The sequence below is a fragment of the Equus przewalskii genome, chromosome 8 (assembly GCF_037783145.1).
Source record: "Equus przewalskii isolate Varuska chromosome 8, EquPr2, whole genome shotgun sequence".
NCBI classification, from domain to species: Eukaryota; Metazoa; Chordata; class Mammalia; order Perissodactyla; family Equidae; genus Equus; species Equus przewalskii.
In genome coordinates this window covers 51,228,194-51,300,282 of record NC_091838.1, presented here as the reverse complement: position 1 = coordinate 51,300,282, position 72,089 = coordinate 51,228,194, and the positions used below count along the sequence as shown (strand labels likewise).

The 72,089-nt window shown below is 42.3% G+C and overlaps 1 long non-coding RNA gene across 1 annotated transcript; it reads left to right on the top strand.

Moving 5' to 3' along the window:
- The first annotated feature begins 48,881 nt into the window (after nucleotides 1–48,881).
- Nucleotides 48,882–59,646, top strand: LOC103558839 (uncharacterized). The gene is made up of 3 exons (XR_011543128.1): nucleotides 48,882–49,081; nucleotides 51,442–52,241; nucleotides 56,129–59,646. It is a non-coding gene; the product is annotated as an uncharacterized lncRNA (long non-coding RNA).
- Nucleotides 59,647–72,089: the final 12,443 nt, after the last annotated feature.

The following is a 72,089-nucleotide window of genomic DNA, read 5'->3' as shown; positions in this document are numbered from 1 at the left end:
TTTGTAGACCAGCCCTCCAACTGTTGAGATGCCTAACGTTATCTCTAGCGGTACAGCAGGGCCCCTGGTCCCACCTCAGGCCTGTTTTCTCTTTGCAGGACTTTTGCATCCTCAGCACAGAGGACCCGTGGGTAGAATCAGGCTGGGGACAAGAATTCAAGATCTAAACAATCCACTTAACCGATTAGTTCTTTGTTCATAAAATGAGTGTCTTCCTATGGATTTACCTTACAGGGTTTCTGAGAGATTGTATTTATCAACATTTGCTCAAGCTTTGGAAATCTCAATTTCTGTCATATATTAATTTCTTACCTGTTTATTCCCCTCCCCTTAACCTGAAGCCAGGGCTGTTTTGACTGTTTGTGGCAGTCTTTGTACAAAATATTTATCCTAGGACTGGCAAGATGATGTTATACTGCCTGAAATGGTTCAGGGGTTGCTGCACTTATAAAGGCTTAAACTGATGTTAAAAGTGGAGATTTCACAAAATAGAGGCAAACCTCCCCAAAAAAAGAAAAAAAAAAGAGGAATTAATAAACAAAAGGCAAAGGGGAAAAATCTTTTCCTCCATTTCTAGTTGGAACTGCTATTTTTTACAGCTAACTGAAATATTTCAACATTTGGAAAACATCAAAATAGCTAGAATTCATAAGTCTGAGAAGGGGAAAAGAAAGCACTTAGCTAAAGTGAAGGAAGTTCAGCATTTGCAATGTAATTCAAATTGCACTTGTAATTCAGGTCCTGGAATTAACCCACTCAACCAAAGCTTGAAAAGATTTAGATTTACTCAGACTGGCAACAATACAATACTCCCTTACAATTGCACAACCACCCTGTCTTTTGGTGATACGTCCAATACACTCTAAATTATAATTCTAAAACTCAGTTTGTTGTTAAAAAAAAAATCTGTGCATCATATCAGAGTCTGTCTTGTTGCAATTTAAAAGGGGGAGGGGACTCACAACCCCTTCTAATCAGACTAGGGTAACACCTGAGCCCTTCCTATGAAAACTTCTTTAAAAATGACTTTTACCACAAATTTTAACTGTAGAAAGGTGAATTTGGAATAGAATTCCTGTATTTTCAGTCTATTGACTACAACGAAGAGAATAACTTTCAATGCATTGTGATGTTCAGGGTACAATCCAGGTCATGCAAGCCGCCATTTTATTTTCCCAAGGTGCATTGCACCAGGTCTACATCTCATGGAAGGTGGGAGGATGACTTGGCAGAGGAAGATGGATTCATGGCACCGCGTGTTTAGACTACCTGTCCATGGAAGTTATTTGAAGGTTTTCCATGCAAGCAATTTAGGAAAGCTTCAGCCGTGTTTACTTTCATCTAGTTTGGCAACAGTTCAAAGCACCCAGGAAAATTTTTTTTTAAAGGAAAAAAAAATTGTCTGACAAGTCTTTTAAAAGGCAGCTCTAATTTCCTCATTTTTTATCATGGACATTTTCTGACAGTAATAAACAAAATGTAGGTAGACCTTATGATATTTTATAATGAAAAAGTTCTTTGTAAAATTTTAGAGCCAGACCCGGAATGGAACCCATTCATATCAGCTGACTAGCACTCAAAAATACAGACAATGGGGGCCAGCCAGTGGTCAAGTGGGTAAGTTAGTGTGCTCCACTTCAGCCCAGGGTCGGCAGGTTCAGATCTTGAGTGGACTTACGCAGTGTTCATCATGCCATGCTGTGGTGGCATCCCACATACAAAACAGAGGAAGATTGGCACAGATGTTAGTTCAGTGACAACCTTCCTCAAGCAGAAAGAGGAAGGCTGGCAACAGATGTTAGCTCAGGGCCAATCTTCCTCACCAAAAAAAAAAAAAAAAAAAAGAACCACACAAGGTAGTTTGATGACATTCTAAAAGACTGATATTTGATAGTATAAAATACCTTTACCTTATAAATCAGTTCTGTGGTGGAGAAAAACACATCTAATTTTACCTTTTTCATCCTACACAAAGCAGCATACTTGCCTATTTATTTAGCTTAGTGCTTTCTTTCTATTTAAAACGTTTATTAACCAGAGAGACCTCAGTGACAGTAAATTTCATTTTCTATGCCCTGTAGATTAAAATACATCTGTTTCAGCCATCATTCAGGAAAGAAATAATTTTAATAGTTCATTTTATTAAAAAAAGATTTATGTCAGCATTTGGTTATGACAAGAGAAGGCAAGTGGCTTGCATATACTAAGAGGCAGCTTTTTTTCCCATAATTTTATCCAAATTGAACAGAATTGTGTCCCTAAAATATAAGAGGGGAGCCAAGTAACTTTACCACTAGGTATGTTGTTACTGATAGCAATTCACCAAAACAGCAGGTAGAGTGTTCTTTGTTAAATTTAGTCTATGACCTTCTGGTATCCACATTATACTGTAATTAAAATAATCCAACTCTCACTCCAGTGGACTTCTCTCCTGTATTAAGGCAAATATTTAGAGATGCATTTTTGAATCTGGCATTTAATGAACTTTCTTTGCTAGTGTCGTTTAAAATCACATGTGCAGTGTCATTTAAAACCACATGATGCTTATATAAAATGTCCAGAATAGTCAAATCTGTAGAGACAGTAAGCAAATGGGTGGTTCCCTAGGGCTAGTGTGGGAACAACTGAGGAGTAAGAAGAGACTGCTAATAGGTACAAGGCTTCTTCTCGGAAGGATGAAGACATTCTAAAATTGATTATGGTGAGGGTTGTACAACACTGTGAGTATACTAAAAACCATTGGATTGAATCATACATGTTAAATGTGTAAATCACATGGTATGTGAAATTTATCTCCATAAAGCTATGTTACAAAAACCAAACAAACAAATGAAAAGATGACCCCAACCCCAAGGCTTGGTCCCTGAAAAAATTGTCTTGCTAGAAGGGGAGACAGATGTGTAAACATATTATTAGAACGACAATGTGATTAATAGGAACCCGCAAAAAATAAAATTCTTTATTAAATAGTTGTTTGTCTGGGAGAATCCTTACAGGAGAGATATTATTTGAACCCAATATCAATATGAAGGATGACTAAGGAAAAGCTTTCCTGACTGAGGGAACAGAATATGCAAAGGTGGGAGGGCAAAGAGGCAGAAAAGAGCATTAAGTTTCTAGAAAGATTTGAATATTTCAGTCCAAAAGGGAAGGAGTCAGTATCTGGAAAAAGGCAGGGGGTGTCAGGGAAGATACATGAAAAGTAATTGCCTGAATTTTTCCTTCTTTGTTTAAAGTTATAAAGGGAAGTGAGGGAAAGAATTAACATTCGTAACAGTTGAAGGTTAATGATAAAGGCATCAAATTGTAATTAGGTGCTTATTTTCTTTATTATCTTGTTCTATTGCGTATTCTGTACAGGAAAATTAGTAGCCTTGGCCTATGTTTATGCTTAGTTATTTTAATAAAGTGTTCTATTTTTCTTCAAATGGATTATTAACAGTTAAATGGGAAAAACCTTGTCAAATTGTTTCTCTTTCTCTTGAAAGATTAACTGCTTAACCACACCCGTAGTGAAGCTGGCCACGTGAGCCACGAGACCACACGTGGAGCGCCACAGTCCTCTTCACAGCAGCAGGTTTTCATAACATAGAAGACATACACAGCTACTAAGCTCCAGTCTAACAAACCAAGGCTATTACATGATGGCAAATGCTATTTGGACCTTTTAAAATCAACTTGAAAGGAGAAACAAAATCTGAGAAGAAATGTCTTCTACAGTAGCAAAACTAAAATGACCATAATAATATATCAAAAGAATTTTAATGCCGGATTGGATTTAGCTCATGTAGATCACTTCAGTGTTGATAGTTACACATGCCTGACTCATCTCAGCTCCTGGAGAACACAGGCCTAGGGACGCTGCTAAATTCGAACCACCCCTCACTCCAAACCCTTCATTAGGGTGAAAGTCTGTCCACTTCCCATCTCCTTTGCTCCCTACTTATGCTCTGTTTCTCAACACTGGGAACAATGAAAAGACACACATGGAAATAGAAGCTCACGTCTTGTCAAAGGCTTCTCACAAACCAGTCCTTTGCTAAGTGTTTAACATGCACGGTTCCTCTATATAAAAAGTTTCACTTCTTAAAAGCAATGAGCCACCCACACAACGTCTTTATCATTTGGCGCTCATTCATATCAGGCATCTTCTTATTAATCCTTCAGTAATTCAAAAGATAAGCATGATTATTCTCAATCCAAATACAGAGATGAGGAAAATGAGGCAGAGCTAGACTGAGAAGCTTGCTCAGGATCAGATGCTCAAAGTGGCAGATCCTGGAATGATGCCCAGATGTATCTGAAGCCCACACCCGAGTTCTCAACCATTTTGCTTTTCTGCTCATTACCCAGAGAGCCCAGGCTTCGTGTTGACACAGGAGAGGGCAACTGGGAGAGGAAGAAGCTCCCAAGGAACTGAGAAGCAGGGGAGCTAGGAAGTAGCCAGATACTCCAGGCCCTGGGGTGACTTAAGAGAGACCTGGACAACTAAATGGCACTCCCTGCATGGTTCCATCTTGGCACCATCACTCACGTCCACCTGCAAGCTTTCAGGGCTGGAAAAACTGGGATTTCCTTGCCTGCTGTGGTTGAAAATTGGAATTGCCTCTCCATTTCTGTGCCTCCTTCTGCTCTGAGCCCTTTATTTCTTTTCTTTTCTTTTTTCCAATTGATGTCAAATATTTATTGAGGCCTTACTAAATGCCAAATTCTCTTCTAGGCACTAACTGAATCAAACAGAGACTTGCCACGATCTGCCTCACATTCTAGTGGCGTAGGATCCAACACCAGCGAACAAGAAAACATCTCTCATCCTCTCAATTGCTCCTGGGCCACAAGTCACTGTCTAAAAATGTCATGAATTCTTAGTAGGTCTGATATCCAAAAGCTTGAGATTTATAAAGGAAATACATTTTTTTAAAAAAGATTTAGAATCCAATTATAAAATATGTACTCAGGAATCTTTGTTGACCATCCTACAGCAGGGCTGTGATGCTTAAGTTACCTTTAGCCGCTACACAGATCTATTTGTTTTTAAAAGCCAATGGAAGAGCCAGTTCTCATGAATTACTAAACCTAGCTGTTCTCATTCATGCACACAGACTTGCATAGTCACCATCTTTGATAGAATTAAACAAATGATCAAGGCTTCATCTGTGTTTTGCCTTTCATTTTAAATTAGTTAGCTTATTGATCTCAACTGGAAGACAACTGATCGACATTTTTTCCCATCATTAGAACATTTAAATATACCAGTCTTCTAACAATTGAGAGGTACTAGACAGATAGAACTCAACTTGCAAAAAATTGACTCCTTAAAGTAAAGGGACAATCAGCCCAAGCTCAAAACAGATGGTGTCAATATTTTGATAAGTGACATGACCAACTCTGGGCAAATTTTGATAATTAAAGTGTAGATACTGAAAAAGTTTCGATGTTTCCCATACAAAATAGAATTGGACAAAAGAATCTGATGATCTTCTATCCAATTGTATCTATTGTCAGGAAAGAATAAAGACAACTGGAATCTAGTTACTTAAAAACTTGATTTGCTAAAATTCGGAACCCATGCGAATACAAGAAACTTTTTGTGGTCCTATCCCTTGCCCTCCCCCACCTTACTTTCATTTAAAGGTAAATTTTCGTGGAAAACTGCAACCAAAAAAAGATGCTACAAATTCATTATTCTTACGCAGCAAGATAGACATTTCAAAAAATAAGAGCATATTTTTGAATGAACAAGGACCTACTCAAGGAACCAGACATACAATAAAAGAGCAAATTCAATGAAATAAGGTTATTAACTTATTAATAGTTTAGTGAAAGATTAAAGAGTTGCTTTTGAAATTTTACGAATCAATTACTTTCAGTTAAATTTTAAACCAGGTCTTATAGTCAAAATCAAACTTTTTTTTTTAATAGAACGAGATCAAAATCCAACTGTTCATGTTTGGAGCCAATTAAGTTCCATTTCGAAGGCACAAGAGATATTCTTGCTTTTTAAAATTTAAAGGTGCTTCATTAAATGATACTTTAGGCAGCTTCTCCTATTTTCAATAAGCTACATTTGCTAAAAGCCATTATGAGAAGACATTTGTGATAAGAAGACATGTATCTCAATTGAAAGGTCATTCCATTGAACAGATCAGAGAAAAGTCAAAACATCTAGACCAAAGTTGTAAGCTTTTGTTTCTATAAATGTAAATGTCTCTGAACTAAGTTCTTGGGGGATTTTTAGTTAGATGATGATACAATTAATCCTGACCAAAAGGCTGAAAAATCTGCGACTACTCTTAGTCGTAGGCATTTTGTCTGTGGGGCAAAATAAAGTGCAATTTCACTCCATTATACATTGAACTGTGGTTAGCCAACTGTTTTATTTTACAATAGTTAACAATTTATTGAACTTCTTTTCTGGGTCAGTCACAATGGTACACAGCTTGCATTTCCTCATTTAATCCTCACATTCTTATCCTCGTTTTTCAGGTGAAACACCCCCTGGGGGCAGCCGATCACCCCAAGGTCACACAGTCAGTAAATGGCAGCGCCCAGATACAAACGAAGTCCCTGATTCCAGAGGCTGCATCATTAACCGTTGACCTACATTCTCGTGTGAGCGAATGGAAATCGCTAATTGTCTTTATTATTGTCTCTTTGTCAAAATAGATCAAATATGAGCCATCTGTTTATCAAAAACTTACCACAGACATTCTTATAATTTAAGGATAGTTAAAATTTATGATCACCCCCACCAAAGCAACTGATGAAAACGTGAGCCAAGGCTGGAATACAGAATCTGTATCCTAAAACGTATTAAAAGAAAAAAAAAGATGAAAAGAACAAAGGTTATTAATTTTAAAAGTAGGGGTAATTTTTAAACACCACAATAATAGCACTTAATTTCTCTTTTTCCTAGCTTTGGGCTAACACAATGTACTGTGGTGATATTTGGGGTTTGTGCTTCAGAAATTTCCATGGACGCATTAGCTTAGATGGTTTCATTACCCATCCTCATTATTAAGTAGCATTCAATTACTGAGTGTTGTAATGCCAAAGAGCATAAAAGAGAGACAAAATCTCGGTAAGATCTAAGGGTGAAATGGCATTTTTATATTGCTATAAAGATTACTTAACTCTAGTGCGGTACTAATGATCATTTCTGTGACTAAAAACATCCCCTTATGATTAATTATGTAAACTCTCATCATTTCAAGCCCAATAAAGACTTTCAAACATTTTTCATGCATCTTGTAGTCCCAGCATATTTTTTTCCATTTACTCACATAGGAATCGACTATAAGGATTAAAGTAACTATTTTCCATTACGTTAAATGGTGTGTCATTTGGGAGTATTCAGGTATACATGTACAATTCAGGTAAATATATGTGAGGAGTGTTTTAATATGGGGGGTAACATTTGTCTTCTTTATAAATGTTGATTTGTATTTCTCACACTCCTATAAAAGGCATAGTTTTTCATATTGGAAGGAAGCTCTCAATAGATCAGTACTTCCAGAGTGGATATATTTGAAAACTAGAATATACAGGAAAAATCACCCTTGAATGTTAATTACAGTTTTGTGTGTATTATAAGTAAAATTGGGAGTGGGAAACAATTGTTCAACCATAAGGGATTGTTTGTAATAGAATACAAGGCAGCCATTAAATATGAGTTTATATATAAATGCTTAGTAATATGTAAAGGTATGATATAGTATTTCGTGAAAATAGAAGCCATACATCCATAAGCAGTATGTACAAAATGACACCTATTTTTGTAAGAATTTTACATATAGATCCATAGACCTTTGATGGAAGGATATACAGAAAGGCATTAACAGGGCTTATATCTAGGTGGTAGGATTACAAGTGATTTTTAACTTTTTTATCTTGAACTATCTGTGTTTACTAGAATTCTTCTCTCTAGTGAACGTGGTTTACTTTTGTTTAAGAAAAAGAAATGAAAGCAAAAACATAAGCAAACCAAAATATCTTCCTTGATGAAATGATCATTCCGAGGCTGAAATTTGAGACGTCTTGGATAATGTCCTATACTTACGAAAACTGGTTCAGAGTTATACCCAAATGACAAAGCCCCTTCTTTAGCCACAACCAGGCCCTGGTGTCTATTTCTCTGGCCGCTAGGCAGAGAGGAGACAGACCACTGATGGTGAGCCACTGCGTGGGGCTGGGGGTGTTTGCCTCCCCGGCTGCCCTGTGGCTGGGAGCTGCGGCAGGGCCCCGAAAGGCAGGAAGAAGTGAAGTCCATCCCGTTCTTTATTATGCAGCTTCGAAGAAGCTGAAAAGCAGAGCATGAAATGGGAAAGCAGAGACGGCCTGTCCCTGAGACTTTAAATCCTGCAGGTTCACACGTCCCGCCGAGGTGACTGTGGGGTCCTCGGGCCTGCAGGGCCTTCAGCTGGGGTCACCAGAGTCATTTCCTCCAGCACGATGCCACCTGGTTTACAGTTTTCTTTTCTCTTTCTTCCTTCCTTCCCCTCCAATTGGACCCATCTGGAAATACGAGAATCTCTATCTACGTGGAACAGGAATTTAGTTTTCAGAAGTGTAGTTCTGGCACCTTCTGAACAGAGACTGGCAATAATCCCAAACTGCATGTTTTATTCTGTGGGCTTTATTTGTGCTTTTTATGAAATGAGCTGAGACACTCAACTCATTTCAGATGGTAGCCAAAGTTAAATGGTCACATTGTCCCCAGAGAGGAGGTCAACACGTTATAGACCAAACTGTCCAGCTCCTGAGTTTGCTCGAAACTTATACAGAAGACAAGCTGCTTCAGTCATTGTTTTCAGCAAACTGAGGATTTTGTTCCTGAATGACGTGACTGACTTGACAAATAAAGGAGAAAGCAAAAGTATTTACCTCATACTTCTAGATTTCTCTATAAGGTCAAATTGTGATTAAATATAAAAATTACTTTGGAATTCCTTTCAGAATAAAGAAGAACTAAAAGCATTAGCTTTCACTACTACAGTTTTCTACATAAAGAGATTGAAAGTGCTTATCCTATGGAAATAAAACAGTTGAGTTCACTTGTTGGCTGCTGTAGAGCAATTTGAAGTGAGGATTTCCTCTTTTAATCAGTTATAAGGTTTAATGACGGTCTCCACAACCAGCCACACCCTGTGGGGGCAATGTGAATCAACACTGGTGGCTTCTGTCAGAAGTAAACACCAGATTAATAGCACGCAGCCTGCACATTAGGGGCGCTTCCACCTCCCTGGGACCCCAGATGAGAAATTAATTAAGCTAATACATTTAAAACTAAATCCATTTTACTCCAAATTACCATCCCCAAAAAGTTCAGCAAAAACCATGAAATGCCAAAATTGTAAACTTGCGTTATATGTATATTCAGACCCTTGGTAAAACAGATTCAAATAAAGAAAACCTGAGATAAAGAGAGCTTGCAAGTGATGATTGACTCAACATCCCCATCTAGTGACACTATGCTGAATAGCAGGCTGTTTGCATTTCTGGGTAGACCTGTAAATCAAATGAAGTAGGCATTTACTTGGTTCATTGTTCAGAAGGGAGATGCTCCCTCTTATTATGCCTTTTAAAAAGTATGCTTGGGGGCTGGCCTGGTGGCATGTGGTTAAGGTCGTGTTCCACTTTGGCAGCCCAGGGTTCACTGGTTCAGATCGTAGGTGTGGACCTATGCACCACTCATCAAACCATGCTGTGGTGGCAACCCACATACAAAACAGAGGAGGATTGGCACAGATGTTAGCTCAGGGCCAATCTTCCTTACCAAAAAAAAAAGTATCCTTGGGAACAATTTACCCCCTTTACACAATTACGATAGATCCCCTCTGAGCCTGGTTCACCAATTTTAGACAAGGTCTATTTCCTGGGATTCACCTTTTATTCCCTAATTCTGTGGAACCTGATCAAAGAGGCTGGAAATTCTTGACATGAGTTTAAGTCATCTGAGTAACATTGTACAGTTGCATGTAACAGTACATAAAGCAGCCAGACAGGTCCTTTATGTCTGGAATTGTGCTGGTGGCCCTGTCTACAGTGGTTAAAAAGAGGCAGAGACCAGACAGTAAAATAAGGGGTTGCAGTGATGTGAATTGAAGGACCTCTCCCATCAGACCCAAAATGTACATACACATGAGTCCATTATATGAAACTGAAGAACAGACAAAACCAATCGATGGTGATAGAACCAAAATAGCTGTCCTCTGTAGGTGGGGGCTGAAGGGGAGGGCGTAATTGATTAAAAAGGGGAATGAGAAAATGTTCTGAGGTGCCAGGATGTTCCACATCTTAATCTGGATAGTAATTACATAGATGTGAACAAACGTAAAATACCTCATTTTATATTTATGACGAATGTACTTAATTCATGTTCTATCTTTCCTATATGCATGGTGCATCTCAGTAATGTTTTTTTCAGTGAGGCTCCACAACTGCTGTCTTACCCTAGTCCTGAGAGATAACAGCCACAGGGTAACATTTTTGTAGACTTAGTAAGAGCCAAATACCACCCAGATTTTTTATGGATGCTGGGGAACTCAGATAAAAAGTTGAATATCTCTCAAATCTAAACATCACTAAGTAAAGGATTTGGGGCCTTATCACTTCTATAATTCAACTGAAAATTTTAGGGCAATCCTTTAGCCAGATCTTAAGGGAACAAAGAATATTGGTACTCACCTTTGTTTTCATGGGGGCAGGCCCCATTTTTGTGAGGAGCTGTGAGAACGTCTTCTGACAGTCACCCGTCAGAGCACAGGGCAGAAACAAAGGCAAGTGGAGCATGGAATGGGTGGGAAGTTTGTCACACGGTCACCACAAACAAATCGTGGCTCTCCCACTTCAGGATACATGCTTTTATAATTTGTAAGCCATGGAATGTGAGAGCTGGAAGGAAACTTTGCAATCTCCTAGCTCATGCCCATGTTTTCAGGAGGAGGCCCAGAGAGGTTGCATTGGCCAAAGTCACACAATGGGTTACTAGCAGAGCTGGACCTCCACCTAGTCTTTCTGACTCCTGGATTTTTGTGTTTCCAGGGCCCCCAAAGCTCCCTAAAGCACTGCAAGAAGAGCAAGGCTTTCAGAATATTTACAGGGCCAGCCTGGTGGCATAGTGGTCAAGTTCACTCACTCTGCTTCGGTGGCCCAGGCTTTGCTGGCCCAGATCCTGGGTGCAGACCTAGCCTCACTCATCAAGCCGTGCTGTGGCTGCATCCCGTATACAAAGTAGAGGAAGATTGGCACACATGTTAGCTCAGAGACCACCATCCTCAAGCAAAAACAAGGAAGATTGGCAACAGATGTTAGCTCAGGGCCAAGTTCCCTCACCAGAAAAAGGAAAAGAAAAGAAAAGAAACAAGTCTTTACAACTGCTTTCAGAGATGGTATCTGCAAAAGTTCCTAGATCATTTTTATTCCAAATTTTTTCTTATTTCTTGCCTGCCTTCATTCCTTTGCTCCTTTGGTCCCTCCTTCCTTCCTTCAGTCTTCCCTTCCTTCCTATTCTCATTCCTTCCTTTATTTCCTCTTATATTTTCAGTTTTCGCTTTCTTTTTCTCTTTCTTTCTCCACGGTACACTTACTTGCAACCAAAGTTTTCAATTCGGTTTGCTTATCAAGAGTTAGGGAGCATGTGAAATTCAGACCATTGGTTTTCAGATTTTACCCTTGAATCATGCTCAAGGGTGACGCAGCCCCTGCTGGCTCTCCTACCCCAGAATAAGAGGTCAATACCACAAGCAGAACCAGACGGATGTTCAGCATTCCACAGGACCAGTTTCCCCGGGCGGTGCCAAAACAGCTTCCGCATTTGCTACATGGAAGGAGGGAAGAGAAGGATCCCAGGACAGAGTGCTTGTTGGCGCTTTATCTTATCCTTGCTGCTCTGCAGTTCTGACCATCACCATGTGCCTGGCGTTGACCCTGTAGCAGCTCCAGATCTGCAGGCCCCATCTGAGAAATGCCTTCTAAATCTAAGAGGGTCTTTTCCCTCCACAACCTGTCTACACCCAACTCAATCCACAAAGGGTTATTTATTGCCTTCTGGGTCTCAGAAGTGTATAGGAGTAGTGGCTCATAGAAAACCGTCATTGTAATGCTTGGTTCCTGCCCTGAAATAATTTAGAATCTAGTTGAATTCACAAAACTGCTGGAGAAACAGCACAAGACAGATTCATCACCAACAGTATCTTTAACGAAACGGCTTTATTGAAGCCCTACCTTGGGCAGAACTTGGGTTTTAACTGCCCTGGGAGTTCAGAGAAGAGAGAAAATATTATGTGAGAGAGGGAAAGCTCGGCACGGCAGGGAGAGAGGGACCTTGGAGGTCACCTGCTCCAACACCCCCAGGTGCTTAAATAAATATAGACATATCATTCATGCTCGGTCTAAAAAAGTTTTTCAGATAATTCATTAAGGTGAAAAGGAGAAAGTAAAAATCACTTTAACTGTTTCAATATTACCACTGCCCCCAAAACACCTACCTTTAACATTTTGGTGTAATGACCTGCAGAATTTTCCCTATGCATATATATAACTTTTTTATGTGCCCTTTTACCCCTTTCACCCTCCCCTCACCCCCTCTTGCCCTCTGGTAACCACAAATCTGTGCTCTCTGTCTATACATCTGTTTGTTGTTGTTGTTTTTATCTTTCTTCTCATATGAATGAGCTCATACACCATTTGGTTTTCTGCATCTGACTTGTTTTGCTTAGCATAATACCATCAAGGCAGTCCATATTGTTGCAAATGGCAAGATTTTTTTTCTTTTTTTTGCTGAGAAAGATTCATCTTGAGCCAACATCCATTGCCAATCTTCCTCTTTTTTTGCTCGAGGAAGATTAGCCCTGAGCTAACATCTGTGCCAATCCTCCTCTATTTATTTTGTGTGTGGAACACCACCACAGCATGGCTGGTGAGTGGAGCAGGTCTGCACTCAGGATCCAAACATGGGCAGCCAAAGTGGAATGTGCAGAGCTTAACCACTCAGCCAAAGGGCTGGGCCCAAGATTTCCTTTTTTATGACTGAGTCATATTCCATTGTATATATAGACACCACATCTTCTTTATCCATTCACCCATTGATGGGCACTTAGGTTGTTTCCAAGTCTTGGTTATTGTGCATAACGCTGCAATGAACGTAGGTGTGCATGTATCTTTTCAAATTAGTGTTTTTGTATTCTTTGGATAAATACCCAGAAGTGGGATAGCTGGATCACATGGTAGCTCTATTTTTAATTTTTGAGGACTCTCCATACTGTTTTCCATTGTGGCTGCACCAGTTTATATTCCCACCAGCAGTGTATGAGGGTTCCCTTTTCTCCACATCCTCTCCAACACTTTGGTGTTGCAACCAAACACTTACTTTGGTTGCCAGTAAGTGCTATTTCTTGTTTTTTTAATAATAGCCATTCTGACAGGTGTGAGGTCATATCACATTGTAGTTTTGATTTGCATTTCCCTAATAATTAGTGATGTTGAGTATCTTTTCATGTGCCTGTTGGCCATCTGTATATCTTCTTTGGAAAAATGTCTGTTCAGATCTTCTGCCCATTTTTTAATCAGGTTGTTTGTTTTTTTCTTGTTGAGTTGTGTGAGTTCTTTATCTATTTTGGAAATTAACCCCTTATCAGATATATGATTTACAAATATCTTCTCACAACTGGTAGGTTGTCTTTTCATCTTGTTGATGGTTTCCTTTGCCATGCAGAAGCGTTTTAGTTTGATGTAGTCCTATTTGTTTATTTTTTCTTTTATTTCCCTTTAACATCTTGGTGTAATGACCTGCAGACTTTTCTCTATGCTTATTTTTTAACTTTATTGAGGAATAATTGACAAAAATAATTGTATATATTTAAGACATATACTGTGATGATTTGATGTACATGTATATGGTAGAATGATTACCAAGATCAAGATAATTAACACATCCATCACCTCACATAGTTTACGTAGGTAACTCTTTGTGTATGTGTGTGTGTGTATGCATGTGTGTGTGTGTGTGTGTGTGTGCATGGTGAGAATGTTTAAGATTGACTCTCAATAACTTTCAAGTATATAATATTGTATTATTAATTATAATCACCATGCTATACATTAGATCCTCAGCTTCTTATCTCTATGCATATTTTTAATTCATTCATACCAAATATGCTGATTCTAAGCTGGTTTTATTACTTTACAACATATCTTAAACACCATACCATGATAACAAATGTAAATCTGCTAATAAATTTAATCATGGCAATGTCTACATAACATCTCTGGATTTATTTGCATATAGATTACTGATTAGTGCTTATATGGATGTTCCTTAATTTATTCACTTTCCTCTTTATTAATATGTTTGTGGTTTCCAATGTTTCACTATTGTAAACAAAGCTGGGATCAACTCCCTGAGATACACACATTTCCATACTTGTCTGATCCTTCCCTTTGTATAAATTCCTAGAATTGCTGACTCAAAAGAAAACAAACAGTTTACATGTTGATCCTTCTGCCCTCCAGAAGGAACTGAACAATTTATCCTCCCACCAGCTTTCCTCACCAGCACTAGGTGTTGTCTCTCTTTTCTTATCTTTGCCAATCTGATCATCATAAAATGGTAACTGTTGTTTTAATTTATGTTTGTTCAATTCCTTGTGAATGTTTTTCACTTGTAAACTCGCCCGCCAACCTTTCTGCTTGAGCCACACTAGTGAACTGCGTCTCCGGTCATTCTCCCCACTCTCTCCCCTGAGGCTGGATGCGAATGTCTCCAGGCAAATTTCCACTTGATTGCCAAGCTAGTGAAGTTGTCTCTAAAGTACCCCTGACCCCATCTGCCACCCACGACAATGCCAGGAGTTACTGTGTGTGCCCTCCTGTGCATCAAGTTGCCTCAAGCCTTGTAAAGAGTAGAAGGTTTCCCGTATTCAAGAAGCGATTCCCGCCTGAAAAAGCATAAAAGAGGAGCTGGCCCATCATGGGCCTGGAGTGGCCATCCTTCAACTTCACCAACCTGTTTCAATTATCTCCCAATATCGTCTCACAAACTCAGGTGTTTTTCTTTAAACTTAACTTAATTTTGGTTTTGAGCCCCGTTTGAGAGCCAGAACCTTAATCTGCCTCCACCCACAGGGTCTAAATTGAGTTGGGTGACGAGGGTCTTTCATGGTGTTCAGGCCTGGGGACAGGAGTGCATCGGGTCTCATCCTCCACCTACACTGGCATCTGCCTAGATGTCCTCCTTCCCTTCGGGACTTGGGTTATCAGTCCACACAGCACAAAGCTGTGTCCTCCATGTTCCCAGCTCCATGCTTCCTTGAATCAATGGCTCTCTGGACGTCCTGCCCTGACTGCTCTGGAAGGAACACCTGCTTACCCCGCACACTCTGAGCGGCAGGGACTGCTTCGGGGCTCCTCTCAGCACAGGGCATCACTATACTGCCCCATATCAAGTGGGAGCACAGAGAAATACAGTCTAGGGGCACGGGCCATCTCTGCTCTCAAATTCCCCAAACAAATTGAGATTCCGTGAACACACCTCAGCCCTGACACTCAGCCTGCGGAAGGTGGGCTTCCTAGGGCCCCACCTCCACAAACCCTCTACCCGTCCTCTTCTCCCCTGCTTTCTTCCTCACCCCTGGGAACCTTTATCTATGTTCAGTTTTGCAACCCACTTATCATGCAGTTGTCTAAATATCTTGTTTCTTCCCAGAGCTAGGCTTTTGAAACAAATCCCAAGTATTGACTTATGCCATCTGACCTAGGGACAAAAATTGCAGGTCTAACTGCCAAAATGAGGGGTGAAGGTGGAAAGATTTAACTAGAAAAGGAGAGGGAAGCACCTGTTGTTTAATTGGTAGGAAGAGGGTGTCTCAGATGTGAGAAACAGCACAGGCAAGGGGTGGGCCTGTTCTGCAGCTGGAGTGCGGCCTCGCTGGAATGGAGCCTCCACTGTGGTCTGGCAGAATAAGAGTCTGGGTAGGAAAGGCGGGGCCAGAACTTGCGGAACGCTGTTGAGTCAGCAAAGCGATAATGGGCATGCCAGGTTATCTCAGTGCAGCTTACTGACATGAAAGCTCCATCTACCTTGATCACAAGTTTTTTACTATTTAAAGGAAACTAGAGCATGGTGCTAATGGGCATGATATGGGCTTGAAAATCAGACAGTCTCAGGTTTGAAGGTGAACTCTGCTGCTTATTGTATGTGATGTTAGACATCAGGCCCATGGCAACAATAATACCTCTTTTATAAATTAATTCTTGAATGCTCTTTTAGAGAACATATATAAACCAACTGGACTTGGAAGATGTTCCCTTTCCATGTACTTCCCTTCTCCTTTTCCTGTTTTTAGCCCCAACTCTCAGAGTAATTCATGAAATGCCCTATCCCTACCAAAATTAATCTACTGCTAATATTCCTTGGGTTGCTAGAAATGCATTCATGAATATGTATGAATTGTATGCATAAATTTGTATGCTGGTGGGCCACATGTATTTCATATCTTTTACAAGGACCTCTGTTATGCTTTTCAGTATTCAGTAACATTTGTAAGAAATATTGATGAAGCCTTTACAAACTGGAAGTAATATCCAAGTTTGCATTACAAAGGTTCTCCAGCATCATGGACCCTAGGAAGAGCTCAGGTTTCCTCTCCTCATACCTCTTTCTCCCTCCTTCCTGCCCACCACCTAGGAAGAAACTCAGAGAGGATCATAGCCGAGGACACCATCAAGCAGCAGGGCTGGGGAGCAGGGCTTTAGAGAAGCTGAGCAAAGATGCTGAAGCTCTGGTTTTGGTGTAAAAAGGCCTCTGTGGTCTGGCTATTTGGAGAATGTAACTTGCGTGGGGCTTGTGAGGTGTCAAAGACTTGAGGAAGCTTCTCTCTCAGGAGATGTCCCCACCATGGAAGACCAAAGCGTGAGGTGATCAACTCTGCCCCAGGGCAAAAACTGCAAGAGCGGAGACTATGGTTACTTTTCTTTGAGGGTCTCTCCTCATTATAGGAGGGCTAAAAGCACAAACACAAGCTTAGGGTCTGGATTTAGGGTTAAGGGTTCTGTTTCTAGTACAAGCCACTCAAGTCTGATTAGGCAAATCATAATAATAACAGCAGCAGCAGCTGCTGCAGCACAGGAGTTAACATGTACCAAGCACTGACTGTGCCAGGAATGGTGCTGTTTTACAATCATTTTCTTATTGACTCCTCACCACAGCCCTAGGAGGTAAGTGCTGTTAGTGCATGCTCCTCACAGATGCAAAAACTGAGGTTCAATGGGTTTATATAACCTGTCTGAGGACACAAAGTTAGGAAGCTATGGAGCCTGGATTCAAATCCAGGCAGTGTGACCTCTAGTACGCAGCTCCTCAGAACCAGGGACCCAGCGTCAAAGGCCCGCTAAGTCTCCCCTCCTCAGAGCTCCCTCAAGAACTTACAGGTGTAGTCAAGAGCTGGTTGAGGATTCAGGATCCTTAATCCCAGCAATCTCTCCTCCTGTGCAACATTCGAACACATGACCCTTAAACATCTTCACTCCCACAGATCTGTGGCTCGGCTTGAGCACAGCGCTACCTTGGAGCAAATTTGGGGAGTCTCTCACAGGAAGGGAATGTCAGGACTTTTCTTCATTCACTTCCTCGTCCCCTGAGAAATGCAAACATCCTGACACATCTTCACTAAGGCAGAGACAAATGGAAGGTATCTTGCAAGGATATCTGTTAGGGCCCCGTGGTAATGTCACTATTCCCATTGGAGGGAATGTTGTTGATGCCCTGCCCGGATTCCCTCAGCACTCACTCTTGTCATAGATGTCACAGCTTCCACCAGCAGTTCTCTGCCTCAGTATTTCTTCTGGCTGCAGGTGCATGGGGCAGGCCAGGAATTCTACAGAGTGAACATCCCTGGGAGGGGCCCTCACTCAACACAGAACAGTACTTGATAAATAAAGAGTCTGGTCTCCTCGTCTCTTGGATGAGTTAACTCTGAGGCATGTGCTACACATGCCAGGTTCCGAGGATCCCAGTGGGATCCAGTCTCAGTTGCCCACAGTGGTGACCTGCTCATGGACACACCTGCATTGATTTCCTTTTTCTCATCTCACGTCCCCACTATCTGTGTTTCCTAGGATCCCAAATACCGTTTACACTCACATTTTGTCTCAGGGTCTGCTTCTGAGGGCATCCACTCAAGACACCCATTTAGAAGATAAAAACCACTGGAACGTAAGTAAGTAACTTGCCCAAATCACACAACTAATAAGTGAACAGGGCCAGATTCCACCTGACCCCACTTAATCACTACACTAACATTACCCCAAACACAGCCCATGCACTGCTGGGGGTACCTGAGCAGCTTTTAGGTTGTACATGGATGGTTTTGTTTTTATTTTAATGTATATTAGAAAAATAATACAATATTTCATCAAATTGTCAAAAGAGACTTTCAATTGCAATATACACCAGTGTTCATGTACTGCTAAGGGAAAAAGAACACAGCTATGATGCAAAGTTTTCTTATCACTTAACATATCTATGTTATTCTTACTGAAAGAACTCTTTTAAGCTTCTTTGGACATGGCATTTTAAAATAAATTACATTTGGGCCTACGTAAAAGGGAACAGATAAGCAAATATAATTGGCTGAAATATTCCTTAAGTTTCCTTTCAATCAAGTGTCCAATTCTTCAGAATTACTTTTAAACTCGAGGTCAATAATGCCCATGTTTTGGCACACGATATCATTGATCATGAAGCTGCATTTCCTCAAAGGTGCTCCCCATCGTTTTGGGGATTTTCATCCATGCCACTGATCCATTCTTCAAGTTTGTATCTGGTATCGTCTTCTTCTCACCAGAAGGTGTCAGGCAGTGACAGTTCCATCCTGACTGCTGCCTGGTCAATAGGAAGTGCAAGGATGGTCATTTGCATCCATTGTAAGACACATCATGACTTCGGATATGCTAAAAATGTGAAAAAAATGTGTATTATAGATCTAATGAAATAAAGCATTCAAATGGCACATCAAATCTCTCATATACAGATATTATTATTTAATATGAGGTTAGAGTAGTACATAAATTTTTTAAATATGAGTTAATTTAAGGGAAAATTTTAAATTAAAGATTGCATAGGCAATACACTGTTATGGCAAAAATTGTGAAGACAGTCAATAACTAAATTTTGAGAAACCTAGCTTTATATCACGCCCCAGTACCTGAGGGAGACGTGCACAGCCACAAGCAGTGGTCTCTGTAACCGGCAAAGTGTAGCCAGTCCACTGTTCGTGTACACTCATGATACAGCCCACTGAGCCTGATTCCAGGAGTCTCTCAACAATCGCACCTACAGCATGAGAGGGGCTTTAAATTACGGTTTGAAGAGTGATTAAATCTGGGGACAGGGCAGGAGGACACACCATTGAAAGAACAGGATCAGAACAATTCAATAGACCACATCAGGCTATGGTTCAACTTAGGAATAATGTTTGTGAATAATGAACAATGACTAGCAACATTTATTTAAAGTCAAGTTTACACTTCTCTTCAGTTAGAGGTTTTATGTAATTGCACACTCTTTACTGGTGGTCAGTGAGAGTAAACTTCATCACGGAAGGGGAACTGTACACTATTCTTGCCAGTAAAGTACAATAGCCTTAGTACTGTCACATGACAGAGGTTTCCACAGCAGAGGGTCTTTCTTAGATTAATAGAGAGCTACTCTCATTATACTTAATAATCAAACTCAAACAGAACTCCAAATTAAGGGATTTTTCATAGTTGTCCCTTTAAGACATTAACTCAAGTTCAGAAACTATTACAGACATATGTTCAAGTTGAAATCTGAACAGAGCCACCACTAAAATGCATGATTGTTTAAATCCAGTGCGATGCTTGAAGGAGGTGAGGGACTCTGAAAGAAAGTGATTCACTGTGTGAACATTGCATCTTCCAGATATGTTAGGGTCTACTACCTAGAGCTAACTAAGGGAAACTAAAGGACAAAAACGAAAAAGATTGGGTGGTATGCCTTCTTTATATTCTAGGTCAGTCAAATATTGTGAACTTCTCATGGCTCCTAGGTAAACTAGAAACTTCAGATTCCTTCTCAGCTAAAAACATTCTGATTGGTTTTTAAAGATTTCTTCTCAGATCCTCCAACTGATGATATGAAGTACAACAAGGCCTAAGATGGTTTGATTGTAGAATTTAGGAGTAAGTTTTTCTTTCTCTCTCCCTACCCAAAAAGCAAAGAAGCTAAAAGTGTGGAATTTTCTCTCAGAGACTGTGTTCTTATTTTCCCTCCTCACTGCCCATTTACAGTGTTTACTTTTCTTCCTACCCTGTTCACTGGCATCAAATACTTAGCCATTCAAGTGGTTAACCAAATAAAACGACAATACAGGGAACTAACAGAACAAATTTATCCAGAGAAATTCCAAATCTTTTTTAAAACTATCAACATGTCTTTTCAGAGCCATGCTGATAACAGGAGACCAGAAGTCATCTCTAACAGACAGAGAATATTGTTGCTCAAAGGATGCGGTACACAAGCTGCTCTTTGATCATCCAGCATCTGCCTCCCCTTCTTTGGGTACCAAGCCCCAGATTTTCCTTGGTAGAGTCACCTTCCCTCAGTCTCAGTGCATACAATTCCACAGGAGCTGAATCTTCATTTCCTCTTTACTGGGCACTATTGCCCAGACCCCTGTAACCAAGCCAATGTCCCCACCTCCTAGATGCTAACAGTTCTCAGCTTCATTCTCCAGGAAAGATGCCCTGGACCAAACAGGAGCCATCCAGACAGAAGTTTCGGACCCACCTCCCCATCATCGCCCACCACAAGAGGCAGCCTACCACCAAGGACTAATTAGTTGACATGGGATACAAAAGGTCATCCCTCTTGCCTTCATATGGAACTAACTTCTGCTGCACTTCATGTCCAGGGCTTCCTGTGGGATTAAACTATAGCTGGTCTCCTGCTGAGACCAATCCTGGCTTAGGTTTTCCTCCTGCCCTATCCTGCTTTCCTCAGCCCCCTTCTCCTAAGAGCATTCCCCCAATAAATCACTTGCCCAAGAATCCTTACCACAATTTCTGCTTCTTAGGAACCAAGTCTAAGACAGTAGTCCTTCAGCCCACCCATCTCCCATTTACGCCTTCTGAAAAGGGGCCATATCCCAAGGACAATGTTAGAGTCCTTATTAAGCTAGCCCTGCCCCTGGATTTTTCAGTTAAGTAAGCTATTGAATAATCTTTTTGATTAAGCCAGTTTGGGTTTTGAGTTGCTTATTCTAATGAGTACTAACATATTAGAAGACAGTCAAGACTATATCTTGGTTCATTTATTCTTCATTCCACAATATTTATTGAACACCCACTGTGTTCCAGCTACTTTGCTACAACCTGCAGATATAATGGTAGAAAAGACACAGTTCCTGCCCTCAAGTAACTTTCAGTCTTCAAGGAGACCATAATGACAACGCAGAGTGATAACTGTAATGAAAAAGTATGTGTTATGGAAACACACAAGAAGAGGAACAAATTCCTTCTTATGGGCACATGGCAGGGAGTGGGGATATTAGTCATGGAAGATTTCCTGGAGAAGGCAATATCTAACCTAAAACCTAAAGGAAAGCAGAAGTCATGGAGGAGAAAGGCATTCCAAACAGAGGGATAAGATGTATGATGAGCAAGACAGGAGAAAGCATGGCACATCCGAGCAAGTCCAGGAAAATCAGTATGGCTGGAGTGTGGGGTGTTTACCCTGCCTAAGTGTGTGTTCTGCCCCAAGGCCTTCTCTGGAGCTGAGGAGCAGCTAGAAGTCTGGGGGGAGTGGGAAGCCCAGCTCCCGGTACAGCCCTCCAACCTGTGGAAACAGAGTCAGCAGATACATGCCCAATCCCATCCTTATGCGACAATTCTGAGAAGGACACTCCGTGGATGCTCAGATGGTCCCAAGAGATTGAGCCCCAGTTACCCACCAGAGGAAGCTGCTAAATAACAACGGCTGAATTAACTTTTCTCTTTTCTCGATCTCACTCTCCTGGTTTCTTCACTCCACTCCCTGGGATCACCTCCAAAATAAACCACCACCATCCAAATCCATGGCTCAGGCTTTGCTCTCTGGAGAATTCAAACTAAGACAGCCATGTTGAACAATTTGGACTTTCTCCCCAGGGCAGTGGGGAGCCAATAAAGGATTTTGAGCAGAGAGTGACATAATCATCACTGTGCTTTACAAAGATCCATCGAGGTTGCCCTGTGGACTATGAATCTGAGCAAGAAGTGATGATGGCATGGACTAATGGAAATATGGATTCAGGACTGAAAAGGAAAATGGAACTGACAAAATGTTAAGGATTGACTGGATATGGGAGTTGAAGGAGAGGAAGGAATCAAAAACTGTAGCTGGAAAAGGTGCAAATGGTTACAAAGAGGCCTTCAGAGGCAGCTCTGCACTCTAAAGAATGATCAACAGGTGACTCATCTCCAGAATCTCCTTTATTCATTCAATCAAAATGATTATTTCTTCCATTTGCCAAGTGGTAACAGATATTCATTTAATTCTATAGTATCCACAGCACTATAATAGGTGCTATAAATTACTCGCACACACACACATACACACAAATATGGTTCTTGATCTAAAGAAGTTTACAATCTAATTGAGGAGAAAAAGTAAAGATAGTAAACAAACAAGCAAACCTAAGAAATCTGACAATTACAAGATAATACTGTATAAATGATCATTTAAGTTCTAAGGACTTTACCCAAAGCAAAAGAGTGGTTGATGGGGACTGAGTTTTAGGGTGTGAATGAGCACAAATTAATAGTTTAGTTTCTTATTAAAGTTTATTCTGTGCCAGGCAGAGCATTTTATGTGTTATATTGTTTAATCCTTTTAACAGTCCTTTGCAATTGGTATTATTAATATGATTTTTTGCTTTTAAGGAAGAATTCCAAGAGAGAAGAATAGTGGGGGGGGGGGGGGCATGTGCATGCATGTGTGTGTGTATGTGCATGTGTGTGTGCCTGTAGTGGATGATAAAGAGTCTGGAGGAAATGGAGGAATTATGCTGAGGTTGGCCTTAGAAGGAAGAAGAGGCAGCGGGACAACACAGAGTCTGTCATGCTAGGCTGGAGTTAGAAAAAAATGGTGTGTTGGTTAATTGTATGTATCAACTTGACTAGGCTAAGAGATGTCCAGATAGGTGGTAAAACACTATTTCTGAATGTGTCTTTGAGGTGTTTCTGGAAGAGATTAGCATTACTCAGTAGACCGAATAAAGAAGATCCACCTTCACCATGTGGGTGGGCATCATCCAATCTGCTGAGGGCCCAAATACAACAGAAAAATGGAAGAAAGTGAATACTCTCTCTCTTCTTGAACTAAGACATCCTTATTCTCCTGCTTTTGAATATTGGAGCTCCTGGTCCTCAGGCCTTTGGGCTCCGACTGAATTATACCACCAGCTAGCTTTCTTGGTTCTCCAGCTGGCAGATTAGGTAGATCATGGGACTTTTCAGCCTCCATAACTGTGTGAGCCAATTAACGTAATAAATATCCTCTTGCAGATATTTGCATATATCCTTTTGATTCTGTTTCTCTGGAGAACCCTGACTAATATAGATGGGATGTGGAAAAGGAGACATTATATATTCTTAGGGCAATGGAAGATTGTTAAATACGTTCATAAAAAATGGCTCTAGGACTTCATGCCAAGTACAGTCATGTGACACATAACAACATTTCAGCCAACAATAGACTGCATATACAACAGTGGTCCCAAAAAATTAGTACCATATAACTTAGGCATGTAGTAGGCTATACCATCTAGGTTTGTGTAAGTACACTCTATGGTGTTTGCACAATGACGAAATCACCTAACAATGCATTTCTTAGAATGTATCCCTTTGTTAAGTGATGCATGCCAGTACTCTGGATTAGGAGCAGTTGCTCAGGAGACTATTAAGAAATTAAAACATGTAGTCATGAAGACTGTACTGTCTGCATTAGTAGATTAGAGAAACCTGGAGAAATATCTAATGACCCTTTGGTGCAGGTATAAAATAAAAAACAAGGAAATGTCTAGGTATTGACCAAGAGCTTGGGAAGGATGGTACACTTAACGTATTGGAGAATGAGGCAGTTTGGAATATAGAGAGTAAGAGGGTGGTTCTGGGAGAACCTTCCAGGTCTCCTTTAGTACAGGGACAACTTTTACTCCCTTTTGCCTCACCTCCATCCTCAGAGTGGAATGTTTGTTTTTTATATGGCCCTGTGTGTGTTAGACACACAATAAGTACTTGCTGAAAGAGTGGATGAGTTTATGAGGGATGGTAAACAAAGAACAATGAGAGACACCTCCCCTCTCTCCACTGTCTCTGTTTACTCCCAGCTGTAGGGTGGATCCTGGTAAAGTTGGGGAAAATAGCAAATCTGGAATCAGAAGACTTAGTTTCTATACTTACTACTTTTATATTTTGGACAAGTCAATTATTACCTATAAACTTCAGTTTCCTCCTCTGTAAAAGGAGAATAGCAACACCTGCCCTCCTGCTTCAAAATACTGTGAAATCACGTGTGTTAATTGGCCATTTACTGCCAAGTGCTTTAATCAGCTGCATGGGAGTATTTCATGCCCAGGGACTCTGTCAGTTTTCTTTCAGAATCAATCTCTCTCTCTCTGTCCAGCCCCCTCAACCCAAATCCTCTGGATGTTTCCAATAGTTATGCATTTATTTGGAACCACAGTCAAAATCTCCCCTTTAAAGAAAGACAAAAATATTTCTCTCTTCCACCTTCCTCCCTTGATGAAAGGATAGTAAGAGCATGACAGCACTTAAGTTTAACATTTTTAACTTTGCACATTTAAAGGAACACCTATTAAAATTCATTTACTCCCAAGAATGAATTAAGAAATGATGAACAACAAGATGAACAATGAGGATGCATTCCACTAGTTCTCACTTCATTACACCAACTACACATATTCGGCGTAGAACCAGAATCACAGAATACAGTAAGAGGCTTAGAAAGCTGCACCAGTTGCATTTTTACTGAACTCTTACACTCTTTTTTCTTTACTTTTTTCTTAAGAAACAGAAAAGAAGTGTGCCTTGTCTCTTCTAAGTCATCCCAATTGGATTAAACTCTTGGAGGAAAGAGACTCTGTCTTCCTCACATTTAGGCCTTTAAAGTCTGCTATCACAGTCCTCTACTCAGAATAACCACTCAGTTAGTACATATTTACGGAAAGAACGAGTGAAAAAAAGAATGAAAATTATTATCATTTCGCCAATCTATAAAATAAATACTTAAAAGCAGAGGAATGTCCCTGATTCTTTTCCTTCCATTCTGGCAAAACTCCATGAGATTTTACAAATCTGTGCGCTGCATTCTCAAGCTATAAATCTCATGGCACTCAACCTCATTGTGAAATAGAGGGGAATGTCTGCAGTGGATATTTCCACATCTTTATTTCAACATGCAAATTCAAGAGTGAACAGGGTCTAAGAAAACTTAAACTCTCCAGTTCCTATCACTGAATTTGGCTACGTTGATGCACAAATGCAACTTGTGGGCCTCAGAGGTTGCAGAATGAGAATGAAGGCTTCTTGATGTCGCTGGAGGTAGGAGGAAAGCGGCTGTGGCCCAGAGACGAGAGTGCACTGGAGAACACGCACAGTCCTGGTTAATGTTCTTTGTAAGGATGATGACAAGTGTTGCGGACCATGCTGGAATGTTGGGCCCACAATACTACGTAGGTCTATTCTATAAGGATCGCTTCCCAATGATGGCACAGAAACTACTTGAATGCTATGAAGCTTCTTCCCTTGTCCTACCACTGCCCACCTCAGCGTACCTGTCCGTGCATGAAATGGGGGACCCATTTCTTTGAGTCTCAAATTGTATGCATTCATCCATTTATTCAGCGGACACTTATTAAGCCTACTGCATTCCAAGGATGGTGCGAGGGAGACAAAGGCAAATGAGATATCATCCTTGCCACAAGAGACTTAAAATTAGTGAAAATACTCTTAAGACAGAATTATCACTGAGAACAGCGGCATGCTAAGCTGTCATCCATACAACCTTGTGTTTTTTTTGTCTCTGAAAGGAGTAAAGCTGCCTCTTAGGCCCCCAAAGAACTTTCTCAGGATCCTTTCTCCTGCAGTTTAAGGTTTGTAACACCAGATGGCAAAATTGAGTCTTACCTCAAGTAATCAGGTTTTCCTAGTTTGGAATATTAAAAAGAAAGAGCATGGCTGAACATGTGTCCCTTAAAATATGAAATATCCTTTATTAATGTAAGTTGAATGAAATAACAAAATATATCTTCACATGAAATAATTCAATATAAAAGTAACAGAGTAAGAATTCAGCAATGATATCGCCTGTCCTTTGGGTGGACTGTTAGTCTCCTGAGCCTGAGTTCATTCCTTAATTTTGTTCATTTGGAAACTCCCAGTCTTTCCTAATCAGGCGCCAGGCTCTCCCTCACCCCTGCCTTTGGGTCCTGCACGCTTGGTACTAGCTCTGCTGTGCTTTTGTCTACTTCCCTGGTCTCCAAAGCTGTTTCAGGTTGCTACCCTATCAACCTAATTCTTTTAATAAATTCTGTCTCAAAGTAGAGCTTATATTCTCCATTCTTATTCAAATCCTGACATTTTCTGAATCTAAAACATAAACTCTTGGATCAATGGTTCTCAACTGGGGACAATTTTGTCCCCCAGAGGACATTCGGCAATGTCTGCAGAGCTTTCTGATTGTCACACTGCAGAGGGGAGGGCGAGATGCGGATGCCAGTCGCGCATAAAGGGGAGAGTCCAAGGATGCTGCAAAACACGCTGCAGCGCACAGGACAGCCCCCACGACAAAGAACTCACCAACCCCATTGTTGAGAGGCTGAGAAACTCTGCCTTAGAGAGGCTCCAGAGAGGCCCACAGTCAAAGGAGTCCTCTCGGAGCAGACCTGCGTGTGTGAAGAAATGCAAGTGCTTCCCTTGGTGGCAGAGATTTCCATGTAATAGTTCAGGTGAACTGTTGTGTGTCAGAAGCTTAGCTCTTAAAGATTAAAAGTCATAACATAGTCCAAACATAACCTCACAAATGCCATTATTTATGCAGATCAGAACCTTAGGTGTTTCACACTTTATTAAGAATTCGTTGACAACTAGCCAGGAATGAGATAGGACGCCAGCCACGTGAAGTAGCAGCCTACGCAAATTTGCTTTACAGTTGACAACGCTGAACCTTATCCGAGCCCTGCGTCCCCAGAAAGCAGCTACAGTTGAGAAATCCCCTCCGACCCCATTGTGTTTCAAGAAAGGGCACCGCACAAAGTCCTCGCCTGCCCTCGCATACATTCCTCGATACTCGACAAGACCCGCTTGCTGTGCACCGCTCCTCACATTCCTCCTTCACCTGCCTGTCTGCGGCTCCAGCTTCTCTCCCCTCTCTTTGAGTTGGTCCTCACTGAGGAACGTTTTCCCTGTTGCGACAGCCTAAATAAAATCATCTCCTTGCTCATCTTTCATACCCTCCTATCTGACCCCTGTTCTCTCACTGGATTTCAGGCAGCGGGACCTCAGGGCTGCTAAGAGGAAGTCTAATATCTCCCAGTCTCCTCCAGGCTCTGCAAAGCATGCAAAGAAAGGATTCAGATTTCACTTTACCATCATCCTTCCATGATGATGTTGTGAAAGACTGTCTGGCAGACACCAGTCGCTGAGGGGTTTGTAATGAGAGTCCCACCCAAGTCCAGATGTGGGGCCCGCCTCCACATACTGCTGCCCTGCTAGGTGAGAATCTCCTCCCATCCCCTCTGTTTCCAAGGTTGGGGGTGGGGGGTAGGCGGGGTGGCTAACAGGCAGGGGCCGTCAGGACAGGAACCCCACGAGATAACCTAGGGATGAGGTGAAGTACCTGGACGGACCCCCTCCTCCCAGAGCTCTGCGGGACGCACCTGGCTGGGTGTACGGCAAGGGAGGGCTCAGCTCCCAGAGGCTCCTAGGCATTTGCCGTCTTCCAAGCTTTTCGTGCACTTCCCTAAAACAGCCTCCCATGTCACTCCCCACCTAATCCCTGGGGTCTCTACGCTTTAACTCTCTCCTTCAACTCTCTCTCTAATCTTTATTAGTGCATAAACAGTCAGGCTGACCTCCCGGGGCTTGCCCTTCTGATTCTCAAGTATACAGTCAGGAAGTCAAAAGAACTGAGAGCTAACTCTTCTCTTTACCTTCCTGCATTGAAATCCCAATTTCCCGCCCCACCCCCCCCCCGAAATCCCATTCCCCCTAGTCTGCCTTAGACCCACTAGGGATGGGGTCAGAAAGTGGGGGCAGGAAAGTGAGAAAAGCACCAAGGTTAACACTAAGTGAAACCTCGATCCTCATTGTTTCAGAGTTCAATGACCGGTAATCATTCACTCGATAAGTATTGGCAACTGGGCGGATACAAGGCACTAATAAGGAAGAGGAAAGGAGGATTCCAAAGTTTTGAGCCAGGGTGACTGTGAGGCCGGAAGGTGGTGGCATTGGGTAAGTTGGGAGGTCACGTGGGTCAAGGGAAGACAAAGAGCACGACTTATACTCAGGACTTCTGAGGTGGAGGTGACAAGGAGACATCAGAGTGGAATGTCGGCTACGCTGGTGGGATGCGGAGTTCAAGGTCAGGCGGGGGTAGGCTGCAGGCGTTATCTATGAAGGTTATGTGTAGCATCATACATTAGTAGTAGTTGCCCAGAGATAAATAATAAAAAGGGAGAAACAAGTTACACTTAAAAGTAAAAATCACCAAATTTAGGAGGCAAGATTAAGAAGAAAACTCAGCAATGGTGACAGCAGAAACTAGAAGAAAATGAGAAAGAAGTGCATTTCACAAAAGTCCAAGAAGGACATTTTTGGTCACGTTGGAGGAAGTAGTCCCCACGTCCCAGTGCTGCACAGAGGTCAAGGAGGATGAGTTTGAGAAAAAGCACTGGGATTGGTCGTCAGAACATCACCAGGGACTTCAGAGAATGGTTGGAGGGGGAAGGTACAGCGCCAACGAAACCTCTGGCCCACTTGTCCTTACAAGCCTTGGGAAGTCACCCAGGCAGCCTGGAAGCTTCCGAGGGCAGCATTATTTACAAGAGTCACCATTAAACAACCTTCCTTTTTGCATAGGTACAATTTTTTAAATAAAGGTTTATATCTGCAATTTTGGTTTGAAGAGAAGCAAGCGTATGGTGGGAAAAGTGCTGGATTTCAATTCCAAGTTCTTGGATCAACAGATGTTCTGGTTCTGCATCTACCACCTGTGAGAACTGGGCCAAGGCAGCGTCTTTGCTCCTTTATTTCTTCATCCATGGGGGGAAAATGGGGTTATTGGAGGATTAACACTCAATAAAGTTTGTTTTTTTTTTTATTACAGTACAATATATATGGGCAAGGTATTTAATACGTAATTGCCATACGAAATTGAGTCAAACTAGTCTGGAGACAGGAAAGCTGAGACTTTTATCCCAGAATTCCACAGTGAATGTCAGAATTCCAAGTCTTGTAGGCTTGGAATAAATAAAATACAGACACGCTGCTCTTGACACACAGAGAGTGCAGAGCTGAAGGAGAAATAGATCTTGCAGAACAAGAGTCTACTTCTGATCAAATAATTTACTCCACACTTCTCCACTGGCGTCCCCAGCTTCTGAAATGGGCACGTCCTCTACAGTGCAAGGAAGCACACCCAAGGATGCTCAAATACGTTCAGGAAGGCTGCCTGGAAATTCAATTATGTTCAGATTTTGAGCGAAGGTGTGGGGTATTTTTATATTACAACACAGGGTAACGGGGTACATTACGGTACAGAATGCAAAATGCACATGATGTTTGGAATAAAGCCCAGGACTTCAAAGTAATTTCAAAATTATAGCAGGCCATGTGGGCCCACACAGGCCCCGATCAATGGACATTTTTTCACTCTCCTTTGCTGTTATGTGTACTTCGGTGGGAAAGTTTGAATAGCACTATTACTTTGTCCCTTATTCTCTTTTTTGCTGGTGAAAACGTAGTTGTCAAGTCCATTTAACCTCTTCTTAAGACTGATATTCAGCTTCCCCAGCAGACCTCTGTTCTCACTGCTAGTTGGCTGTGTCACACCAATAGTTAAGTAGTTTGAATAGCTCACTCGATATGCTCACTTCCATATTAGTCTTCTTCTCTTCTCCTTTTATCAAATCTTATAAATCTCTTCTAGAGCAGGGGCTGTGCCTAGCTTTTCTGAGATTCCTGGGTGATGTCTACACCTATATCTTGCATGCAATAGGCACTGAATCAGCTAAACTGAACCAAACCAAACACTGCAGAAGGCTAATTAATACCACTGCTTTTAATGACACATGATGGAAATTTACTACTTAAAAGTCCCATTTTAAAGCACACTATCTCATTTGATTCTCACAAGAACTTAGTGAGATAAGTCAAAGCACAAGCCACAGAGTCAGAACTATAAACTATGTCTTTAGAACGCTTTTCATTTAGACACATTCCAAAAGTATATACTGAGCACCAACTATGTGCTAGGGCTTCTTCTAGGCTTTGGAAAACACAATAGATAGATAGATAGATAGGTAGATAGATAGATAGATAGGTAGATAGATAGATAGATAGATAGATAGATAGATAGATATCTCCTCATGGAGAAAGAACAGACATATGAAATAATCAAGTAATGGCCAACACACTGATTGCTGAAAGCAGCTCAGGGAGCCAGGGAGCACATACAAGGAGGCTCTTATTTGAATTAGTGAATATTAGCTTCTCACCTGCTCTCTACAGAATCTCCATTTAGAGGCCTCTCTCTACTGCCTTGGGTCCATTTTATGTCAGAAGACAATGTGCCTAAGAAAGTGCTAGAGCCGAAGTAGTGGGAGAGCCAAATAATAGGAACAAATATTTGGCCAAAGATCTATTTAACAATGCAGCCTGACTCCCTGGAGGAGGGCAAGGTCCCATATAGCCTTATTAACATAAGAATATGCCTCTTCTTTATTATCTTGTTTGCCATAGGCTTGAATGTTGATGAAGCAATTTCCAGGGCTTAAACACTTGATTGCTCCTAATAACCAAAGTGAGGACAACTGTGTTTAGGTTTAATCTATGGGTATTTAACGTAACTTCAAGTATGGATTTCTCCAGATGCACTTACTATGTCACTGGAGCTAACCTATTAGGACATCAAATCTCGCTGGAGTTAATCACAAGCAGTGAAATGGCCCCGTATACTTATCTCCAACCTACAGATCCCCTGTAATACAGAACATGATGACCAACAACTGTTAACACAGTTTGACAGGTATTTTCCTCCTGCAGTTTTAAGTAAACCTTCAGGAGTAGGGACAAGCTAAAGGTCATTTTTTAAAATTCCCCTAGCTTTTTAAAAGAACCGTCTTGTCTTCATTTCCCCGCTCTAACAGAGAGGGTGACAGCCAAAAGCCGGTCTGAAGTCGGGCAAGAGAACTTCTCCTGGAGTCCACCAGGGGTCGCTGTTCTGCAAGCAGTGATCTCTCCAGGGGCGGACTCGGCTTCCACCTCCAAACAGGACGAAATTGCGGGCGGATGCAACAAAAATACTCATTTCAAAATATGTTTTCCAACCTTGAAAACCCTATGCTAAGTGAAAGACGACAGACACAAAGGCCACATTTTGTATGATTTCATATAAATGAAAGATCCAGAGTAGGCAAAGGGATAGAGACAGAAAGCTGATCCGGAGCTGGAGGGACCAGCGAAGGGGCGGGCTGGAAGGAGTGGCGTGGGGGGGGTGGGGGGGGGGGGCGCGGTTGGGGGGCTGGTGGGAGGTGACGGGGGGCGGGACGAGAGACCGCTTAATATGTTCACGGTCTCCTTTTGAGGTGAAGATAAAGTTTTGGAACTAAACAGTGGTGATGGTTGCACAACATCATGACTATATTTAATGCCACGGAAGTACACATAACAGCAAAGGAGAGTGATTTTAAAATTAAGATGATAAATTTTGTGTTATGTACGTTTCACCACAATAAAAAAAAAATTGTTTTTCAGTGTTCGTCGCTCTCTGGCGTTTACGACTGTCCTGCTTCATCTAAATCTCCTATTTAGAGATCACAAATGGATCCTACAAGAAATGACATCAGATGTACGTTTGCTGAATTTAGCTTCCATTCTCGAGAAAGCTCTTCTCCTGAGTCCCACCCTCCGACACTTCTTGTCTCCACCGCATACCCTCTCTGTCCACCTCTTTCTCCGGTCCTGGCTAGGTGATCAGCAATGCTCCTCAGCTGCACGGTGAGTTTCTCCGACTGGACACCGTGGGAGCGACCCTGCCACAACCTGGAAGTGTGAGGGAGTTAATATTCGGGACCTAGGGGCTGGTGGGCAATGCCACCTTCCTCTGTCCTTGGCCAGACCATCCTGAGGTGCATTCTGCATGGCTCCTCAAAAGGTTCCAGCAGAATCAGGCGGAGCTCCAGTTTCTCATGGCAGTGACCAACTCAAGACCACATCCCCTAGGTGGTGTCCCCTCCTTCCTCTTTCACTCTCCCTGGTCCCCACTCCAAAACACAAGCCATTGCCTCCGGGTCTGCTTCCAGAGGGAAGACCAGGCCTTCAGAGAGCCCACGGCTGACATGACAGACAGCATCACTATTTGCTCCACTGGTTGACCCTGTCTGTTTGTATCCCACTGACAGAGCCTTGTAAAAGCTCTACTTGATGAACCTGGGTGACACATCCAAAGAAGAAAAATACCCTCTTCTTCCTGCCACCCCTCACCATTTCTTCCTCCTGCCTTGTCTCAGCAGTGATTTCTTCTAGAACATGGTTTCTCAGCATCACTACTATGGCCAGATAATCCTTTGTTGCTGGGGACTGTCCTGTGCATTATAGGATTTCTAATAGCATCCCCAACATCCCTACTAGATTCCAATAGTACCCTTCCAGCTGTGACAACCAAGAATGCTTCAGACATAACCACATGCCCCCTGTGGGGCAAAATCACCCTCCATTGGGAATACTGATCTACATATGAGTAGGAGAGAAGGTAGGAAAACACAAATACCCTGGCTTCTCTTAGTAAAGACAAACGGCAGTGGTCTCCCCCATACACCTAGTAATAATAAGGCAACAGTGTAAGAACTAAGATTTGAGCACCTACTGTATGCCTGGCACTCTTCTAATGCTTTACTTAAAGTAGCTCTCATTTTCACCACAGTCCTGCCAGGAGCATATTTCCAGCCCCATACGCTTTTTCTTTTTTTCCGCAAAGCCCCAGTATATAGTCGTATATGCTGGTTGTAGGTCACTCTAGTTCTCCTATGTTGGGTTGCCACCTCCGCATGGTTGATGAGCCGTGTGTAGGTCTGTGCCCAGGATCCCAACCCCAGGCTGCCAAAGCGGAGGGCAGGGTCTTAACGACTCAGCCCTGGGGCTGGCCCCTCCAGCCCATATCCAACAGTGAGAAGGAAAAAAAAGATCTGTACAGATTTTTAAAACCTTGCTCAAAAGTAGCTGAAAATGGCAGATCCATTTCAAATTTGAGTTCCCTACCTCTAAATCCCACGTACCTTCAACTACACCATCTGGCTCTCATCCATGGGTCATCTCTGGTACTTATCATCGGAGGTGCTTGCCATGGCTCCTAAAAGCTGAATGTCTTGCCCAAGATCACAATGCTAGTAAGATCAGGGCTGGGATGCAAATGCTCTTTGTCTACTCCAGCCCAGGAGAAACTGCAAAACTGTAACTTGGGCTCTGAGCTTCCCACATCCCCTGTGGACAGCCCACCTGGACACGTCGTGAGAAAAGCAGCTAAGAGAAGGGTGTTCTGTGGACGTAAGAGCTCTGACCCTGAGGTTAGACATGCTGAAACTGCATCACATCTCTGCCACTTTCTAAGGGCATGAACTTGAGCAAGACCCTCTCTTTGGATTAGTTGCCCCACCTGTGAAAGGCAGATGATACTTTCCGCTTCACAGGTGGTTGACTAAATGAGGCGATACCAGTAATTGACAAGTAGAGCACTTACATGGTGCCTGGCAAATAGGAAGAGTTCAAAAAATGTTAGCTCTCATGATTCAATTTAGTTAATATTCTGTTTCTCCTAAGCGATCCAGGTTTATCAGCAAAGGTCCATAACACTGCTCAAAAATCCTTTACTCTACCCCCAGGCTGCTCCTGTTCACACTTTCTGCCATGGAAATTCAATATTTCAAATCCCTGACTCCACCCCCGACTATCCCTTTCGTTTAAGCCAGTCTGAGCCATTAGCTTCACAGGGCACATAAAAGCCATGTGAAGTATTTTCTCCTCCATTGCATCCGCTCTAAACATATTTGTAACCCCTTAGCAATCTACATCACTATCTACATAGTTATACTCCACCTCCTTTGCATCTTTCTTAGAGGCAAGATGACTCTGCTCTCCAAAGCCAAATCCGTTCTCTTATGCCACCTTCTAGAACTTCTTCCTTTAGTGAGACCCTTCCTCCCTCTCCTGTATCTTTAATCTCATCCTCTCCACTCGGTTTCTCCCCTTCACCAGCAAATGCAGATGCTAGTCTTCAGGCTGAATTTGCATAGCAATCATAAATTTTTACTTGCATTGTATGTTTATTTGGGATGCTTTGTGAGGATATTCAGACTCTGAGGGAGAGATAAGCATCTCCTGAGGCCACTCTTCATGTAAATAAACTCAATCTTCTTGAAGGAGAAATATACTCCCCCCTCTCCTCGTCACCCCTCAACCTGCTGCCCTCTGTCTGCCATTTGTTATGGTAGAGAACACGTGGAGTCAGTGCCCTGTCCCAGTTGTCCCCTCAGTGCTGTTATTTGACATGCCCTGCTCTTTGGGAGAGATTTCTCCCTACCCCGGCCCATCTTCACTCCAACATGGCAGCTGCCATTTTCTTAGAGAAGCACAGCTGCTTAGTCACAGTGATTGGTCCAGGGTGAGCAAGCTTAGCCAGTGACCAAGGCCCCACCTACACTGATTGGTCCAATGCGCAGGCACATGACCCAAATAAGATCAATCAAATCCCTTCCCTGAAATTTTCAAACTGAAGGTTTTTTTCTCTTTGGTGGTAAAACTGTAAGAGTGGGAGCTGAAGTTGCCAGTCGCCCAATCCTCATGGAGAAGCCTGCTGAGAGAAAAAAACTGGCTCACAGAGAGAAGCTGAGCTAAGAAACCAAAAGATCACTCTGCCAGAGTTCCAGTGCAGCCGTGCCTTAGGCCAGCTGCAGCCCTGCCCTACCCATATTTTGGTTATCTAAGTCAGTAACTTCACTCAAACTTTTTATATCCTTCAATTAGGATGTGTTTCTGTCACTTCTAAACAGAAGAGTCCTGCTTCTCTGGTGACTACTCCTTCTCTCTCCTTCTCCTTGTCCCTAAACTTCTTGACACAGATGTCTACACTTTTTATCTCTAATTTTTCACCCTCTCTCAGTGCCAAATCCACCGCAATATGACTCCCATCTCTATAACTCTATTAAAGTGGGATGAGCAAAAGTGATTAAAGACCTCCTAATTTAGAAAGCCAATGGCCTGTTTTAGGTCTTTATCCAATTCCATCTCACCATGCAGTTGACACTATGTACGAATAAGTTTCTTCTAAACTTCTTTTGCAACATGCCACTCTCTCTTGGATCTAGTCCCTTGCTGGCCATTGCATCACAAGCTTCTTTACAGGATGTCCTGCTCTGACAACTTTTTAAGATCTGGTAGATCCCAGAGTCCACTGTTAGTCCTCTCCTCACCTGACATGCCCTCCCTGAACATCTTATCCATGCTTCCACTTCTCTCTCTGACCTCTATGGATCACTTCAGCCTTGTTCTTTTCTCTAAGCACCAGACTTGCATAGTGACCATTTCTACTTGGATGCTCCATGGGCATCCAAAAATAACTTCTTCATCCAGTTCACAACATTGTCATTCACCCCATTCACTTAATTAATATTTATTGACCATCTACTATGTGCTAGGCACTATTCTCAGTACTAAGGATATATTCATGAACAAAGTCCTTATCTAGTAGAACCTATATACTGGTTAGAAATTTCACTTTCTTCTCTTTTCAATCCAATTGGTGTCCAACTTTGTAAATTTTTCTTTCAGAAATATGTCTAAATTCTGTGCCTCCTCTCCATCACTACAGCCGCCCACATTCTCTCACCTTTTTTTTTTTTTTAACAGCCTCCTATTTGCCTTTCAAGACCTTTTATCCTCCAATTTACTCTCCACACTGGTGCCAGAGTTTTCCACATAAACAGGAAAATTGTTTATTTTCACTCCTTTGCTTCAAAATCCCTGCTGGCTCACTATCACAGGATGAGAAAATTCAGATCTCCTAATTAGACACATTTAGCTCTACACAATCTGGTCAGAGCATAACTCTTCAAACTCATTGATGCTCCCCATCTTACGCCCACCACGCTCCATCCCACATCCAAGACCCACCAAGCCCCTCAAGTTCTCTGAACACAGTGGCACTTTCATATCTTTGGCCCTTTGCAGATACTGAGCGCTCATCTAGAAATGCCCTTCTTTTCTCATTCTACCCCTTCCCTTGTTTCCACCTATTGATGTGCTACTCATTCTTTTCTACGTCATAATATGCCTTCTCTCTGATCCAACTCATCAAGCCATTGGTCTTTGCTCCATCTTTTGGTTCACAAAGCACTTTGGTGACAGCATATGGTGCTAGGTCATTACAAAGTATATCGACTAACAAGTATGTCTCTTCCAAAAAACAATAGGCTCCTTAGGGACAGGGACTGTGCCCCATTCCTTATTGTGCTTCCTACAATCTATGTAGAATCTACAAATATGCCAGCATATGTGTAGTCATAATGATGAGGAGGACTAGCTACCATTTACTCAGTTTTCTTTCAGTTACAGTTTTAGATAACAGAAATCACTATCACTACTTTGAGCATAAAGAGATTTAAACCGGGTATTAGGAAGCTTACAAACTGCTGGAAGGGCTGGAGGAGCAAGCTCTCAACTAAGCTTCCAGGAACAAATCTCAGCCCTCAGAATCACACATAATAAGGAAAGGGGACTCAGTTGCTGCAGGAAGCCACTCCCTCTGGAAGCTGCTGACAGCTGAGCCACCTTGCCTCTGTTATAGTCTATGTCAGCAAAATGGGAATGCTATTCCCTGCCAATGTCTCTCCTTAACTCCATTGCATATGCAAGCCTTATTTGGGTGCATGCAATTGATGGAACTGATATTACATCCAGGACTTTAGCTGCAAGAGAGTCTGAGAAATGTCCTTTTTAGCTTTCCAGCGTCTGCAATGAGGAGGGAGTTTGGAATGGATGGTGAAGAGCCAATCCACAGTGTCCACAAGGATCTCCTAGGTGCAAGCACTTTGTCAACTGTGTAGGATAGGTACCATTATCCTACTTTACCAATGAGGAGAGAGAGGCTCAGAGAGAGTAAAACCTTGTCCTAGATGGCATAGCTGGTAGGGATAGACTCTAATTCAAAATCAAATCTGCCTCATTCCAAACTATGTCCTTTCTACCACACTATTATTTGCAAGTGTTTTATTCAGAGATATCTCACACAGATCTGAAGGAAATTAAACAATAAAACAACAGAAATTTAACAAAGTTTATCCCTTATTATTACCATCTTGTTACCATTACTGTTGATTTTAGGAAATAAGGGTTTGTGGTAGAAATCTTTGTCTTTTTACTAAGGTTTAATGATAGGTTTGGGTAAATGTAAGGTTGCATAGAGCCTGGTAAGAAATACCATTTTTCACTGAAAGTTTCTGGATTCCAAATGTAAACTGAGTGACATTGACTACTGGAAATGGTCAGCCTTATTTCCAGTGTCCTGTCCACGTTCTAAAGCACAGCACCCCGTCATTCTGACTCATCAACACAAAATTACCCAAATCAGCATCAGTATCAGACCAGCACTGCACCCTCCACCTCTACATTGAATGTCCCTTCTCTGGCGTCCTCACTCATTTATTGATCAATCACTCTTAGTGTCAGGAAAGTCAGTTGACTTGACTGATCCCAAACAGCACAGGCAAGAGAAACTCCTCAGACTTATATTGAGAACTGAGCTCAAATCAGGCTACCTAGCTAGAGAAATGCTGAGAAAGAGCAGCAACAGACAGGTCACCCCCAAAGTGCCATCATATTACTACTCAGGGCAACTGTCTGAATGAAGGTCTGGGGGAGTCCCTGGAATCCGAAGACAGAGCTCTAGAGTGTGCATGACCAGATGGTGAGACAGGGCTCTTGGTCACAAACAGAAAGTCGGGTTCCCAGGCACGTAGACAAACATGGCATGTGTGTTAGGAAAAGCACGGACTAGGAGGCAAAAAACCTGGTATCCAACTCCTCTTTGCAGAGGCCAGAGGTAGACCCAGTAGGGTTCTGTCCAAGAGAATCAGGGTTGCCGTGTGGCTTAAGGGCCAGAGATTTATTCAGGTGGTTCCCTGGAGCAGGCAGCAGTAGGAAATAACAATAGAAGGATAGAAATCATCTATCGTCAAGGTTCAGGGCCAGAGAGGCCAACTTCTATCAACAGTTCAAGGGACATGTGAGCAGCAGCTATAAACTGAGACAAAAAATAAGGGAATCAGAGGAGAGGTTAAGGGGAGACTATAATGCAACAAGGAGGAAAAGTAATGATTGAGTTAAATTCTGGGGTGAATGACAAATCATTCAATTTCCAGATTACCTGAGGCTCATCTATATCGATTATTGCATATCTGAGTTATTGTCCTGTCTTTGCAATTTACCCTCCAAAATCCTGAGTCACAAAGGCATCACACTCTGATCCCACCTCCTCTCCTTCCAGTTTACCTGCACAACCACCTTGACTACACTTGTTCTGGGACCTCAGTGGGAGCTTCAACAACACTCCCGTCTTCATTGCCCTCCCTATTTAACTTGGATTCCATGTTATATCGTTCCTGTCACTCCCTTGCACACACTCAGCATCCTTGCTCATTTGCCCTTTCTTCATCTACTCCCCTGTCAAACTCCCATCCGTGGCTGAGCGCACCTTACTGCTTTCTTTATATTTCTCTGAGGATCCAAAGGCGGAGACTAAACAAGTAGAAAGTATGGTATCAACAAAAATTCATAGTCACCAAACTTAAATGGATATCCAGAAAAAAAATCTGATAAAAAGAATCTGAGATGGGACCAGACACGTCTGTTTAAAAGCTCTATTGATGATTCTGATGTGACAAGAAGGCCTCTTAGAGAGGAGGCTTTCTCTCTCAGTAGTAATAATCTGAGCTCCTAATTGTATTGATGTTTAAATAATCCCTATCAAAAGAAAAACACACAAGGAAGACAACTTTATGAAAGAGAGAGGGTCACCTGAGCAGCAGTGGCACCCCAAAGCACTGGGGCTCCCTGGAGAGTCAGTGCCATGGTGGCTTTGGGGGGGAACACCAGCAAGAAGTAATGCCAGCTCAAAGTGCACTGCTAGATGGAAAATCTCAAAGAACCCAAGTGACGGGGCCACATGATCAGTGTGTCCCTTCGGTAAACCACTCAGCCAAGTCCAGCCCAGGGAAGAAACTACAAGGTGAGGACCCAAGAAAATACTGGTTGAAAGCGGACAAGATTAGTGCATATTGGGATTTAACAAGCATTGGTGATACCCAGCCTAGACTGTATCATTTGGAGAAGGCAGCCAAGGTGGAGCCTCTCCAGAAGAGAGTGGAGGCAGCACTCCCAGGCTCCCATTTCTTCCCTGGAGCAGTGGGAGTCAGTGTCTGACTCCTCGTTACAGCTTGTCAGATGTCCCAAAAGCAGTTCCATTATGTTCTGAAGAAGAAGATATGGTAAAAAGAACTAAGCACCAGTAAGAATAGATACAAAAATGCATATCCCAATCTGAACTAGAGTCAGCCACTGGTGAGATAAATTCCAAGGATTTGGAATGGAGGAAGGACACCCTAGGATGACTTTGGGACTGATTATACTTTGAAAAGAAGGTGAAAAAGAACACGTGGCAAAGCCTGAGAGGAAAGCAGAGAGCTCTCATGCTCCAGTGAGGAGTCGTGACCTGCCACGACCCCTCACTGTTTCTAACACTAGTTAGGGAATTAGATGAAACCAGACCCCTCCCCCATCACCACCAATTATTGTATCTGCTGATTAGACTGTGTGTTCATAGTCTAATATGCTCAAAATTTCCTGTAGCAATAGCCAACATACTTTTGGGAGATTAGTTCTAACTCTCTGGGTCCACGGACAACAGAAGTCAAAACAGACTTTGCTTCTAATCCATGATCAATAACCAAAGCTTAGCACCACCTACCATATCGTTGCCTCCATTTTTTGAGCCCATCTTTGTGCCAGGCTCTTTATGTGCATTATCTTATCTAATCCTCACACAACTCTCTATTATTGTCTTTGCTCTTTAGATGAGGAAGTGAAGGCACAGAAAAATTAACTTGCAATAAGTCATAGTAGCTATTAAGCAGAGCGGAGATTAGAGGCCGGGTCTGACTGGCCCAGTGGCTGTCCTCTTAATCCCCATGCCATGTTGCCTCTAATCAGCCTGAAAGAAGTAAAAACCACATTGGAAGAGATACAGAAGCCCAAACTGGGCAGGACCCTTTCTTGAAAGGTAAAAGAAATTGTGCTAGTCCTAAAGCAAAGGAAGCCATAGTTCTAAAAGTTGCCCATATTTAGCCTCTCTTATATCCACCTGCCTCTTGAGTTTGGGTTTAACAAGAGCCTGTGCTCTAAACCCAGGAGCAAGCAGAAGTGTTCATCTTGAATCTGTCTTGTAAGCTGATGTGCAGGTGAAAGGGGTGAGAATAATGACAGCTCGCAGTTTGGGGACATTCACCACGTGACAGGTGTTACACTCCAGTTTACACATATTGCCTCATTTATTCTTCTGACAACTTTATGAGGCTAGTACTTTCGAATCTCTGTTTTACAGATGGATATGCAGAGAAAATTGATATACAGAAAGGTTAATAACTTGCCTTAAGTCATATAGCCAGTAAGTAAAGGAACTGATATTCAAACCTGGGCAATTCGATTCCTGGGCCTGCGATCTTGAGCCTCCTTAAGAAGTTTCTTGGGGGGCTGGGCCCATGGCCGAGTGGTTAAATTCACATGGTCTGCTTCATGGCCAAGAGTTTCACCAGTCTGGATCCTGGGCCCAGACCCGGACTGCTCATCAAGCCATGCTAAGGCAGCGTCCCACATAGCAGAACTAGAAGGATCTCCAACTAGAATATACAACTACTCTATACTGGGGGCTTGGGGGAGAAGAAGGAAAAATTAAAAATTTTAAAAAAGAAAAGAAGTTTCCAGGGCCGATTCAAATAGCATGTTACATGACAGGGTTTTTTGTTTTCAGTGGAGATTCCACATATTCTCACATTCTCTGCAGGACCCCCTGGGACGCGGTGCTCTGCCCCCTAGCCCTCCCTCCAGCTCCCGGATATATAAAAGACACTGGGAAATTCCCTGAGGGTTTGCAGAGGCAGGAAGTGAGGACTGCTTTGGGTAGGCTTATTTCCCTTCCCTTTGAGTCATCCCGCTATGGCAGAGGGCAAGGAGGCGATCATGTGCCTTGCCCTATTAAGCCAAGTGAGGGGAGTTTCAAAATAACCCATTTAAGGAGCAAAACACATACTGTTCGGAGTCTGAAGGATGCAGGCACCTGTACCTCACTTACACCTGAGAAGTCTAAATGGGAGGAGTCTGGGGCTAGCCAAAGGGGCCTATGGCAGCCTAGTCCAGAGTAGGCGATCCCCAGAGAACCTCTGTAGCGACCTGGGAGAAAGAGTTAACACTGGACCTTCACCGTCCACAAAGGCCTCAAGCTGTAAGACTTTCCCTGTCCCTTGTCTGCCCTCTCTGACCCGTATAACCAGGCCTGGAGAAGCCCCAAGCAGTAGATGCTGAGAACTGGAGGAGCAAAGTCAGAGCAAGGAAGAGAAGAAGCTGACTATCCTCACCTGGCCCCGCCACAGTTTTCCTGGACCCAGACAGGACCCAGCTGGGAGAAAGGAGGAGTTTTAACTTATTTTTTCCAAAGACAAGACCCCAAGACAATTAGAATGAGGCATAATGCTCTTTAAAGCCCCAGATTGGAATAAGGTATATTTATAATGAAATTCTGCTCACTCCCTTGATAGCCAAATGATTTGAGCAAAAAACACTGTTCACTTTCAGTTTCCTTGAAGAAAGAAAAATGAAAATATGGGTTTCTTGTGAGGTTTAAATGAGATACTGCATGCTATCTCTTACATTACCTGACACGTGGTAAGCAATCAATAAAAAATATGTATTATTGTTATGACTGCCTGTGATGTCACATTTCACTCTCCCAGCAAGTCTGTCAGAAGCTCAAGCAGTTTTCTGCAGAATAGTCTGCATTGCAATTCCAGTGTAGCATAATAAAATGGTGTGGACTTTGGAGAAAGACAGACCTGAGCTCAGTTCTGCTTTTTCACTCATGGATTATGTGATCTCAAACACATTATTTACTTTCTGAGACATATTGTCTTCATTTAGATTTTCTCTGTCTTATTCACTACATTTTTTTCCTCCAGCACCTAGAATACTGTAAGGCAGAGACACTCAATAAATATTTATTGAATGAATTAATTCTTCCATAAAACTGTGATAACAATACCTATCTCACACTGTGGTTTGGAGGATTAGAAGAGATAATGCATATGGCAAGATAATACATTGGCGTATTAATTTTCATCTTATTCTTGCTTCTCTAGGAAATTCCAAAATATGAAAAGCTCATTTTTTTTCTTTTTTTCCCTCCTCCTTCTCCCGTGTCCTTGCATAATAGGCCTCTGGCTTAGACTTCCTGGCCACAGAGGGCAAGAACTCCTTTGGTTGCATGAGTTGTCCTGAAGACAACCCGCACACAGGCCCATCTGGAAGGGCTGGACCCTGGGAAGGGAGTTATGGAGCCAAGATGGGGAGGAGGCAGGTGCTTTGAAGGAGAAGCGAGTGCCCCCGCCCCCAGGTACTGTGTAGATTGGAGACCTGCAGGAGAACCAGAAACTTGCTCCCAAAGATGACAGAAGCCCTAATGGAGGTGCCTGATGGATGAGTGGGGGCTTAACACCAAGGCTGGGAGGTCTGGGCAATGGCCCAGGGACTAAGCTGACAAAGAGAGAAGACACACAAAATAAGCATTTTATTAACAACAGACCAAAGGTTGGAGGTCTTTTCCAAGCCTCGCAGGTTATGTGAATCCTGAGGTTATGGTACTCTCTCAAGGGAAGGAAAGAAGCCTGTTTCTCACCAGCAAGAATTAAAACTGAATTTCTCACCAGCCCTGGCTGGCCTGGGCCAACTCGGATATAATTGGATTTAATAAAAAAAGAAACATGATGTTTGTTGCACATGAGTGTTGTGGAGCTAATTCATGTACATATCCTGTCTATGCACAGCTCCTGATCCAAGGTCTGATGCTTAGTACAAACTTAGCAGTTGCTGGTTTCCTCTTCTCACTGACCAGAGAATTCCATAATGGTCAAATTTGTTGATCTTGAAGATGATAAAAGAAGGCTCCGGCTCAAAATAGGAGCATCAAGTTGCAAAATAAGAAAGGTAATCTTTATTTTGCAACTTGAGTCAAGTTCTTTGACCTCATTATCTCTACTCCCTGCCACTCGACTCACATAGCCAGCTAGATGCTTCCCAGAAACTACTCCAGCCACTGTCTTTTTATTCCGTAAAGAATTATGCAGATACCCCTCTCTCCACCCTTTCCTTGATCCATCTTCCTGCCTGGAATATTCACCCTTCTTTCCATTCCTCTAAATCCTGTCCATCCTCCAAGTGTCACCTATCTTTCTTTTACAAAGACTTCCCAGTGCCTATCAATGACAGTGCTTGCACTTAATCCAGGCTCTATTCATTCAGACATGCTTCGTACTCAAATATTTATTCATTCATTTAACAACTACATTTTCAAGTGCCTACTATAATCTAAGATCCACGAAAGCCAAAATTTTTTCACTGCTGTATTCTCAACACCTATTATAGTGGTTTCTATTTAGTAGATGTCAATAAATATTTGTTGAGGGGCCGGCCCAGTGGCACAGCAGTTCAGTTCACAGGTTCCGCTTCGGCGGCCCAGGGTTCACTGGTTTGGTTCCCAAATGCAGACGTGGCACCACTTGTCAGGCCATGCTGTGGCAGGCATCCCACATGTAAAGTAGAAGAAGATGGGCATGGATGTTAGCTCAGGGTCAGTCTTCCTCAGCAAAAAAGAGGAAGATTGGCAGCAGATGTTAGCTCAGGGCTAACGTTCTTCAAAAAAATGAATAAATAAAAATAAATAAATATTTGTTGAATGAATAAATTCTGGGGATACAGTGGTGAATGAAAGAAGGTTCTTGTTCTTAATTATGGTTGTCTTCTTAGTGACAACAATAGCAAGTTTTTCTTCTCCGTGACTCATATATGATATATCCACCAAGGTTCTGTTCTAGATGTTCTTCTCTCTCTAAACGCACTCCAGTGGCAATGCTTTCCACTCCTGAAGCTTTAGCCATCATCTCTATGCAAGTGAATTTGTTTGATTAAGGGCTGAGTTTTCTTTTTCCAGGGGAAAAGATACAGATAACTTCTTTTCTGTCTCTATGAGTAGGCCTAAACCAGAGACATGCATCCTCAGGCAAAGGGTACAATCCAGCCTTCACAGCACCAACTAAGCTTCCAAAATACAGAGAAGAATGATCCACAACAGACAAGTTAGGATTGCGCTTTCTCACCACTCCAGGTGAATTCAACTCATACTGGCAGAGGAAAAGGAGTTTCAGGTGAGATGTTGGTGGGAGTAGGAGAGGAAGATTGTCCTGATATCCACAGCCAGAGGATCCGGCCAGAGGAGGAGTAGCACTTCCGTTAACAGTCCCAATGGTGTAACAATGACAGCTCAGCCAGGTATTTCATGTGGATTAACTTAGTTAATACAACCATCTGGATAGTATTGTTCCCAGCTTACAGGCAAAGAAACTGAGGCATAAAGATGTTCAGTAATATCCCCAATGTTTATGGAGTCTATAAATACTGGGTTGGACCCAGGTGAAGCCAAAGAGAAAGATTTCAACCACTATGTCATATTGTCCTTGTAAATATGAAGTGACATTTGCCAGGAAGGGCAAAGCCTCTAGGCATAGGGTCATCCCAGACATATCAAGACAGCCATTAGAAACAGATATTTCTAATCCTAACCTGCTGCCTAAATCCCGGACCGTGTTTATAACTGGGTTCTAAAGAATTTCACCAGATTGTTCCACGAGTGTGTTAAACTCAAAATGTCTAAAGATGAAATCATTATCTTGTCTTTCATTCCAGTTTCTCTTCCTGAGTTCTTTAGTCCTGTTAATGTTATCTCTACTTTTTCATTCACGTTGTCTGGAAGTATTAATATCTGCTTTTACGCCTCTCACTCCTATTCACTCTACCCCAAATTAATTATCATGTCCTATAGACTTGACTTCTGTAACATCTTTAAAACACGACCCCTTAATTCGATTGCTACAGCTCCAGCCCTGGTTTCCATCCTTCACTGCGTAACAGCTATTAGTCTTCCAGCTGTTTATCCGGTTTATCACCCTCTCTCAAATCTAGTCAGAAAAGCTTTATTATAGGAGTCTTCCTGGGGAACAAGTCTCATCACACTGCTACCCTATTCAAAAGTCACACGTTCCATGACACCCCTCACGCCCGGCCCCCCCCCCGGTAACTGCGTACCAAATTACAAACAAAATCCCTCCCCTGCCATTTATCTCCAAGACCCCTCCCAAGCCCTTTCTCCTATGGTTCCTTCCACAAACCACAAGCTTTGCCAAATGACTTTGTATGTATATTTTATCTCTGTGCTTTTGCTCAAATGCTCTCGTGTGCTCTTCTACCTATTGAAATCTTCCTCATCCATCAAGGCCCACGTCAAAGGAAGCTTCCGTGGTCTTCCCTGACCTTCTCTCTCCCTCATTTGATCTCCCATAACATTTCTTATCTTTGACAGCACTTCTGTCCTGAACTGCGCCCCTTGTCCTCAGTCTTGCTCCCTCCCATCCATACTCCACCCCGAGGCCAGAGTAACTTTTCAAAAATGCAAACCAACCCTGTCCAAATTCTTCACACACGCACACACACACACACAGGCATCTGTATGTCTTCCTCGGGTTTTATTTTTCAGGGGTGGCAGAATCACCGATTGGCAGGGGGGATGGAGAGAGTGCACCGCTCCAGACAGACCCATAAAGGTTCTTATTCTACTGCCAATCAACCAAATTGCTTTTGTTCTCCACCATCACTTTCAAAAGTATTTGCACACCAATCCACCCCGTATACCATCATTGTATTTATGTCACTCCTGTGCTCAGAACTTCAATAGTCCCCTCGCCTTCCATTTACTTCTCAGCGTCTATTCTGTTCCAGTCCTCCACTGCTTTCCTACCTGTCTCCTGTTACGCTATGCTATGCCAATTCAACACTTTCCTCTGAGACTTTCCTCTGAAACTGTTCTGGGCTTTCCTTCTATCTGAAATGTCCTTGTCTCAGTCACCCCAGGTGTATGTGAACTCCCACTCCTCAGAACGCCTATATCACTTTGTTTGCACCCCTTTCATGACACGTACAGCATACTACTTTGTACCTTAGTTCTGTGATAAATGTATTACTCCATCACCAAGTTAGAAGTGCCTCTGTTAGATAACCAGCCCGTCCTGTTTCCTCAGTGTGGTGGCCACTTTTATAGGTCAACTTGGCTAGGCTATAGGTGCCCAGTTGCTCCATCAAATACTAGTCTAGACATTACTGTGAAGATATTTTGTAGATTTGATTAACATTTACAGTCAGTTTATGTTAAGTAAAGCAGATTACCCTCCATAATGTGGGTAGGCCTCATCCAATCAACTGAAGGCCTGAAGAGCAAAAACTGAGGATTCCCAGGGAAGAAGGAATTCTGCCTCAATATTATAACATTGAGGTCCTGCCTGCTGGCCTGCCCTGCAGATTTTGAACTCAAGACCACAACATCCACTTTCACCTAAATTTCCAGTCTGCCTGCCCGTCCTAGAGATTTTGTACTTGCCAGCCCACATGATCATGTTGAGCAAATTCCTTAAAATAAATCAATCTCCCTCTCTTCTGATTGGTATAATTTCCTACATATATTCTATTTCTCTGAAGAACACTGACTGATATGCCCAACTTGGGGCACGTGGTTAGGTCACATTTAATTTTGTTTTCAGATCAACCAATTTAGATCCCTACTTCCATTTATCTCAATAATGCATTTCCTTCCTCAACAGCAAGTCTCTCCCCTATTCCCCAGCCACAAGATAAATCGAGAACTCCAATGGGCTGGAAAATTGTGCCTATCTTTTGAAAAGCCCCATTATCTGCATCCTAGGGTCTCTGCCAAAAAAGTGCCCTTAACCAGGCACTCCAGCAATTCTGAGCCGTCCCTTTCCACTCCTGGTCATGCTCTGGCGACAAGAAACTTGCTGCTACGACAGGATTTCCTCAGGGTGTAGGGAAGGGCTGGGGTAACATCTCTCCCTCAGTCTTATTCTCAGCATTGCTCACAGCACACCATAATTGGTCTGGGCTTCCAAAACCATAAGCTGTTGTTGACCTACCTCTTTAAGTGTACACACACATACACATGCACACACACGCACACTCCTTGGCCAGGAGGTGTTCTCACATTAGCCGTGTCCTGATGCCCTGTGTCTATTTCAGAAGAGGATGCTGGCCCTGGCCACCACTCTAGATTCCTCCTTAAACTGAGTTTCTTCTTGAAGACTTCATTTGTAAACAGCTGTCCTCAATCATGGTCACTTCAACCCATCAGACATGTCATAGAACACTGAACCTCAAATGCAAAGGTACCAGTTCCCAGAATGCTCCTTGGTCCCTATCCAAATTTGCCCTACATATACATAACTAAAAGGCACTGCTGAAGTTGATCCTTTCCAAAACAAAGATGTTGTGTTCCAAAGTGAATTAGTATTTCCACCTGTAGCTACCACTAACTTATTAACGGCAATTTTCTTGTTTTAAAATTGTTTCGAGTACCATTTGCCATGCATCTCCATCAGTTACTTCTCAGGAAATACATCTTGAAGGAGTCGATAAATCAGTTCTCCTTCAGTGTATGCCTCCTGTCTTTTCCTTTCACTCTAGGTCTCAGGAATTTCTCCTACATCTGAGTACTGTAGAGTGTGGTATTTATATTTAATAAAAGTACATTGCAGTCTTATATTTGGCCTGTACATGTTGAGTGCATGTGGTTTAAGGCCCCTTGGAACTCAGGCAAGGGAGTCTGTACTTAATTTGGTAAGCAATGGGGAGCCATTTGAACCTGAGCACTTAATTTCAAAGTAATAAAAGACTAATTCTCTGCTTTATCAAGACTACAAATTCAGCGTACTATATACCAGGAGTTTTTGGAGCAAGGGATAGCTCTGTTAATTTTTTTTCCTTTACAAGATGCTACCAGTAAGCCTTTCATGCCTGCAAGGCAGGATCAGAGTTTCTATAAACTCCTGTAGAAAACAGTTCCAGATTGGAAAATTTTCAAATACTCCTCATTTTTGCAAATCACATTTCAAAAGAGAAAGCATTTGCATATTCAAGGTGAAATTCCATGGAAGTATGCCTCATGCCCATTTTTATAGAGTAATTATTTCTACATTTTTGAACTGGCACCACCTTCAAAATATGTCAGCTCAAACTGCACAATAGACATAGGTATTAATTAGCCAGGCCAATTATCCAGACTTGTTTAGACTAAATCAAGTGAAAAAACAGCTTCAATCTGTTGGATTTTTCTTGAACAACTAACAGTAAACCATGAACTTGTTATGACTAGTAAATTGCACAAAAACAATTTGCGACTAAGAAAGAGATTCTGTGTTCCCTGAATGCAGGTCCTTGCTCACAAAGCCCAGTCCACAGCCAACTCTGCCTCCAAAGGTACTTTGAAGAAAGGTCTTTCTGTCTCCTTACAGCAGAAAATCAATACTGCACGCTGGAGGGGAAGATGGAGAGTTCAAACGCCCTCTTCACATGGGTGAGTAAACACCACCTCCGTGCCGGGGATGGTGCAGCACAGAGCTGCAGGCTGAAAGACAGATTCCAAATAAAACCCTTCCCTAAGCAAAGTGGCAAGGCGAGTGCTCAGCCTCGAAGCTGGCACCGCAGAGCCCTCTGCCTCGTATAATTTCATTTCTGTGCAACTGCGGATCAGTGTGCGCCTGCAAAATTGCATAATGTGCCATTTACCCAGCTGTTATTCCAGCAACCCTATTCTTTGCACTCCGATTTCCCTGCCTGCCTAACAGCTCCACAGGAAGGGAAGGAGGGAGAGGCAAAGTTTCCACCATCACTGTGTTGTCAGTATCTGCTTCATCTCAAACTGCCTGTCCCTCCCACAGTTAGAGAAAATCATAGGCCTCAAAGCTTCAACTCATAGGAGCTTTGCAGGGGTTCTTCTTGACACAGCTCTCACCACTTTGTGAGAAAGATACGTTTTTCATGTCCTTTGTGTCTTAACCTGGTTACGTCTCCTTCTTCTCAGGACTAAAACAAAGCTTCCTTTCCTCTCCGCTTCTCCCTTGCTGCTGCCCCATTTCTCCTGAATTGCTCTGATGTTTCTGGCTTCTCCCCACATTGAGTCAGATCTGAGTACGGGTTGCACAAGCTTCTAACGTCATCACGAAATACTAAAGGTAGGCAGCCTCTGACAGCTTGCAGCAGCCCACATCCCCAGGCTAGTACTTTTCCGCTACAATGATGACAAAAGACAAGACGTTGTTCCAATGTTCCTATGCTGGGAACAGTCTAAAAGCAGGGCTTTGAAAATACAAAACATTGCTAGCTCTCAGGGACAAAATTCACATCTTCCTTTGTGCCACGACAAAGCTCTTCAACACTCGGGGAGAAGGGAGCCCTAATTACTCGGTGAACTCCAGATGAGCTGTGACAGCACAAAAGGGAGCTGGTGCATAACAATGCAGATGGGGGACGGCGCCCTGGGTGAATCGGGAGTCAAAAAATGTCTTTTCCCACCGGAAGTCCTGAGCCCTGCTCAGAGGGAACCCCTTACTTTTTTCTACCGATCTTTTTCACTATTAACTAAGCCAGAATGTAAAATAATTTCTGAAATATTAATCTCTCCTAAACCTAAGCTATGTATGTATATATGCTATTTAGTTTATAGCATGTGACTAAAATAAGGGAAAGCACGTGTGTTCTTGGATTTACACAGCAGACATGTGTTGGGAGAAGGGTACAAATTATATTTTACAAATCAAATCAAAGTTCCGGGGGCTTCGTTAGTTAAAGACACATAACATTTCTGGTAATGTGGTTTTTCTCATGCATTTTTTTAAAGTAGCAACATAATTTTCTCATTTTAAAATGAGCAGAGTAGGGTATTTCTTTAAATAGAAAATTTCGAAAATTTTCCTAGATTCCTGTCCATCCACTGCAGAGCTCATTAAGGGTAGATTTTGAATAATCTACCTCCAAGTTCTGGAATAATCCCAGATGTAACTTCTGCATCCCACAAAAGCCCTTAAGTTTTACGTACTCAAGAAACTGGCGCAAGCCTGCTTTCGATTGGAGCACACCTTTCATAGCTGTCCTTGCAGGACTGTGTCGCTTACGCAGAGCTGCTCTCTCTCTTACGGCACAAATGTAAATGTGGGGAATATGTGGGACACTCCAGGCCCTCTCATCCCGATGGCTCAGCCACCCTCTTCTCTCTTTCTCTCTCCCTCGCTCCCTCTGCTCTTTCTCTCTCTCCAACCCTCTCTCTCTCTTTCGAATATAGATTTTAATTCACTTTAATAGTGAATTTCCTAACAATTAGGGCCTTCTAAAATGAAATAAGCATACTTTTGAACAATTTTCTTCTAAGCGAAGGTATTCCGTACAATCTGGATGACCACTCATAGGTATGTTGCAGAAGTACCTTAGAGATTAAAGCTGGTGTTAACCAACCAGTAAGATGATTATTTTTAAGTTTGTGTGTGTGCATGTGTACGTATTATTTTTAATGTGATAAAATACACTTAACATAAAAATTACCATTGGGACATTTAGTACATTCACAGTGCTATGCAACCATCACCACTGTCTAGTTCCAGAACATTTTCACCACCCGAAAAGGAAACCTGTCCCCATTAAGCAGTCACTCCCCATCCTCCCTGCCCTCGCTTCCCAGCAGCCCCTGGCAACCAGTAATCTGTTTTCTATCTTTTTCTATGGATTTGTCTGTTCTGGATATTTCATATAAATGAAATCATATGGTATGTGGTCTTTTGTGTCTGGTTTCATTCTCTTGGCATCGGCAATGCTTCTGGGTACAAATCATCTCTAGTTAATTGCTTTGAGATCTTTCATTTCCATCCTTTCTTCCCTTCCCAGGTGCTCACCCGTGTTGTTTGCATCTTATTCGGTGTGAAATCGCTGGTCCCAGATTGCCACCCCCGTGGAGCTCCTCAAGGGCACCACGCTGACAACCCTTCTGCCATCATTCGTTTCAGGTGTGACGGGGGCCGCCTGTGAAGCTGGAAGAGCAGCAAATCACCCTCAAACTTTTCCAGGGTTTTTATATTTTAAAATAAGATGTGAGAGGCGCTTTTTCCCTTCTTGACAAATTTAACTGATAATTAGCTAGTAACAGAAAATCTCCCCTGAAGCGTCACAACGTGCTTGTACTTTACAGACCCGCCCTCAGATCTGCACCACAGATCAGCTCCAAGTAGAACGCTTGCTTGTGGCTGAAAGAGCTGGCACCGCTCACCTCAATCCAGACATTCGCCCAGAAGTATAGTAGGCACATTGCATCTGCATTTCCTTTTGGTTAACAGAAGCAACGTAAGAAAGAGCGGACTGTGGCATTCTGGTGACAGTGCTGGACTCCAAGGGAGCAGAACCGGGTTCAAATCACATTGCTGCCATTTATTAGCCACATAACCATGAGCAACTCGTGGAAGAACCTAAGCCTTAGGTTCAAAAGGCAAGGTGTTTGAAACAGTGGCTAAGCTCTCCCAGATTGTTGCCAAGATCAAAGCCGAGAAAACAATTACAAACAGGAGAGCTCTTTGTAAACTGTGACCACGTTCCCCAATGTCCGCTGGCATGTAAGCGTCAGGGAGGCAGGAACTCTGTTATATTTTCTGCTTCCATGCCTAATGCATCGCTCAAGACATAGCAAACACTTGGTAAGATTTCAATGAATTAGTGAAAGAAAAAATAGTGTTATTCTAATCAGTAACCAGGGCCACACAATTAGCCTTCAATGAGTATCATCTGTAGATAACTATCAAGATCATTTTTATGCATGGTAACCAAGTTATTACAAGGTAGTGTCTTATCCTGTTACATTTCTTCCAAATAGTATTAGTCTTAGGAAACAAGAAACATTGTTCTACTAACTTAGAGAATAGGAAGGGAAAGATGGCTTCAGTTTGAGATGGGCTCTTGTTATGAGACTAAAATCTGACTCAAAATTTACCCCTTCTGGGATTCGTTCTTCTTGTCTCCAACCACACTGTGATGATGCTTCTGCTTCCTGCCCCCATCACAAAGGAGATTTCCTGCCTAGCGTGTGTAATGTTGTGAATGTTGTGGTTTCAAGTCTAGACGCTTCTCCCGGATGGAACTGGCTAACTGCCCCCTCTCTGCCTCCCTTGGTCCTCCCTTCTTTCCCCTCCTTTCATTCTTTTCTTCTTTCTTTCCTGTTTCAGTAGTAATTTTTAATTTTTTAGTTTTTAAACAAACTTTTTGAGGCATAAATAATATTTTAATGTAAATTCCTGATATTGTATTATTTCACCCTAAATACTTCCAATTTTACCATTTTTGTAAAAAAAAGATATTTTCTCATACCTCCACAATGCTGTTGTTACACCTAACAAAATAGCAATAATTTCTCTTTTCAGATAGTACCCACTTCACATTTAAATTTCTCTAAAAGACTCAAAATGTCCTTTTATATTTGGTTTCCTTTATTCATGGTCCACAAGCAGCCTTAGTGTACTGGGGGCGGGAACTTGGCATTTTGTCACTTTACTTCTTGGCCTTCGTGCAGCTGGTACTTACTGCTCAGCAGGCATTCAGGGAACGGTTCTTTTCATGGAACAGACATGTATTGACCCCCTCCACGTGCCAAGCAATGTCTTAATTGCTAGCAATGCAAATATAAATAAGACATGCTTTTTGTCCTCAAAACCTCAAAATTTGGGTGAGCCAAGATGAAGATGGAAGTAAATGAAGGCAGACAATCAAGGTGAATCTATCAAGCCTAGATTCTGCTATTTTTCCTTCCAAAAAGGCTTTGTGGTGGAGTCTGACGAGTTTTCCTAATAGCAGCATCAATTTATCATTTCATGTAGCTAAAACCACCAATTTAAAGTTCCGTGGTGTGAGCAATACTTCAGAAAGTTTGCTGAACGCTCCTTATTTTTTTCTGTTGTTGGTTCAGACTCTTTATGTTTTAGTTTCAGAAAGAAACTGGATAAATATTAGGTCACTCTGCTCAATGGCAAAACAACCCATCATTCAGTGGTCTTCTGTCATCTACAAGATAAAGGGCCCCATCCTTAAGCAGCCTGCCAGACCCTCTATAATCCAGCCTTGCCTACTTCTCCAGATTCATCTCCCACTTCACATCTTAGGCTCCACCAAAACTGAACAGCTAACACTACCCCACTCCAAAATCTTCCCATATTCATCCCATGACTTAAATCCTTGGCCTCCTGCAGGCCACTGGTCATGCTGTTCCTCTGCAAGGAATGCTCCACCTGCCTCTTTCATATCCTCTGCCCCCTTCACTAGGCCCATTTACATCATTTAAAACTCAGTTCAGGTGTCCTTTCCTCCAGGAAGCCTTCCATGACTCCCTTGAACTTGGCTGGGGACCGCTCCTTGAGCTTCTAGGGCACCATGTATAAATCTCGTTCAGCATAGCATGGTGTGCTGAAATAATCTGCTAATAGTCTGGCATCTCCTTACATCCTTCCCCTTAGACCTGACATGACCCTCTCCAGGACCAAGATTATGTGTCCTACATTTTAGTTTCTCTAGGGTGCAGCCGAGGCCTGGCAACAGGAAGCACTCAAGAATTCTTCGGGAAGAATTACTAGAAGATGACAATGGGAATTAGGTAGACAGTTACAAAAATTTATGAGATAAAGATTATGATGTTCTTCTCAACCACTTTAGGATGTTGGAGCTGGAAAGATGTAAAGGAATGTTCTTGTGTAACCTTCTTCTTTGGCAGTAGAGGAAAGCAAAGTTCAGAGAGGGCATCTGCATGAGTGTCCATGGACACCTAAGTGTGTCACTCAAAGTCCCAACAGAAAAGAGACGACATGTTTGAATTAGATAATTCCAGGAGGTGTGTTTGTTTCTTTTACAAAAGGACTATTTACAAAAGCAGGGATGAGGTGCCGGGGAACCACAAGAGATAGTTGAGTAACATGACACTAGAAACAGCAGAGGAGCTAGTAACCATTCCTAGGGCTATGGTGCTCAACTCGTCCCTGTTCACCAGGACTGTCCCAGTTTTAAAACTCAAAATCCCATGTCTTGGGAACACCCTCAGTTCCAGCAAAGTGGGATGGTTGATCAGCCTACCTAGTGCTGAGGTGGAAAGGAAGGGAGTGGTTATTAAAACCTGAAAAGAAAGACAATCCTCTTACAAAGAAGGAGTGATCTTCAAACAAGGCTACCTTTCACCCAGAGTGACCTCACAGAGAAGAGGCCTGGGAAACAGAAACCCTGACCTCACTCTCCTCCCTCCTAAACACCTGCAGAAGCTCTGTGTTGGGCTCCCCATGAGCCAAAGCCAACCAGAAGCCAGGTCCACATTGGTCAGCCTCCCAGGGCAGAGAGCGGGACAGAGAAGGGTGGAGGGTGCACCTGCAACAGCCAACAGAGTGCCAGCCCAGCCAGTAGGCACATGGAAGAGCCCAACAAAGAGGCCCAACTTCCCATCCAGTAGGGACCTCACAGATCTTAATGCAAGTAACATGATGGTATTACTCAAACCTGCAAACCCTCTCCATGATCTTCAAACATTTCCAACAAAATGGGGGTGGGCGAGAAGGATGCCTTTAAATTCTTATGCTCCCCTCTCGCTCTCAGCCCGTCTTCAGTGTACTCATCACCTTGCCATCCCAAGGATGTTATCTCTAGTCTGCACTGCACAGACCCAGATGTAAGATGCAGCCCTTTCCTCAAATTCCTCAAAAAACATCCATTCACAAAAGGCAGTTTTTGTATTTATTGGATTGTATTGGAGATTTGGAGGGAGACCGAAGAAGAGTTTATATTGCAAAGAACTTCAAGTTGAACAAGACGTCCTTGTGCTCGAAGCCTTTCAGCCCGTCCGACCACCTGAGCACTTCATGGGCTCCCTGATGCTCTTTAGTTCCTCAGCTCACAACGTGTCCTCATACCTCTGCCCCATCTTCCGCCTCTGCTCTCATATCCTCCTTCAACAGCACAAAAGTACCCCTTGTGTTGCCGTTTCCTTCTGGGCCTCTGCAGGACCAGTCAACACCCAAGCCCTCGAGATTTCCCCTCTTCCCCAAGAGACATCCTAGAAGCCTCTGCCTACCAGCGCCAGCTCCCTTTCTGTGATGAATCCTGCTGCTAGCTGTCGGTTGAGAAGTTTTTCACCTCCTGTTGTACATTATCCTAGAGAAAGCAGTGATTTTGATGTAATCCTTTGAGAACTTTATTAATCAACTTGCATAAAAGCCCGTATCAATGGCTATCTTGTCTCGTGGAGTTCAGTTCTTCCTCTGAACATGTCACAGTGCGTTACCCTGCTCAGAGTTAGCATATTCGAACATCTTGTAGTCATTGGAGTAGTGCAGCCATGGCATACTGAGCTCGTCTTTTTCTTTCAAAGGCTGATTCAGGTAGCTTAGGACTCAGCTCTTTAAAATTACATTGAGATGAATCTTACTGCACACAAGCTGCCAGTCTAAATGTAATTTTGATTCCAAAATCCTATAAGTTCTGTATCTTAAAGAGTATATTCAAAATGCCATCTGTACACCTAGGCCTTTTACTAACTTTCTATTTTCCCTTAATGTAGGTGCTGTTGTGAACAAAAGGCCCAGGGCTTCCAAGAATGCTCAGAATCTCAGAGGGAAGCTTGCTTTTCAACACTGAGAGACTGACTGGACCCAGAAAGTCAAAGGGAAGTGGGTGACCCTGGCTCGGGGTGCTGGGCACCTGCTCCCAGGTTACGCTGTTTCTTTTGTAGATAATGAGAATGCACCCACTCAGTTTGACTCCGAGGTGGAGAAGGATCTAAAGGAGACTCCGGGGTTAAAGAGCTGGGACAAATCCAGTTGTTGTTAAGTCACTTAAGTCACAGAGAATGGGATTTCAGACCTTCTGCATTGTTTTGCCTTAATCTGGACTTCAATATCAGATAGATACATTTATCTTTAGAACCTACTCCCAGCCTTGCTTTTGCTGTCTTCTTTGCTAGATTTGGTCAATTTTAGAGATTCTCATCAGTTAAACATAATTTGAAATTGTGTCTCTTCCTATGCTGTTATTCACACATCCTATTGTTCAGTTGTAGAAGTACTTTGTGTTTCTTTAACTTTATAAACTACATATACAGAGTTAGAGAGTCACAAAGGAAGAGGATTCCGCTAGAGAGCGTTCTTAGGCTTTAGCATTATCTCTCTCAAGTGCATGAACTTTGGTGATGGAGCTTTAGTTGCTATGGAGCTGCTTTTAACCATAGATTATAGAAACACCACTGGAAACACCTACCACTAAAGAAACGATAAATGTCCTTATGGTTCAAGTGCCTCTTAGTCGGGTTTATTATGTCAAAGTGCTGCATCTGGCATCTCTGCAATTCTCTTGAAGAGAGACCTTTTCCATAGGGTCACAAAATGGCTGCTATAGCTACAGCCATCTCACATGGCTAAGAATCTAAGGCTGGAAACAGGTGGGTAGTCAGGGCAATTTAGAGAGCACTGTCCTTGAATACTTCTCTCATTTTATCAATGAGGAAAAATCCTTCCCAGAAATTCCCCCACCCCCAATACCCTTCCTTTACCATCTCACTGGCCTGAACCAGATTTAGTTTCCAGGGAGGCTGGGAAAGTGGCTAATTTTATCAGACTTTATGTGGTAGGCAGACAATGGAGAAGGTATTTAGGCATAGTTGGGACAGTCGCTGTTCCTGAAAACCTCACATTACCAAATGAGACCTTGGAGGGGAACATTCTCTAGAGCAGCTATATTTAAACCTTTATCAGAGCCTCATGACTCTGTAATAATCTAGAAGTGTATATCAAATCAAGCAGCATCCTGCGTAATTCAAATGGTGACTAGGAGAAAACCCTTCCTATAAGGAAATAATTCAAAAAGAAAACCAGAGAATGGGATACAGGAGAAGATTCAGAAGTGCTTGATGTTGCCAACCAAATGGTATCATAGGCCTTTCATCATCCAGGAGATCACTTACTAATAAACCAACAGTGGAAGCCGGAGCAACATTTCTTTCACAAAATCATAACATGACCTGAATTAGGAGTAGGTTGTCCTGATGAATTTAAACCAGAAAACTATTTGGTAAAAGTTCATGCATCTCCCCTTTCAGATCCCTCCCAGCCCTCCCAGGAGCCACTCTCGAGTCCACTTTCTGAGCACACCCAGCAGGTTTTGTGCATACAGCTGAGTTAGTCAATGCAGAAATTAAGCTCCAGCTTAATAATAAGCATTTGGTGACTTGTAGAGACATGTATCAGGAAGAAATGTCACCAACTTGGCAGACATAAATGTCTGAAAGAAAACATTCCAACAGAATGTACTGAAACACACAAAATCTGAGCCACGAGCCAGGCTTTCTGAAGCAATTCAAGCATATCCAGAGGGTAGGAAGATGGGAGAGAGAAAAAAATATACAATACTTAAAATAAAATTCCAAATGAATCCCTCTTCATTGGTAGGTGGAAATGCCACATCTGGGGTTATGGGAAATGTCACATATCTGCTGAGCAAATCTAGGTTAGATGTACAACAAACGCTTTTTGATTGACTGGTGATAAGATTTTTTTCTACCAACAAATATCCATCAGCTTCTTAACTTGCTCATCCTGATCAGAGATAAATGCGATTAAATCCAGGTGTATAATATTTCCCCTTGCAGTTTAACAACCAAATATACTGCTGTTCATTTAGCTGATAGACGTGGAGCCAGCGGAGAACCACCAGAGGGCTGTTCTCTCCTTTGTTCCCTGGCCACTCTAGGAACACAGGAAACTGAGGTGAAAAGGTGAGCGCATACGAAGCAACCACCTTAGAGCCCAGGATGGAGAGGACAGGGCCTTGTGCAAGAGGCAGTGCAGCAATCCCACCAGGCAGGAAAGGCCACAGCAGTCCAGCCTGGGGTCCCCAGGAGCCTCCAAGCAGTGCTTGCAGCCCAGAGCCTCTGGGTACCCAGGCACTCAGCTCCGCTGGGAAACTGGTGAGACGGGGCTGCTCCTGGCCCAGTCCAAGTAGAGTGGAGACCCTAACCAGTGGTTCTCAACCAGGGACATTTCGCCCCCTGCAGGGGATATTTAGCAACGTCTGGAGATATTTTTCATTGCCATAACTGGGGTGGGAGGTGCTGCTGGCATCCAGTGGGCAGAAGCTCGGGATGCTGCTAAGCATCTTAAAATGCACAGGTCCACCCCCAAGAAAGAATCATCCAGTCCCTAATGTCAATAGTGCCAGGCTGGGAAGCCCTGCCCCAAACCATGAAAGAGGGAAGCTGGGCCTGGAAAGGGGAAGAGCTGCATGTTACTCTTCTCATTGTCATCAGCATTCAGCTAGTTATGTTGAAAATAATACACACATGTTACTCATCTCTTTGTCATCAGCATTCAGTTAGTTATAATGAAAATAATACACTCATTCTAAACCCAGCTCTCCCACTAACATATTTGAAAAGCTTGAACTTGATCAGAGCCCTTCGTCTCACTCTGCTTCAATTTCCTCACCTGTAAATTGAGGATGCTGACAATATCTACCTAATGGTGTTGCTGTAAATAATTCATGTATTATTTTCTGAGCTTCATTATGGTCTTCTGCTAATACTATTTATCTCCCGGAATTTTTCAAGGACAAGATGAAATAATGCATGTGAATTTGTTATGGAACTTTAAAACACTACACAAATATAAGGCAGAAAGGATTTGAAAGCTGTCTCTGTGCTTCATATATAAATGTTAATGTTTTGGAGAGAAAAAAAGGCAGTGTGCCTATTTTTTTATTGACAGTTTCTATTCATTAAAGTAGGACGGCTAAGTTATAAGACTACATATTCCCCTCTCCACTGCCCATGGAAGAGAGTAAAGGTTTTTTCAGTTGTATTTGTTAAAATAGCAGGGGGCTGGCCCTGTGGTATAGTGGTTAAGTTTGGCGTGATCCACTTCAGCGGCTTGGGTTGGGAGCCCAGGCACAGACCTACACCACTTGTCAGCCATGCTGTGGTGGGGACCCACATACAAAAAAGAGGATTGGCAACAGATGTTAGCTTAGGGCAAATCTTCCTCAGCAAAAAAAAAAATAAAATAAAATAAGGCTCAGTTTTGAGACCTCCTCTTTGTTCTGCCTACATCCATTCCCTTGGTAAACTCACCAATCTCAAGACTTCAGTACCAGCCTACCACTATCTTCTCCAGTGCAGACCACTCCTCTGAAATACAGACTCATAGACTGTCATTTAAATATCTCATTGTTCAAAACTATTCAGTTTATCCTGATTGTCCCTAAATAGTAACTCCATCCTTCTAATTGCTGAGACAAAAAATGTAGGAGTCATCCGTGGCTCCCCCTTTCTCACGTCTCACATTCATCAGATCAGTAAATATGTCTAGAATTGAACTACTTCCTGCCCTACCCCCACCACCAAATTTATCTTGATCCAAGCTACCACCATCTTTCCCCTGGATTACGGTAGTAGTTTCCAAATGGCCTCCCTACAGCTGATGTTCAACAGATCAGCCAGAGTGACCCTATTGTGAAATAAGTCAGATCTTATCAGTCCTCTGGCAAAATCCCTGCAATGTTGCCCATCGTCCTCAGAATAAAAGCTACTGTCCTTGCAGCATCCTGAAAGTTCCCACCTGTCCGGCCTCTCCCTTACCTATTTGGCCTTATCTCTCACTTTTCTCCTCCTCCACTCTTCTCTAGCCTCTCTAGCCCTTCGTGGTGGCCTTCATGTTAGGTACTCCCTTACCTGGAACACTCCACCCTCGTGTCAGGGCTCATATGTCACCTCCCCACTGTTCCACTTAAAATTGCAGCCTCCCCCACCCAACACTTGCTTTTACCCTTCTCTGCTTTGTTCTTCTCCATAGTAATCTTTTGCATCTGACATGCTCCTTATGTTACCTAATAATTGTTTTGACTCTCTTCCCCCACTAGAATGGAAAAAGCTCCAGGATGGTAAGAATTTTTGCCTTTTTGTTCATTACTTAATTCCCAGCAACTCCATCAGTGTTTGCTGCATAGTAGGCACTCAATAAGTTTTCTTAAATAAATAAATGAATGAATAGACTGTTAGAACGCACACACACATACACACATCTCCCAATGATAAACAATAATTCTTAGAGGGATAGTTTAATTTTATATAAGAAAAGGAAAACTGTTCACTAACGCAACCTGATCTGTATAGACTTCCCATCAGAGCATGGATATGCCATACAACACTGGTTTGCAGATTCATATCAGTCCCCCTTTCCTGTTTCCACACAATATCCAGAAATCTGCAGATACAAATAAAAGACCCAGAATACATGCCCAGCAGAAACTATGCTCTACCACCTTCATTTGCAGAAAAACCTGGTGTAAGCCTGTAGTTAAAATTTTCCTGGGGCCAGCCTGGTGGCTCAGTGGGTAAGTGCACACCTTCCACTTTGGCGGCCCGGGGTTTGCCGGTTCAGATCTGGGTGTGCACCCACACACTGCTTGTCAAGCCATGCTGTGGTAGGCATCCCACATATACAAAGCAGAGGAAGATGGGCACGGATGTTAGCTCAGGGTCAGTCTTCCTCAGCAAAAGGAGGAGGATTGGTGGTAGATGTGAGCTCAGGGCTAATCTTCCTCAAAAAACAAACAAACAAAAAAAACTTTCCTTTCCTTCAGACAGATGAAATTCTTTAGCAGAGTGCTCTCTCCAATGCTCCCCAAACTCTGTCAGCTGAAGGGTTATAGGGTAAGAATTTATTTTTCGGTTGTCTAGAGAAAGTATTCAAGGTGTTGGGATGGAAGGAGGATTCTTGTAGATGTGTATAATCTGGCCCCAGCTCTGTTTAGATCACGAATTTTAACTGTTAAGAGACCTCGACAGATCACCTGCTTCAATCCCAACAAGTTAACTGTGTGCCCTGGGCTCCGTGTGGTGCAGTGTAGTTATTTAGATCTTGGGGTCAGGTTTCTTAACCTCTCCAAGCCTCTGTTTGCTCGTGTGCAAAACTGAAATAGTCATACCGTCTTAGTACCTCCCAGGATTGGAGATGGCCCTCTGTCAGGACCAAGCCTTGCTTTATTTCCTTTAGAGCAGAGAGGAGGATTTTGAAGGACTCCAGGAGCCAGAGACTAGTCTAAGAAGTTTTCTCTCCCTTTATTTCCCATCCAAGAAGATGCTATAAAAATTCAGAGATTGCCCTCCCTGCTCCCATCTGTCTGCCAAAGTTGGAATACTTTGCTGTCCCGCAGTCCCAAGCCTCTGAACTGGAACAGCTCGCTTGGTCAGAGAAGGACCCAGAGGAGTTTGCCTACAACCCTCACACCTAAAACACAACCCAGCAACAGCTTTGAAGGCAGAGGATGCTCTGGCCCTTTAACAGATTCCTGAGTGGAAATGGTGGGCCAATGGAGACAGCCAGTCATATCTCTCTCCCATCATTTGGGATATATTTATTTTTTGTTGTTCTGTTTTTTAATAGAGACATGGAAAGTACAGTAACATACTTTTAGAGAAAGGGAATTTTCCCAGGAAATTTGCAAACATTGCATGTTTTTTCTTTTTTTACCATATATGGTCTGTCTTCTGGAAAAAGGCACATGAATCTTTATAGTATCTTCACTAAGAAAAGCAGCAATCGTCACACAGCCTGTTAACTCTTTCTGCTTTCTAGGAAGAAAAAGAAAAGATAAAGAAATTCACGGTGAGCATTTGTGGTGGAGGTGGAGGCAGGGAGATGCTTAAAGCCCATGAAGTGGATTTCACCATGGAAGCTAAATAATAATTACATATTTCGTAGGATCCTATGAGGTTTTAGTGAAATCAATATATAGATGCACAGCACGGTGCCTAAGCACTCTGTGCTTAATAGACGCTAGTTCCTTTCTGTTCCTTTCTCTTATATCAGAATAATGGCTAATGAAGTTGAATACTTCAACCACTCCCTAATATATCTTACTGCCCCGAAAAAATGAGGGCAAACATAATGATGCCCTTTATTTAAGCAGCCAACAAGAGTGGGTGAGGCACGTGCTGGCAGAGACAGGATTTATTCCAATACATGCACATGATGTCATATGGACAAGTTAGGAAAGTCACAAGTGAAAACTGGGCTATTAAGACACTTTTGTAGCCATAGAAATGATTAAATTATTCTTCATTTATAAAGAAGCAATTAAATCATACATCCATACCAGGAAAGCAGATATTACCAAGATTGAGATAGATCTCGATGTAGAAATTTGATCCGATTTTACATATACACATATGTATGATATACACATATGACATATGTATGCCTGCATCTTGTATGATAAGTGTGTTTACCGGAAAGGGCACAGTTTAAGTGGTTAAACGTGGCACGTCTGATTGGAGGAGAAAAGTGGAGTGTCACTTTTATGTTATACACGTGGCAAAAACATTTAATTCTCACGGACTATCCATACGCTCCTCCAATTTTCCATTTTCCCATGCAGTTAGGTGGGATCATGTGATTGGTTCCTGCCCTTGAAATGCGAGCAGAAGTGACATACATCACTTTCTGTCTGAGATGTTTAAAGCTGTGAGTCCTGCAAGTGATCTCCTACCACAAAATGGAAGCAATCTCCTATCACAAAATGGTCACTAGGTTACCCACTTTCCCGTGGGGTGTCTAACTTGAACCAAAAAATGTTCAAGACTACATGAGTGTGTATGTTGAGTGAGTGTATATGTTGGGGGGGGGGGTTATTGTCTAAAGCCACTGAGATTTGGGAGTTAATTAACGTAGCATATTACTTATCTATTAGACATAATAAATTACCCCACAAGCTGAGCAGCTACAAGCAACAAACATATCTCACTGGTCAAGAACTCACTGGTTCTGACTGAGGACCCTGCATGAGGCTGCAAGCAAGGTTTTGGCCAAGGCTGTAGAGCCTGCATCTCAAGGCTCTACTGGGCTAGAGCATCTGCTTCCAAGTCCATTCATGTGGCTGTCGGCAAGTCTCAGCTCTTTGGTGGCCATTGGCCAGAGACATCAGTGGCCTCTCCAAAGAGTCACCCGGGGTTTCCCCAGAGCGAGAGATTTAAGAGAGAGAGAGAGATCCCAACATAGAAGTCAGAGTCTTTAGAACCTAATTTCAGAAGTGACATCCCATCACTTCTGCCTTCTTGCAAGTGAGTCACTAAATCCGGCCCACGTTCAGGAGCATGGGAATTTCCAGACTGTGAATATCAGCAGCCGGCTCACTGGGGCTATCTCAGAGGCTGGCGACCACCTGCAGCATAGCCTACCCTGAACAATGCAATGTTCTTCTCCACTGTTTGACACTTTTTACAGCAAGCATGAGTTACTATTATAATATAAAAGCCGAAGATTAAAACCTTGTATACCATTTTTTTAAAAAAAAGCTACCTAGCTAGAATCTCAGAAGTCCTTTTCTTTCCAAAAAAAAAACACAAAAAAACAAAAAACGAAATAGCTACCTAATATGACAGCCAGAAGATAAAATTATCTATTGTGCTTCTACTGAAGGTAAGCCATTACTCTCAGGGTCTTAAAGGCACCTCTTGGAAGCGACTCATTTTACCCCTGCTCCATTTGTCACACTAAAGACATTTCGTCTGCTACAATCTAAACTGCTGGGAGGGCCCCTGAGCATTTGCTCCAGGAAAACACTTTCCTCTCCATTTCCTAGAGTTAATTGTATAGAGCAGCGGGCTCTGGTGTGAAAATACAGGGTAAACCAGAGAGTAGCTCCCTTCTGGAGTCAAGTCCCCAAAGTTTACACCGCGCTTTGGAAGTGCTGCCTCTCAGCCATTAGCTACAGATGTGCTCACAGCTGCTACTGTCCAGACACCTCGCTGTTTACCTTCATCTGGGCCATAGCTCTTCCAGATTCTAAGATAATAAGGCAACCAGGAGGTCAGGCTCAACTAGGACCTGTCAGCTCACCAAGCCGGCAGGATTTGGGCCGATCTTACAGGATTATCACTCATCTCAGGTGTCTGTCTTTCTTGATGAAACTAGAAAGGAAGAAAGCGAATATAATTACATAGTGAATGCCTTTAAACAAAGGGTAAGGATAAAAATTTCAAGGGGTTTTCTCTATATTTGGAAGGAAAGAACTAAACAGGCAAGAGCTCACAGACTCTTTAGTGAGAGAAAATTTGAAGATACAAATTAGCTGATAAAGGAGACAGGATCTAGGAGATAAGAAGTAAGATCAAACAGAATAGGGGTATGGGGAGATAAGATTGACCTTGATGGTGTGGTAGATTTCAACTTTCTAAAGAGTAGTCATCAAATTCCATGCCATTTTGAGAGTGGACATGCTTTGATCGTCTGTACCCTTTTGAAGAGCTGGGTAAGATTCAAGAGAATCTAACAGCATGGTAAAGTTGGCAAGTGACTGTAAATCATTTTTAATAGTTGCAGTTTGTAAAATAATGGGTCCTGTGGGAAGAGAGTGAGGCGTTTTCACCACAGCTGGGTAGTCCCTATAATTTCCCTCAATTTTCCTCTAAAATTCCCACATCAGCAATGTAATTGTCTGCCTCACTGTCTCCCTTCCACCCCAGATGGAAGAGCGAGAGCATCGAAGAGAATAATAATGCGACATTCAATAAAGTGTTCTTAGCAGAGCCCTGGCTGGGCTGGGAAGTGGGGTGGAATCCAGAGAAGGGGATGAAGCACCATTTCTGTGCTCCCCTCCTCAAAGCATGAGAGACTCCTCGGAGCCCCCCTGGGGCCAGGAGAGGGAAGATTTACAATGCCAGACTTTGTCACCATCCTTCTTTCAGAGTTTTTTGGCTCCTGTTTGTTTTACTCACTGGCTTTCACTCAGGTTTCATTTGAAAGAGCTTGGAGGCAAAAAAAAAAAAACACCTTTTTTTTTTTTATGAAATTGGTGGAATATCTCAAAGATCAACCTTAACCCTTTTGTTCTTACTTCAAAGAGATGAAGTTTTTTTAGGCATAGAAGGGGGAAAATATCAAAATTGGTAACAGACTCATATTCTGATAGCAGCCCAGAACCTTCCAGGAGACAGCGAAAGCTTTCTGCACTTGCCCTGACTTCCTCAGGGCTTCTAGCCTTAGAATTTACAGATGGATAAGAGTTTGCAGATTCTGTTAGCTAAGATTAAATGTAGTTGCACATGACAGATAATCTAACCTCTCAGTGCCCTAAACAACTTAGAAATACGATGGCTCCACAAAGTCGTTAGGAATCCACATCCCTTCCAATTCACTACTCCACCATCCCTAGGGGTCTGGCCTGCATCCTGCCTCCCCACAAAAGTGGCTAGAGCTTTAGGGCTAAATCTAGTTTTCCAAACAGCAAAATAGACAAAGGAAAAGAAGACACACACCAGCTGTTCTTTAGTGCAATTTCCAGGGCTACCAGTATCCGTTAACTACTCCACAGTGATGTTGTGTTAATTTCCTCTTGTGCTCACAGCGAACTGACCTAGGTTGAGCTCAGCAGGGTGATTCTGCTTCAGGTTGCAGATCTGGCCAGGCATGGCACCATGCTGCAGTTTGGATTCAGGTCTGCTTCATGTATGTTCATTCTGTGCCCACACTGATAGTCAGAGTTTCCTGAAACATGTTTGTCCCATGGGGAGGTCAAATGTCCCCAGAAGGTCAAATAGAAATATGCAATTCCTCCTTGGATCTAAACGTTGAATTGGGTAAATTTTTATTTTATTTTATTTTACCTCAATCAAAGTCACTTCTACCACGTTATTGGCAAAAGCATGTCATATGGCCAAGTTCTACATCAATCTGTTGGAAAAGTATATTCTTCTCATGAGACTTGAGGGAGACGAGTAAATATTTTCTAAATAACAATATCACATATTACACTATCTGTGCCAGGGGTCCTCAAGACCACTCACAGGTTTGGTGATTCACTGGAAGGACTCATAGGTCATTAACACTCACAGTTACTGTTTATTATGGCGAAAGGATATAAAGCAAATTCAACAAAAGGTGAAGCCCGGGGGAAACCAAGTGCAAACCTCCATGAGTCTCTCCCAGCAGAGTCACCCAGGACACACTTAATTCCTCCAGCTACAAGTTGTGACAACCCATGCAAAGTGTCGTTGGTCAGGGAAGCTTGACTGAGTCTAGGAGTCCAGTGTCAGTCTCACAGGCATATGGTGCCTGTGTGAATAACCGCAGTCACAGAAGCTCCAGACCCCAAGAAGGAATTTATCTGCGCAAAATATGTAGACAAACTGATCTAGTGTGATTCAAAGCTCTGAGCATGCAAAACACTCTTATCAGTTAGAACATTCCAAGAGCTCGGTTCCCAGGAACCAGCCAAGGGCCAATCATGGAACAGACCCTTCTTGGGAACCTGCAAAGTTTGAGCAATTTGGGCCTACTCATTTAACATTTTCCTGCACACTACCCCTTATGCCTTCCTCTGATAAAGACCAAAATGTGATCACATTGGCCACACCTATGTGCAGGGGAGTGTGGGAAAGGTAATTTTTACTCCAGGTGAATACACACCCAGCTAAGAATCAGGAGTTCTACTCTTAGACAAAAAGTTGGGAAGAGATTTTGGGGTGCCACACTGACCACTGGAGGTGAGCTGAAAAAGTGGGAGTAAGAGACAGATCAGAGTCAGAGAAATACTACTACTTGACAAATAATAATAATACCATATTTTACCTCAATCAAGATGCCACCAATTAAGAGACACATCATTATTTTAATACTGCTAAGGAAAGGGGAAAAAAATGCTGTCAACTAAGTAATGACATAAAGCTTTCATGTTACCTATTTATCAAAAAGTATGAAACTCATAAACATAGCTCAATGAATTTTCATAAAGTGAACACACCCATGTAAACAATAGTCTGATGGAGAGCTAGAACATTGCTGGGGCCCTAGAAGACCCTCATGACGGCTCTCAGTTAGCACCCCCTCCGAGCATAACCATTATTCTTCTAACGACATAGATAATTCTTACCTATTTTTGAATTTTATGTAAATAGAGTTATACACTATGTGCTTTTTTGAGTCTGGCCTGTTTGCTCAGCATTACGTTGATGACATTTACCCACGTTATTGCACGTAGTTGAAATATACTCATTCTCATTGCTGTAAAGTATTCCGTGCATGAATATACCACAATATAATTATCTATTGCATTATTAATGGGCATTTGGGCTGTTTACAGATTAGGGGTATAGAAATAGTGCTGCTCTGAACATTCTTGTACTTTTATTTTGATGAACATTTATATGCATTTCTGTTGGGTACATACTACTGAGTCAGAGGAGATATTGAATAGATGTTGCCAAAAGTTTCCAAAGTGGCTGCCCAACCTACGCCCCCACCAGCAGCGTGCAAGAATTCCAGTTGTTCAACATCCTCAAAACTTAGTATTGTCTGTCTTTTTATTTTAGCCATTCTGGTAAGTGTGTAGTGTTACTGATTTCAGTTTTAATTCGCATTTTCCTCATCACTAATGAAGTTAAGCCCCTTTCATATGTTTATCGACCATTTGATATTCTCATTTGTGACATAGCTGTTCATGCTTTTGCCCATGTTTCTATTAGAATGTTTGTCTTCTTATTCTTGATTTGTAGGAGTTTTTTTTATTATATGGAATATAGCCCTTTGTCAGAGATACATATTGTAAATATTTTGTCCCACCTTGTGGTTTGTTTTGTCACTCTTTTAATGATGTATTTTGATGAAGAAAATTTCTTTTTTTGTTTTTTTTCTGCTTTATCTCCCCAAATCCCCCCTGGTACATAGTTGTATATCCTAGTTGCAGGTCCTTCCAGTTGTGGCATATGGGACGCTGCCTCAGCGTGGCCTGATGAGCGCTGCCATGTCCGCGCCCAGGATCTGAACCCTGGGTCTCCGCAGTGGAGCGTGCAAACTTAACCACTCAGCCACGGGCCCGGCCCCGAAAATTTCTTAATTTTAATGTATTCCAATGTATTTACCTTTTTCTTTATAACCTAGAGCTTTTGAGGTCCTGCTTAATAAATATTTCCTTAACCCAAGCTCATGAAGACAGTCTCTTATGTTGTCTTTCAGTAGCTTCATTGTTTTTTCTTTCACATTTACCATATGGATAGATCTACAATCCATCTGAGGTTGATTTTGGGTATGGTGTTAGGTAGAAGATGCGGACATTTCAACAGCCCAATGTACACATCCAATTGATTCAGAGCATTTATTGGAAAACCAGCCCTTTCCCAATGTACTGCAATGTCATTCTTTGTCATAAGCATTCTTTAGAATTTTTTTATTATTCAAAGAACTCTTTTAGAATTATTTTGATAAAACATTTCTATCGCTGCTTTGCATTTAATATATGCAAAAGAAAAACGAAAGCAAAATAGATTAAAGTATTCCTAAAACTTTTACTTATTCAGAGTCCAACTCTTCAACTTTTCAACTCAGTCACTGATGACTGTTTTTCCACAAACTATGGTCCTCTGTGCCATCAAGAATGTTGGCAATGTAGCAAAAGAATGCTCCATTGTTGTTCCAGGATTTTTTGCACATTTTGATCCCAATGTGCAGAAAAAGACAACAACTTTAGCCAAGCCAACAGTGATCTTAAGGTATATCCTGATTTCAGAATTGTTAAAATATGAAGATGTATGTGACATAAAATAAAAAAAATTTGATTCTTGTCTTAGGTCAGGTTAGCAGAAGCTTCAAACAGACATTCAAGTACATGTGATTTATTGAGGAAGTGACTTTTAGAGGAAAAAAATATATATACTATAAGAGAAGGAGAGAAGCAAGATAGGGAAAGGGAAGAAGCTGAGCAAGTATGTGATCTCGAGAGAAGTCCAACTCTGGCATGCTGCACACTGGGGAGTGAGAGGGGGTGGGGAGGGGGCCTGGTGCCTGTAGACATTTGTAACCCATCAGTCAATCATTGGCTGCCAACAGCAGAGGGCAAGTTTCCTCTCCTTGATAAGGCAAGTCTTCAAAGAAGGGATTAGCTGTGATGTTTTAGTATCAATACTCAAAACAGCTGGAGGATGGGTGCACTGGTAAAGGGACTACGGTCTGGATACCAATAGTGTTTACTACAGTCATAATACCTAAAATTTATTGAGCACTTACTATGTGACAGGCACTTTCCCCTTTTTACAAATGAGGAAATTGGAATTTGGAGAGGCCATTTATCTTACCCAGGGTCACACAGCTGGTCAATGGCAGAGTTAAACACAGGCAATCTGACTCCAGGGCCCCTGCTCTTAATTCCTATACTGTACTACTTCCAAATAAACTCAGACAGGTACGAAAGTGCATTATTTACGTGGTGGAAAGGTGAAGCCCCTTCTATGCTCAAAGCTGGCCAAATAAGCAGAACAGGAAGACTATATTCATTTTTTAAATGTTGATTATTTTTCCAAACTCACAACTTTCTATCCTGTTTTCTGTAGATTTCTAGACAGATTCTCATCTCATCTTTGGAGCCACGGGAAATTGATAAAAGTAATTACTAATACCTCACCATACATCTTTAATTGCAAGCACTTGTCATTACGCTTGCTTTAGCTCTCCTGGACAGTTAAGAGTCACCCTCCAATATCTGCCTTGTGGAAGTGGCACAGTAGGCTTTGTCCTGGAATCATGGAGGATCTTTGTAAAACACACGGCTGGTTTTCTTACCGTGGCAATGATTACTTTGGTTCTTTGTAATTTTGATTTTCATTAATTCCTGTCTGTGACATTCAAAACTATTTTCTTCCTGCATATCTTCAACAGCTTTAAATAGCATTTCATAGGCACAGACAGCAGAAGGCTGAGAACCACCGTTGTGTCTATTTGATTGACTTGCCCTCCAAAGAAGCACAAAAGTTGGGTCTTTGCTAAACTGCTCAGTCTCACATTAAAATTCTCATCTCCTTTTTTGGCCTCAACCATCACTGATTCATCTTCATCCTTTCCTGTCCCTCCTCACCCTCCATAACCTCATGCCAAAAAACAAAGTGGCACCTTAAAGTGACAAGCCCATATAAACCAAGTCAACATATAAATCTATGTCCCAAAATATAAACCAATGACCCAAGAGGCTTGCATTGAAATCCAAAAATCAATTCCAGAGTGTTCCAGGCTTCTCTTACAATAAGCAATGCAAGCCCAAGATTATCAGAGCTACCCAGGGACTATACTGAATCCCAAGGTAGCTCTTCTGGCTGCACCTGGTAGAGATCTAGGCACTCATAACCAACTTCATAACTGAGCCAAATGAAACCCAATCCAAAACCACCAATGGTTTCTCGACAGCACATACAGGAGAAAAAAATGGCATTAAAATGTTGGCAGGAATGAACATTGGCTAGGGGTGGAGTTTCATAGAAGCCAAGATACTCTAAGGACAAAATTGATCTCCATCTTGAAAATTGTGTTCAGCTTTCAACCTGCAAGTAAGACACTTAGAGAAATGTAAGAACTCACACATATGCTTCGGTTCCTTTCGCCATGCTTAGAAAGAGTCAGGGTGGAGGCAGAAGGCATTGTCGCCCTTTAGGACAGCTTGAGGTAAAAATCAGAGGGAATAAAGTTATCTCCACTATCTTCTCAGTTCCTCTCTAAGTGATTCTTTCCTTTATGTAGCCAGAGCCCCTCTCTCTCCACAGACACCTGGTACTCTGGACTTCATCTTTTCCTTTCTTCTGTGTGACAGTTCAAAGGGATTTGAGGAGAAATTACTGTCTTAATGCAAAGAAATAGAATCTCTAATGGTGGACTTTTCAGCCACGATGACAGAACTTTTGGGGAGTAGAAGGGGCTGTCAGGGTTCACACTGAGGATGCTGCATAAGCAACACCAACGACAAGAAAAACTCCTGATTTGGAAAGTATTGGAGATGAAAACATTTCAGAAGTGTGAAATCCTTATCTCCTACTCATACTTCTGTGTTTTTCCAGCTGCTACTATTGTGTTTCTTAATCTTAGTGGGAAGGAGGACAGCTGAGGGCTAGATTCCCCAGTTGATGAATGTGGACACATAAAAGTAAAAGGATTTGCTTCCCTGGTGTGAGGAAATGGAACAATGTTGAATTTTTTCATGGTGATTCAAATGAATCTTAGTGCCTTTGTTTTGTAAGCTAATAAACAAATCCCCTTAATCCTGGAATAAACAATTCCAATATTTATGAAGCATTTAGCCAAGTGCCTTCCCAAATATTTTCTCATTTATCTTTCCACAACTCTGTGAAATAGGATGACCTGTATATCATTATCCCCACTTTAGAGACTAACTGACAGGCCAGTGCCTACACGAGAGTTAGTGGATACCTCAGGCGGTGGCCCAGTCTTCTGGTTTCCGGTCCTATGGTCCTTCCAGCATATCTCTCTGATTTATGGAGTGGTATAAGGACTTGACATTTCTGCTTCTACCTATGATTCTGAGATTTGAGCAGATACTGAAATCTGTGAGAACAGTTACCTCCGCCTCTGTTTTTATGAGGCTGTGGCATTAGAGATTGGCTTTATCAACAAGTCTATTCAAACTAATTTCACGTGTCTTCACATTTCTCCTTCCTAGTGCTGATGGGTTTTGCGTAAGTCAGCTCACTGGATCCCTCT